Source organism: Giraffa tippelskirchi, chromosome 7 (assembly GCF_054371585.1).
Source record: "Giraffa tippelskirchi isolate mGirTip1 chromosome 7, T2T-mGirTip1v1.2.pri, whole genome shotgun sequence".
Lineage (NCBI taxonomy): Eukaryota > Metazoa > Chordata > Mammalia > Artiodactyla > Giraffidae > Giraffa > Giraffa tippelskirchi.
In genome coordinates this window covers 35,052,461-35,105,812 of record NC_137281.1, presented here as the reverse complement: position 1 = coordinate 35,105,812, position 53,352 = coordinate 35,052,461, and the positions used below count along the sequence as shown (strand labels likewise).

The window sequence follows — 53,352 nt, the reverse complement described above, 5'->3', positions numbered from 1 at the left end:
TGAGTAAACAGCTGTTATTATCATCATTTTAAGAATACTGTTGAAAAAGTAAACAGCGAATCAGCCTAAGTATTTATTTCAAGGCCAGCGATCTCGCTTTGGTCTGCGCTGGGCTGGCCCGAGCGCAGGGCTGGGCCTCCGGAAGCCCCGCCCCTCCACTACCTTGTCGGGTCGCCCTGGCAACACATTGCCTGGTCGCAGCCCGAGTGACGCGCGGTCGCTAGTCCCCGGCGCTCTTGGCCACACTCGGTATTGACCAGGGTAGCTTCGGCAGTAATGACGGACGACGACTCTGAGACTTCTGCCTCGGAGACACAGGCCCAGGACGAGAACGATCTGCCTGTTTTCCAGCTGTGTGGGCTGGTGGAAGAGCTCAGGTATCAGCCGGCCAGATTCTGAGGGTGGTCCCTACTCAGCGGATGGGCTCCGAGGCTGGCCCAGCACGGAGATACTCCAAGTCCACGCCGAACGCTGAGGAAACTGAGACCCGCCCCCCACCCCCCTAAAAAAAAGTGGGAAAGGCGCCTACCTTTGCTCTTTATTCCCGTGTCTCCACCTTCAGGGCACTAACAAGCCATTGATGGAGACAAAGATGCGAAGCCTTGAGGGTAATTGGTGAAGCTAGAGCTTCAGCCTGGTGTGTCTGTCTGGTGCCACGCTGTGTGCTTAGCCACTTCTTTATTGTGCGATGACAGCTTGGACCAGGTAACCTCTAAGTCCCTTTCCAATGCTAAGATTCTATAATAAAATTAAGGTAGAAGCAGATAGAAGGGAGGCTATTGAGATACTTTTAGTATGAAGCAATATACCTAAACCAGAGTATAAGCATAGAAGTGGACAGCAAAGAAGGACTAGCCCAGTTTTCTATGTTTGTAGCAGTCTGTTTTAATATCTACTATAGCAAGTAAATTGGATATCAAGATTCTATGATGTAATTGAGGTTGGTTGTACAACTTACTGGTTTCACATAGAACATCCTGGCCTGGCAGCTGAATAGCTGTTACTGCAAAATGTGTATAAATAGTTTAGGTCAGAATTGAAGTATTATTACTAAAATAGCTACAATCTTTTGAGTGCTTATTATGTGTCAAGTATTTTACACATATGACCTAATATAATGACAAAATAACCCTAGTAAGTTGGTGAGGAAACAGACACAGAAGTTAAGTCACTTTCTTACAGTCACACAGCTAGTCAGTGGTAGAGCTAAGATTAAGACTCAGATCACACTATTATATATAAACTACATAACTAATAAGACAGAGAAGGCAATGGCACCCCACTCCAATACTCTTGCCTGGAAAATCCCATGGACAGAGGAGCCTGGTAGGCTGCAGTCCATGGGGTCACGAAGAGTCGGACACGACTGAGCGACTTCACTTTCACTTTCCACTTTCATGCATTGGAGAAGGAAATGGCAACCCACTCCAGTGTTCTTGCCTGGAGAATCCCAGGGACGGAGGAGCCTGATGGGCTGCCATCTATGGGGTAGCACAGAGTCGGACACAACTGAAGCAACTTAGCAGCAGCAGCAGCAGCAGCAACTAATAAGAACCTACTGTATAGCACAGAGAAATCTATTCAATGCTCTGTAATGACCTATATGGGAATAGAATAAAAAGAATGGATATATGTATATGTATAACTGACTTTGCTCTAAGCAGAAACTAACATAACTTTGTAAATCAAATATATTCCAATAAAAAATTGATTTAAAAAAGACTCTGGTGCAACTCCACAGCCTACACTGGAACATGACATATGCTGAAAAAGAAAGATGCTTTGATGTATCAGGCTTTTCTGTTGAATCTTTCCCACTAATATTAAAATTCAGCCAAACAGGATTTTCAGCGCAGTAAACAGATGTTCTGCTCAATAACATGAAAATATCAAAGCTGTTCTCTCTCTTATATATACACTTACATACATATGTGTGTATTATATTGTTGCTGTTCAGTCTATAAGTTGTGTCCAACTTCTTTTGTGACCCCATGGACAGAAAGAGCCTGGCGGGCTGTATAGTCCATGAGTGCATACTAAGTCGCTTCAGTCGTGTCTGACTCTTCGCGACCCTACAGTCCATAGGGAATTTCCCAGGCAAGACTACTAGAGGGAGTTGCCATTTCCTTCCTCAGAGGATCTTCCCCACCCAGGAATTGAACTTGCATTTCCTGCACTGGCATTTGGGTTCTTTACCATTGATGTATTACGTGAAAGTGAAAGTTGCTAAGTCGTGTCTGACTCTTTGCGACCCCATGGACTATATAGTCCATGGGATTCTCCAGGCCAGAATACTGGACTGGGTAGCCTTTTCCTTCTCCAGGGGATCTTCCCAACCCAGGGATCAAACCCAGGTCTCCTACATTGAAGGCAAATTCTTTACCAGCTGAGCCACCAGGGAAGCCTTGTACACTCATATGTAACATATAGGTATGTTATATAAGTTGAAAGGGTCACAATCTTGGCATATACAGGATAAACTAGGTTTGTCATCTCCAATGTTAAAAACCATCTGTTCAAAGCTTTCCCACCTTTTATAATAGACTTCTAGTGAATACTTCACCCACTGGGTGGGTGGAAATAAAAGAACTGAGAAATACAAACCAAAGTAAACCTCTGAAGATTGTGGATGTGTGTAACTTCAAGAATACTGTAGTGGACTTATCTGGCAGTCCAGTGGTTAAGAATATGCCTGCCAATGCAGGGGACACAGTTTTGATCCCTGGTCAGGGAAGATTCTGGATGCCATGGAGCAATTAAGCCTATGCGCCACAACTACTGAGCCTGTGCTCAAGAGCCCGAAAGCCACAACTACTGAAGTCTGCACCTAGAGCCTGTGCTTTGCAACAGGGGAAGCCACCACAGTGAGAAGCCTATGCACCACTACTGGAGAGAAGCCCCTTGCTGCAACTAGAGAAAGCCTGTTTGCAGCAACAAAGACCCAGTGCGGCCAAAAATAAATAAAATTTAAAAATAAAAAATTCAGTATTAATTCAGAAGGAATTTCACAAATGGGTTAGAAAATATTTGAAGATGAAACTTGTACCAATTTTCAGTATATAGGCATATCTCATTTTATTGCATTTTGCTTTATTGTACCTTACAGACATTGTGTTTTTTACAAAATGAAGGTTTGTAGCAACTCTGCACTGAGCAAACATATTGATGCCATTTTTTTCCAACAGCATTTGCTCATTTTGTGTCTCTGTCACATTTCTGTGATTTTTGAAATATTTCAAGCTTTTTCTTTATATTATTATATTTGTTATGGTGATTTGTGGTCGCTGATTTTTGATGCTAGTATTGCAAAGATTATGACCTGCTGAAGGCTCAGATGATGGTTAGTGTTTTTTAGCAATAAAGCATTGTTAATTAAAGTATGTACTTTTTTAGGCATAATGGCATGCACACTTAGTAGAGTACAGTATAATGTAAACATAATTTTAATGCACCAAAAAACCAAAAAATTCATATGACTCACTTTATTGCACGATTTGCTTGATTGAAGTTGTTTGGAACTGAACCCATTATATCCCCAATGTATGCCTGTAATCCTAGTGCTCTGAACTTTATGGCTCATTAGATGTATATTAAAAAAAGAATACGTAAATAGCATTTACTGTGTGCCAGGCACTGTCCCAGAGTCTTTGCTTTCCTTAGCACAACCCTCAAAGATAGGTGCTATTATTATTCCCATTTTACAGATGAGGAAAGTGAGGGACCAAAAAGTTAAGTATCTTACAAGGTCATACAAAGCTGCTGCTGCTGCTGCTAAGTCGCTTCAGTCGTGTCCGACTCTGTGCGACCCCATAGACGGCAGCCCACCAGGCTCTGCCATCCCTGGGATTCTCCAGGCAAGAATACTGGAGTGGGTTGCCATTTCCTTCTCCAGTGCATGAAAGGGTAAAGTGAAAGTGAAGTCGCTCAGTCGTGTCCGACTCTTAGCGACCCCATGGACAGTAACCCACTAGGCTCCTCCATCCATGGGATTTTCCAGGCAAGAGGACTGGAGTGGGGTGCCATTGCCTTCTCCGCATACAAAGCTAGTAAGTGTTAAATACCAGGTACTTGGGATTTAAACTCCTGTTGGTGGAACTTTCTCAAGGGCACCCTCTGTTTTGCAGCTATGGAAACTCTGCTCTCAAAACTGAGACAGAGATGTTTGAAAAATATTACAATAAACTGGAGCCCAGGGACCAGCGACCTCCACGATTATCAGAAATCAAAATAACAGGAGCAGAAATTGCACAGGTATGCAAGGGAAATCTAAGAATTCTTTAAAGCTCTTTGCCACTTTAGATGCAAGTAACGTTTGTTATCTGCCTTTGCTGTGCCCTTCTTGGCCAAGTGTCATATGACTTTCTCCCTGTTCTAATTTTGGTTCTTCTTTTCCCTCCAAGGTTTCTCTTTAGATTAGGATTGGCATATATATACTACTATGTGTAAAATAGATTGCTAGCAGGAATCTGCTGTATAGCACAGGGAGCTCAGCTCAGTGCTCTGTGGTGAACTAGAGGGGTGGGGTGGAAAGGGTGAAAGGGAAGCCCAAGAGGAAGGGGATATATGTATACACATAGCTGATTCACTTCACTGTACAGCAGAAATTAACACAACATTATAAAGCAATTATACTCCATTTAAAAAAAAAAAGGAAGCTGACTCGAAAAAAAACAGTATGGGGAGGGGTCTATCTTTTGAGGATCAAACAATGCCATCTTCAGGTCCACACATTTCCTGGGTCACCTGCTTTTGACCTTAGGCTTCAATGCCCTGTTGTTGCTGTTCAGTCAATTAGTCGTGTTCTACTCTTTGCGACCCCATGGACTGCAGCACGCCAGGCCTCCCTGTCCTTCACTATCTCTCAGAGTTTGCTCAAACTCATGTCCATTGAGTTGATGATGCCATCCAACCATGTCAATGCCTAGGAAATCCAACACTTTTGTCTGTTTTTTGCTGAAAACCATGGCCCCCAGTGCATTTTCTCTTTTATATCCAGCTCAGGAAGCACTGAGCTCCAGGCTTTCCCTGACACTGATTTGATTGCTAGTCTATAGCAATTTACTATAGTTCAGGGTTTCCACACCCTCAAAACACTTCTCCTTAGTTATTTTCAGTTCATTGTCCAGCATAGACTTTTGAAGTGTTTGGCGCAGTGCCTTAGGTTGACTTGTGAAATGAACATCACTGCTGGCCCAATGTCCAGCATCATTTATCATGGAGTTGGTTCGCTCTGGCCATCATTCAGAGTGATTTCTAGCATGTTCGAGTGGTCATTTTAATACCCACATTGGGTTGCTTTCTTACCAGTTCCTACTTGACAATGGCTTTGTACTACTTGTGTTACAGTTACGAAGCAGGCGCAAATCCAAGTCCCGCATGGGCATGGAACGTGTGGTGGGCCTCAGTGTGGACCAAAAATTCGAACTTGTGCAAAAGGAGCTAGAAGACACAAAGGATGAGATCAGGCACATGAGAGCGAATGCTGAGCGCGACTTACAGCATCACGAGGTAGGCCTTCCAGTGGGCCGTCCTCCCTGGGCTCCCCGCTTCTGCCTCGGCAAGAAGTATCGTTAGTACGTTCATATGATTGTTGGTGCTTTGAGAGAAACACAACTCGGATAAAATAAACTGAGGACCTACCTTTAAGGAACTTACCACTTGCTTGAGGGGATATCAAATTTTAAACTTTTTGGTCTTCCCTGGTATTCCAGTGGTTAAGAATCTGCTTTCCAGTGCAGGGGACACAGGTTCGATCCCTAGTCTGGGAAGATTCCGTGGGCCACGGGGCAGCTAAGCCCCTGTGCCACAACTACTGAAGCCCTAGGGATCCAGACCCTGTGCTCCACAACAAGAGAAGCCAGAGAGAAGCCTCTGCTCGCTGCAACTAGGGAGAGCCCTCATGTAGCAACAAAGACCCAGCACAACTAAAAATAAATAAATAAATAAAATTAAAAAAAAATTTTAAACTCTTTAAATGAAAAATTTCAAAATACGCAAATGTAGAGAAGCTAGCACAGTGAACCCTTATGCATTCAACACCCACACATAGCAGTCATCAACACGTGGCTGCTCTTGTTCCCTCCATATCCCTACCAACTTCCCACTCGTAATTGGCCACTGGGCTATTATGAAGTGGATCTTACAGATACTGTTTATCTGTGAATATTTCAATATATGTCTCTAAGACATGGATTCTTTTAAAAAAATCCCATAGTCATAATAACCATCAGTTCATTTCAGTTCAGTTGCTTAGTCGTGTCCAACTCCGCGACCCCATGAACCCCAGCACGCCAGGCCTCCCTGTCCGTCACCAACTCCCGGAGTCCACCCAAACTCATGTCCATTGAGTTGGTGATGCCATCCAACGATAAATGCTCTTAAAAATTCAGAATAGTTCCTTAATTATATATGGGGCTTGAGGTTTAAGTCAGTGAGTTGGGTGGAAAATCCCTTGTCACCCTCCATGGGCTGCATCCATGACCATGGTTCACGTCATATGGGAAACCAAGGTGGTCAGTTTTCCAACAGGGAAGAAACATCAATGTTCATTTGGTTGCCAATAGGATGAAGTTGCTGGCTTACATTTGATAGCCATCTTGTATGAAAAAATAGATGTTTCTAAATTTATTTCTAAATTTTTTCCATTTCTAATGGAGGCATCATATTCATTTCCTTAAAAGAGACAGATAGTGAACTCATGTCTCCATTGATAGAGCCATCTCTATGGCATAGACCTCTCCTGCCCTTCCCCCCTCTCTCCTCCTTTCTCTTTCCCAACAGGCTGCATTGAATTCTAATATGTTAAAGGAGCTCAGGATGTGGTAGCATTGTCCTCACATGCTGGACTGTGTGATTAAACACGGTGATTCATCACGGTGTGGGATAGAGTGGTCAGAGAAGACATGTTGAGGAGGTAGGGCTGGACATAGGACTTGACATGTGAAGAATGACAGCATTTGTTTAAGGAACAGGAAAACAAGGGCACCCTAAGGAAGGTGAATGACATGAATAAGGAAGTGGAAGTGGGAGTGTTCACAGCAAGTTCATAACCCTGAGGAGGTTGGTGTGGTTAGAGAAGAAGGTGCTTTGGGGGCTGTATTAGGAAATCAGATTGAGTAGGCAGAGGGGTTTCTCTCTGACGTCTTAGAAAGCAGGACCCCAGTGAGGATAACTGAGCAGGAGAGTGATTATCAGTTCATTTCAGTTCTTTTCAGTTGCTCAGTCATGTCTGACTCTTTGTGACCCCATGGACTGCAGCACGCCAGGTTTCCCTGTCCATCACCAACTCCCAGAGCTTACTCAAACTCATGTCCATCGCGTCGCTGACGCCATCCAACCATCTCATCCTCTTTCGTCCCCTTCTCCTCCCACCTTCAATCTTTCCCAGCATCAGAGTCTTTTCCAATGAGTCAGTTCTTCTCATCAGGTGGCCAAAGTATTGGAGTTTCAGCTTTAGCATCAGTCCTTCCAATGAGTATTCAGGACTGATTTCCGTTAGGATGGACTGGTTTGATTTCCTTGCAGTCCAAGGAACTCTTAAGAGTCTTCTCCAACACCACAGTTCAAAAGCATCAATTCTTTGGCACTCAGCTTTCTTTACAGTCCAACTCTCACATCCATACGTGACTACTGGAAAAACCATAGCCTTGGCTAGACGGACCTTTGTTGGTAAAGTAATGTCTCTGCTTTTTATATGCTGTCAAGGTTGGTCATAACTTTCCTTCCAAAGAGTAAGCATCTTTTAATTTCATGGCTGTAATCACCATCTGCAGTGATTTTGGAGCCCTCAAAGATAAAGTCTCTCACTGTTTCCATTGTTTCCCCATCTGTTTGCCATGAAGTGATGAAACCGAATGCTATGATCTTAGTTTTCTGAATGTTGAGTTTTAAGCCAACTTTTTCACTCTCCTCTTTCACTTTCATCAAGAGGCTCTTTAGTTCTTCTTCACTTTCTGCCATAAGGGTGGTGTCATCTGCATATCTGAGGTTATTGATATTTCTCCTGGCAATCTTGATTCCAGCTTGTGCTTCATCCAGCCCAGTGTTTCTCATGATGTACTCTGCATAGAAGTTAAATAAGCAGGGTGACAATATAGAGCCTTGATGTACTCCTTTCCCAATTTGGAACCAGTTTGTTGTTTCATGTCCAGTTCTAACTGTTGCTTCCTGACCTGCATACAGATTTCTCAGGAGGCAGGTCAGGTGGTCTGGTATGCCCATCTCCTTTAGAATTTTTCACAGTTTATTGTGATCCACACAGTCAAAGGCTTTGGCATAGTCAATAAATCAGAAGTAGATGTTTGTCTGGAACTCTCTTGCTTTTTCAATGATCCAGCGGATGTTGGTGATTTAATCTCTGGTTGCTCTGCCTTTTCTAAATCCAGCTTGAACATCTGGAAGTTCATGGTTCATGTCCTGTTGAAGCCTGCCTTGGAGAATTTTGAGCATTACTTTGCTAGCGCGTGTTCAGTTCAGTTCAGTCACTCAGTCGTGTCCGACTCTTTGCGACCCCATGAATTGCAGCACGCCAGGCCTCCCTGTCCATCACCAACTCCCGGAATCCCCCCAAAACCATGTCCATCAAGTCAGTGATGCCATCCAACCATCTCATCCTCTGTCGTCCCCTTCTCCTCTTGCCCCCAATCCTTCCCAGCATCAGGGTCTTTTCCAATGAGTCAACTCTTCGCATGAGGTGGCCAAAGTATTGGAGTTTCAGCTTCAACATCAGATCTTCCAATGAACACCCAGGATTGATCTCTTTTAGGATAGATTGATTGGATCTCCTTGCAGTCCAAGGGACTCTCAAGAGTCTTCTCCAACACCACAGTTCAAAAGCATCAATTCTTCGGCGCTCAGCTTTCTTCACCGTCCATCTCTCACATCCATACATGACCAATGGAAAAACCATAGCCTTGACTAGACGGACTTTTGTTGGCAAAGTAATGTCTCTGCTTTTCAATATGCTATCTAGTTTGGCCATAACCTTCCTTCCAAGGAGTAAGCGTCTTTTAATTTCATGGCTGCAGTCACCATCAACAGTGATTCTGGAGCCCAAAAAAATGAAGTCTGACACTGTTTCCACTGTTTCTCCATCTATTTCCCATGAAGTGGTGGGACCAGATGCCATGATCTTAGTTTTCTGAACGTTGAGCTTTAAGCCAACTTTTTCACTCTCCTCCTTCACCTTCATCAAGAGGCTCTTTAGTTCTTCTTCACTCTCTGCCATAAGGGTGGTGTCATCCGCATATCTGAGGTTATTGATATTTCTCCCAGCAATCTTGATTCCAGCTTGTGTTTCTTCCAGCCCAGCGTTTCTCATGATGTACTCTGCATATGAGTTAAATAATCAGGGTGACAATATACAGCCTTGAAGTACTCCTTTTCCTATTTGGAATCAGTCTGTTGTTCCATGTCCAGTTCTAACTGTTGCTTCCTGACCTGCACACAGGTTTCTCAAGAGACAGGTTAGATGGTCTTGTATTCCCATCTCTTTCAGAATTTTCCACAGTTTATTGTAATCCACACAGTCAAAGGCTTTGGCATAGTCAATAAAGCAGAAATAGATGTTTTTCTGGAACTCTCTTGCTTTTTTGATGATCCAGAGGATATTGGCAATTTGATCTCTGGTTCCTCTGCCTTTTCTAAAACCAGCTTGAACATCTGGAAGTTCATGGTTCACGTATTGCTGAAGCCTGGCTTGGAGAATTTTGAGCATTACTTTACTAGCATGTGATATGAGTGCAATTGTGCAGTAGTTTGAGCATTCTTTGGCATTGCCTTTCTTTGGGATTGGAACGAAAACTGACCTTTTCCAGTCCTGTGGCCACTGCTGAGTTTTCCAAATTTGCTGGCATATCGAGTGCAGCACTTTCACAGCATCACCTTTGAGGGTTTGAAATAGCTCAACTGGAATTCCATCACCTCCACTAGCTTTGTTCGTAGTGATGCTTTCTAAGGCCCACTTGACTTCACATTCCAGGATGTCAAAAACGATAGAATGATCTCTGTTCATTTCCAAGGCTAGCGTGTGAGATGAGTGCAATTGTGCAGTAGTTTGAGCATTCTTTGGCATTGCCTTTCTTTGGGATTGGAATGAGAACTGACCTTTTCTGGTCTTGTGACCACTGCTGAGTTTTCCAAATTTACTGGCATATTGAGTGCTGCACTTTCACAACATCATCTTTTAGGATTTGAAATAGCTCAACTGGAATTCCGTCACCTCCACTAACTTTGTTCGTGGTAATGCTTCCCAAGGCCCACTTGACTTCTCATTCCAGAATGTCTGGCTCTAGGTGAGTGATCACACCATCGTGGTTATCTGGGTCATGAAGATCTTTTTTGTACAGTTCTTCTGTGTATTCAGTTGTGTCCAACTCTGTGCGACCCCATAGACAGCAGCCCACCAGGCTCCGCCGTCCCTGGGATTCTCCAGGCAAGAGTACTGGAGTGGGGTGCCATTGCCTTCTGTGTATTCTTGCCACCTCTTCTTAATATCTTCTGCTTCTGTTAGGTCCATACCATTTCTGTCCTTTATTGTGCCCATCTTTGCATGAAATATTCCCTTAGTATCTCTAATTCTTTTGAAGAGATCTCTAGTTTTTCCCATTCTATTGTTTTCCTCTATTTCTTTGCACTGATCACTGAGGAAGGCTTTCTTATCTCTCCTTGCTATTCTTGGGAACTCTGCATTCAAATGGGTGTATCTTTTCTTTTCTCCTTTGCCTTTTGCTTCTGTTCTTTTCTCAGCTATTTGTAAGGCCTCCTCAGACATCCATTTTGCCTTTTTGAATTTCTTTTTCCTGGGGATGGTCTTGATCCTACACAATGTCACAAACCCCATCCATAGTTCTTCAGGCACTCTGTCTATCAGATATAATCCCTTGAATCTAGTCACTTCTACTGTATAGTCGTAAGGGATTTGTTTTAGGTCATACCCGAATGGTTTAGTGGTTTTCCTTACTTGCTTCAGTTTCAGTCTGAATTTGGTAATAAGGAGTTCATGATCTGGGCCACAGTCAGCTCCTGGTCTTGTTTTTGCTGACTGTATAGAGCTTCTCCATCTTTGGCTGCAAAGAATATAATCAATCCGATTTCGGTAATGACCATCTGGTGTCGTCCATGTGTAGAGTCTTCTCTTGTGTTGTTGGAAGAGGATGTTTGCTATGACCAGTGCGTTCTCCTGGCAAAACTCTGTTAGCCTTTGCCCTGCTTCATTCTGTACTCCAAGGCCAAATTTGCCTGTTACTCTAGATATCTCTTGACTTCCTACTTTTGCATTCCAGTAATATATAGAAAGTAGCATTTAAGGTGGATGGATGTTCTGGCCTGTGAAGTTGATGGGGAGGGAGGAGGCTATGGCCAGATGCTGGCCAGAGAAGAAAGATGCTTTTGTTCCTTGGTGCCCAGTGAAAGAGCCTGAACAAAGATGATTTGCTCTGTGGCTATTGATTTTATTCTTTAAAATGATGTATGTGTGTTTGCATTTTTTAATTTAAAGATAATCTCTGTTGTAGCAAAATTTAAGCATGCAGGTAAACTAAAAGAGAAACATTTGAAAACATCCACCTAGAGGTAATTACTGTTGGTTCCTGTGTTTATCTCCTAGAGTTTAGATTTCCTATGTATATATGAATGTCTTTATAATAAAGGTATCATATTATTTTGTGAACGGTATTATTTGTGAACTGTTTCGTGAACTATTTCACTTAATAGTGTCCTTCTGTATCAATACATAGATTCGTTATAACATTTTTTTTTTCAGATTACAAAAGTATATAGTAAGAGTACTTCTCTGCCTCTCTCCTAGTCCATCTTTCCAGATACGGCTGTGGTTATTGTTTTGGCATATAACCTTCCAGATATTATATATATGTATATATATGATATGGTACATATATGATAATTTACATATATATGATATATACATACATATATGATATGGTGATATATGATAGATACTAGTGTTATAATTTTAATGATAAATAACATTTCAGATGTGGAAATACATATTTCTGGAGATATACTCGAGTCCCTTTTTTGTTTGTTCTTTCCCTTTATGTATATAGATACTATAACTTTTTTGAGGCATGCTTTTTAATAACAACGTTCATAGGGTCCCATTTGTATCTTCAGGATATCTTTCTAAGACTAAGAAGAAACGTTAGGCATTGGGACCCAAATAGGCCTGAGACCTTAGGTTTTCTTAGGTGGATATCTCCTTGAGAAGTTTTGGAAACTATCCTCTCTTTGCACTGACTCCCCCCAGGCTATCATTGAGGAAGCTGAAATTCGATGGACCGAAGTCCAGAAAGAAGTGCATGAGTTTGAAAAAGATATTCTAAAGACCATATCCAAGAAGAAAGGGAGTATTTTGGCCACTCAGAAAGTGATGAAGTACATTGAGGACATGAATCGCCGAAGGGTGAGTTGGCAGGTGGTTAGAGCTTAGAGAGGGGAATACTTTCATAGCAAGATGACATAGAAGTGGTCCACATGAGGCTGCCCCACTCCATTTGATCCACAATAACTGTTGCCCACATATGCATTTTTTGTGTGTGTCCTTCAAAGCATGTGTGTCTTAAAATGCAAGTTTATCAAAGCCAAAATCAAACAGGCAGAATGGATATTCATAGTTATCTCAGATCAGCTTCTTCCTTTTAACGTTCTTGTTTGTTTCAAGATCTGCTGTCTTCTTGAGAAAAGTGGGAGCCTATTTAGTCAGGTGACTACGTAGTGTAGGACAAGTAAACCTTAATTTCTTCGAGTTCCATTAGTGTAAGAATGAGACAAAATGTTCTCTTACTTCCAAAGATTTTGTAGCGTATCAAGCTTTAGATTCTGCAGATAGGTAGTGGTATTAACCCTAACATGTTATATGTAATAAAAAATTATGTAAATTACCAAGAGGATAATAGATCAAGGAATCATAAGATCATTTTGTCAGGAAAGGCCCCTATATCCAACAATATACTCAAGTTATCTTGAATTTAAAAGTAACAGAAAATTTATATAGAGCAGACCCAGTTTCCTCTGCTTTGCTCATAAGCAAGGATACCAGCTTGAATAGACATCAAAGAGTTAAAAATAAGTGACTGATTGTTAGGGCTCAAAGTTTAGTTTTGCAGTCACAGAAGTGCTGATAGGGAAGAAGAAGGACAATGGATTAAAATTTGCTTTTGTTTTTTAGGATAATATGAAGGATAAATTACGTTTGAAAAATGTTTCGCTCAAGGTCCAGAGGAAAAAGTTGCTTTTACAATTGAGGCAGGTATGTGGATTTGTCTTTCTTTCTGTTTTGTTTTTTTTTAAGGTTACTGTAGTGGGTAGAACAACATCCTCCCAAAGATGTCCATGTCCTAATTCATGGAGTCTGTGACTATGTTACTTTACGTGGCATAAAGATTATGCATGTGTGATAAAATCAAGGATGTTGAGGTGGGGAGATTATCTTGGAGTATCTGAGTGGGTCCAGTGTAATCAGAAGAGTCCTTAGGAGAGGGAGGCAGGAGAGTGAGAGACAGAGAAGATGTGGGAATAGAAGCAGAGATCAGAGCGAAGGAAGGGATCAAGAATGAAAGATGCAGACTGCCTGTAGAAGCTGCTAATGGCAAGGAAACAGATTCACCTCTAGAGCCTCCAGAAGGAATGCCACCCTGCCAACTCCTTGGTTTTGATCCAAAGAACTGTTTTGGACTTGTGACCTCATGAGCTGTAAGAGAATATACATACTTCTGTTGTTTCAAACTCCTGCATTTGTGGTCATTTGTTACAGTAGCAATAGGAAACTAATACAGTTTCTATGTTATAAATATGTAATGGAGCTGGCTTGAATTTAAAAGACCTTCATGGGGCTTCCCTGGTGGCTCAGTGGTAAAGAATCCACCTGCCAATGCAAGAGACACAGGTTTGATCCCCGGTCCCGTAACTAAGATTCCATATGCCGCAGAACAACTAACTCACAACTACTGAGCCTGTGCTCTAAAGCCCGGGAACCACAACTGCCGAGCCCAGGTGCCACAACTACTGAAGCCCGTGTGCAAGCCCATGCTCCACAATAAGAGAAGCTACTGCAATCAGAAGCCCGCAAACTGCAACTAGAGAGTAGCCTCTGCTCGCCTCAACTAGAGAAAAACCCACACAACAACAAAGACCCAGCACAGCCAAAAATAAAGAAAGAAAATTATATGTACAAAAAACCCCTCATGACATACTTGTTGACCCTATTGGGGAGTGTGGCCTGGGTGGCACAGTTCGGAGTGTGCTTTGCTGAGTCTTTGAACAGCTGACCCAAAAGGCTCCTGATTAAAGGCAGACATGGCACAGGGCTTGTCGAATGTGGTTACATGATTCCCTCCTCTCTGAGCTGAGTATTTCTGTCATTAACCCAAATGCAGGCACTGATGGCGTGTGCATCAGAGGTGGCCGCTGACAGTGACACAGAATCAGGGAGGAGAATTAATGTCTGGGGCCTGTGGGTTGATTGACTTGGGATCCCAAAAGTCTCAGTGGGTTGGGAGGTAACTAAGGACAAACGTGAGATCCTTCACTTTGATTCCCCCCAAATACCTGCACAGGTCCTGGGTGGCTTAGTCATGGAGCAGCTGATACAGTCAGTTCAGTTGGGGGCCATGCTGTGGCCTAGGCTGCACTCCACAATGCCCTCCGACAAAGGGGTGGTCTCTCTGCCCTCTGTTCTGATGTTCTGAGTAACCCCACCTGGAGCACCGTGTCTCACGGAGCGCTCCATGCTTGAAGGAATCTGCAAACTAGAGCCCGCATAAGAGAGGGAACCGAGAACACATCAGGGGACCTGGGACTCATGGGGCCAAGGAGCAGGGGCCCACGAGGGCTGTAGCTGCTGCCTCCAAGTGCTCTGGCTGCTGTGGAAAGGAACACACCGCTTGGGAGGGTCCCCAGGGTGGAGCCAGGGTAGAGATGTCAGCGAAGGAGAGTTGAGTTCAGTGGAAGAAAGAACATGGCCCCAGCACGTTTTCAAGAACGTGACTCCTGATACCGAGTTCCTGGTTCTCTGGGCTTCCTGCAAGCTCAGGCATCCAGAAACATGAGAGGGGAAGCAGATGGCTGACCTTGAGCCTAAAAGCCATTGCTACCCAGAGAGGACACTGACGGGGTCCTGTCCTCATAGGCTCACAGGGAGAGGTGATGGTGAGAAAAGGCGTAGATGCATAACTGCTAGACGGAGACCACAGAAGCCACGACTAGGAGCCACAGAATCCAGAGACTGAGTGGAGGGAGCGGTTGCCTTCTGGTGTGGAAGATGGGAACAGTTTGAGCTGGAGGATGAGTCAAGTTAGGGCTTAAGGAAATTGTGTTATTCAGGGGGAAGGGGAGAAGATGTCTTTTAGGAGGTATACAGCTTGAATAGCAAGTGGGTGTGGGGAGCAGTCCCGAGTTTGGCTTTTGTGACCACAGACGTGAGATGCGGTAGAGCTGGTGGGACAGGTAAGTGGGGTGAGGGCTAGGGAGGCAACCCAATGCACTGATACACCCCGAGTGCAGAAACGTCATGTGATCAAAGGAAAGGCATTTATGAGCTGCTTATTCTGAGTTTTCCAGGTTAGAAACAACTTTTAATGGCCTCTTCCTTCACAGCCCTGTTTAGGCACCACCTCCTCGGGGAAGCCTCCCCTGATCCCGCCTTCCATTCTTTCCCAGCCTGACTGAGGGGCTTCTGTTTGCGTGCTGCCCCTGTGTGTCCCACGACTCCACGCTGTGACCTGCCCATGAACTGTCATTGAGTGTGGGAGTATTGTATTTACTCAGATCTCTATCCCTAGGGCCTAACACCATGCCTGACACCGACCAGATCCCCAATCCAAGTTTGTAGAATGACTGAATGATGACTGACTTCCAAAAGCTCACCTGAAATTGAATGTATGGCTATACAGAAGCCACAACCTCACATCATTTCTTTTTCTTTTTTGGCCATGTTCTATTCTTTATTATTATTATTTTTTACTGGTGTATAGTTGCTTTACAAGGTTGTGTTAGTTTCTGCTGTACAATGAAGTGAATCAGCTATACGTATACACATATCCCTCCGGCCCCCCTCACCCCATCCCACCCCTCTGGGTCATCACGGAGCACCGAGCTGAGCTCCCGGTGCTGTGCTGCAGTTTCCCACTAGCTGTCTGTCTGACACATGGTAGCGTATGTATGTCGCTCCCAGTCTCCCAGTTCATCCCACCTATCCCTTCCCCCACTGTGTCCACAAGTCCATTCTCTACATCTGCATCTCTATTCCTGCGCTGCAGAAAAGTTCCTCTGTATCATTTTCTTAGGTTTCACACTTACACATTAATATGTATTTGTTTTTGCCTTTCTGACTTGTATCACTCTTCTTTCTGAGCTGTAGAAGGAAGAGGTAGGCGAGGCCCTCCACGACGTTGACTTCCAGCAGCTGAAGATCGAGAATGCTCAGTTTTTAGAGACGATTGAAGCAAGGAATCAAGAGCTGATCCAGATGAAGGTGGCATCTGGAAACACCCTGCAGATCCTTAACGCGTACAAAGTAAGGTCCCAGCTCATGCCCCGGTGCCTGGGGTTTCCCGTACCACAGCGAGGTGCTGGGACATCACTGTGGCTTCACTGAGAGCCTAGGCATCCTACACTCCCCCGTTGCTCTCTGATTTCTCCCGACAAAGCCATATCTCCTAAAATCCCCCAAATGTCTCTATAACCCTGACTGTGTGTTAAAACCAGCTGAGGAGCCTTTTTTTTTTTTTTGAAAGATAGACACTCTAGTTCGACCCTGACCAATTGAATTAGGAGGTGAGAGCCACACATTTTTTTAACTCCCCAGATGATTTTTATGCACTGTGAGTTTTAAGAACCAGCCACGATTAGGGCTCTATTTAATTTAGTCTGTAATAAGCACTTCCCTGGGGCTTCCTTGGTGGCCCAGTGGTAAAGAACCTGCCTGCCAATGCAGAAGACTTGGGCTCGATCCCTGTCTTAACAGGGAAGATACCCTGGAGAAGGAAATGGCAAACCACTCCAGTATTCTTGCCTGGGAAATCCCATGGACAGAGGAGCCTGGTGGGCTACCATCCATGGGATCGTAAGAGAGTCAGACACAACTGAGCAACTAAACAACAATAAGCACTTCCCTGCTTAAAACTCTGCAAAGGAAATCATCTTAATTCCTTATCTACACAGAATTGTTTTTGGTGAGAAAGAGGCAATATTGATAATTAAACAGGGACTATGGGCAGAGCATGGCCTGTTCCTGGCAGACCAGGCGGTCTGGCCACTCTGCTGGCAACTGTCTGATGCAGTGGTCAGCTCACTGTGGGCCCATCTATCCTGCCCACTGGCCTAGGAGACAAGGGTGGTTTTTACAGAAGAACATTTGCAACTGATTTTGATAGAGAACACCCACTTTGACACCCAGTTAAATAAAATTGATTTCTCCCCTAGAAATTTCATTCTTCTCATTTGTAGGCCGGTATTCCAAAATATTATATTTAATTATTTCATTTTATCAATAAAATAATTGTAGCAGTTTGTTTTTTTCTCTTGTTAATATAGTTATACAGTATCCTCAATTTTGCCTCCTGGCCTGCAAAGCCTGAAATATTTCCCATCTAATCTTTTACAGAACAGGGTTGCTGACCCTTGGCCTAGTGCCTCGGTGGCAACAGCAGCTATGGACTTAGGTAGCTCACAAGTAAACTTCATTTGGCCCACATGGTGTCATTTAAAAATGTGAATTCGAATGTGTGTATATTAGGCATATGTTTGTTCAACGTTTTCCTTTTACAAATGAAAAATCTGAGGCTGAAAGAGGGAGAGTAATTGCTGGATTCAAGCCACATGCTGTGACGGAGCTGGGGCTCCTAGTCCAGTGTGAGTCCCACCTTACCCACTGCCTTCCCCCGGCAAAATGTGTGTAGACAAGGTCGTGCTCACATTCTGAAATTCTTGTGTCCAGCTGGAGAGCTGCGAGGTATGTGGTTACATCACACTGGACCTTGATCTGATCCTAAGGAATCAACTAAATGGCCCAGGGCCAGTCTGGTCTTGTGGGGAAAAGCCAGGGCTTTGGAGTGGAGCTACTGGCTATAAAATATTAATATGACAGCCAGGCCCAGGTCTCGAGCTCCAGAACATGCAGTGCAGATTGATGGTGATACCCAAGCAGCTGGAAGACAGGCCGTGGTGGGCAGGATGGGAGCCATTCTGGTCAGAATCCCAGGAGCTAGGGTGCCTGTCAGCCTGTTGAGAATAACAGCAAGCAGATGGTGAAGCTGGGAGCAGACGCCTGTAGGAGACCTAAGGTGACATAGCGAGGAGCTGAGAGAGAAGCAGGTTCACTTTTCTGTATCTCAGTTCTCAGGTCTCCTGCGGAAAGCAGGGCCCAGCCCTGGGGAGTTGTAGAGTGAGGCCTCACCTGGGTTTGAATGGGGACTCCACTGGGAATCATGGGCCAATGCTTCCCCTCTCAGAAGCAGGTTTTTGTGACTACCCACCAGGACAGAGCTTGACTGGTCAGTGATGTGTTCCTAGCACTGAGGACAGTGCCAAAGCAGGTGCTCAGTCAGAATTGTCAAAAAACTGCTAAAAATTCAGGTGTATGTTTATGGATGGATGGGCAGCAGGTTGGATCATTTTCATTTTAATGTCAAACACCCAAGTGTGAGATGTCATTAAATATATGTAGAATGGGACTTCCCTGGAGGTCTAGTAGCTAAGACTCCTTGCTCCCAATGCAGGGACCTGGGATTGATCCCTGGTCAGAGAACTAGATCCCACATGTCGCTGCAGCTAAAGATGAAAGATCCTGCATGCCACATCTAAGACTTAGCACAACCAAATAAATACATATTTTTAAAATCATAAAAAAATATGTCAAATAATTTGCCTCTATTACCAAATATATGAGAACCTATGGCACACGAGGCACAGGGCTAAGTGCTGAGGGTTTAGCCATGATGGAGACAGACAGTGTCTTCTCTTCTGTTAGTTTTATGAGTAAGTTTCAGTCAAGGGAGCCCCTTAGGGCATACCTGGTGGCTCCATGGTAGAGAGTCTGCCTGCCGTTGCAGGAGACGTGGGCTCGATCCCTGGTCTGGGAAGATCTCACCTGTGAGATCTCACGTGCTCACAGTAGCATCCACCTCTTTGTCCAAGTGATGGTGGTCATATGCCAAGTGATGGTGGTGATATGCCAAGTGATGGTGGTCATATGCCATGTGCTCTCCGTGCGTCAGGCGCTGTGCTCAACACTTTACCAGGATTTGTCTGTTAAGCTTTCCTGGTGGCTCAGACAGTAAAGGATCCACCTGCAATGCAGTAGACCCAGGTTTGATCCCTGGGTTGAGAAGATCCCCTAGAGAAGGAAATGGAAACCCACTCCAGTATTCTTGCCTGGAGAATTCCATGGACAGAGGAGCCTGGAGGGCTACAGTCCATGGGATCGTAAAGAGTCGGATACAACTGAGTGACTAAGCACCACAACCCTACAAAGCAGTCAGCCCAAGTCTAGAGAGGTTCTCTTTGTAAGCGGTGTGGGGGGGGGGAGATTTGGGTCCAGGTGTGCCTGGGCACTTTGCAGGTGAGAAGCCTCCCGAGGTCCTCTCCTCCCCTGCCTCTTAGGCACCAGGATTCTGAAAATCTGGAGTCATAAGAAGGACAGACCCAAGTTCCTGGATGGTCCTGCTATTCTTCTGAATAAAGAGTTATCTGTCTCTTTTTCCTATAGTGATTATCTTTGCTCAAGATTTCCTGTGTTGTTATATTGCAGAGCAAGCTACACCACGCCATGGAAATGTCCCTCAATCTGACGAAGGAGTTCTTACTGAGAAAAGAGTTACTTGAAAAAATTGAAAAAGAAACCCTACAAGCAGAGGAGGTAGGTGAGGGTAAAACATGCTCTTTCTGGTGTTTTTCTCCTTCTGTCAACAAGGACTCTGAGTCAGCCACCTTGGTTTTTGTCTAGAAAAGCCTAGATCAGAAAAATCAAAATAGTTCTGGGCCATCAGAGGAGAAGGCTCCCAGTCCATGGTGTTGGCGTTTTAGTTACCGCTGGGTTAGAATCAAGAGTCAGAAATCATCTCATCTAGAAGCCAGAGTCCAAATCACCCTTGAGAATTCCTTAAGTGACTCATAAGGTACCAAATTCAAAGTATAGTGTATTCAACCTGGCAAAAAAATGTACGATGCATGTAATAATGTAACCAATATGAGAAAAAGAACACACAGCAAATTATAACTTTCTATGCAAAGGAGAGAAAGCTTTTTAAACATGGAGCTCTCACTTGGTGTGATGGCTGCTCGGATAGTAGACATGTGACCTCTGTCCTGGTGCACTCCAGGGCCTGTGGTCACCATGCGAACATCTGAGCTCCCTCTGTCTGCATGGGTTGTGTGCTCTCAGTATTTTGCTGAGCACATAGAGCTGAATTCCCGCAAGCTAAATGCACCTGAGATCTTCAAAAGGGACTTTGTGGGGAAGATGGGGGACAATGAACCCTGGACTTGTTTTCAGAAGGCCTGGCATCAGGTTTGGTATTGCCAGTCTTTAGCCTCGAATAAGCCTTTGAAGTACACAGAACTCAGTTTCCGCATCCATGCAAAAGACGTCACAGCCTTTGTTGCGGTGATCAGACAGGGAGCTTTGTCAACCTCTTAAAACCATTAGTCAGTTCAGTTATTACTGTCATTGTCTCAAATGAGTCTGAAGTGTCCCCAACACTGCCAACAACAGTCCCAAAGCCACAGGATTACTACATCTGACTCAGTTTTGCCATGGCGTCCACATTGTATTCTTGGTGGAGAGCCCGAATCCTTTGCAAATAAAAAAAGCCAGTCTCAGTGCAGCATGGCCTGTAACAAAGTCAAAGCAAAGATCTGTGTGTTCTCTCTATGGAGAATTCCTGTGGTCCTTCTTTGTTTGGGTTGATACTTGTTAGATGACAAGTAAAATGTGAGATTATTCTTTAAAAGCCTGGCGTTAACTAGTTAGTATATTTTCATTTTCTTAACTTTAAAAAAAACAGGTCATTTGGGATATAATTCATGTATCAAATAATGTATCAATTTAAAGTGTAGATTTGAGTGGCTTATACTATATTCCCAGAGTTGCATAACCATCACCTTGAGTATTTTAGAACATTTTCATCGCCTCAGAAAGAAACCCCAGACCCACTAGAAGTCCTCCATTTTACCTCACCTCATTCCCACCCGCCAACCACTCACTCACTCACTTTAGTTGCTCAGTCGTGTCTAACTCTTTGTGACTCCATAGACTACAGCACGCCCTGCCTCCCTGTCCATCACCAACTCCCAGACTCCACCCAAACTCATGTCCATCAAGTCAGCGATGGCATCCAACCATCTCATCCTCTGTTGTCCCCTTCTCCGCCTGCCTTCAATCTTTCCCAGCATCAGGGTCTTTTTAACTGAGTCAGCTCTTCGCATCAGGTGGCCAAAGTATTGGAGTTTCAGCTTCAACATCAGTCCTTCCAATGAACACCCAGGACTGATTTCCTTTAAGATGGACTGGTTGGATCTCCTTGCAGTCCAAGGGACTCTCAAGAGTCTTCTCCAACACTACAGTTCAAAAGCATCAATTCTTTGGCGCTCAGCTTTGTTTACAGTCCAACTCTCACATCCATACATGACCAATGGAAAAACCATAGCCTTGACTAGACGGACCTTTGTTGGCAAAGTAATGTCTCTGCTTTTTAATATGCTGTCTAGATTGGTCATAACTTTCCTTCCAAGGAGTAAGCGTCTTTTAATTTCATGGCTGCAATCACCATCTGCAGTGATTTTGGAGCCCCCCAAAAATAAAGTCAGCCACTGTTTCCATTGTTTCCCCATCTATTTGCCGTGAAGTGATGGGACCAGATGCCATGATCTTAGTTTCCTGAATGTTGAGCTTTAAACCAACTTTTTCACTCTCTTCTTTCACTTTCATCAAGAGGCTCTTTAGTTCTTCTTCACTTTCTGCCATAAGGGTGGTGTCATCTGCATATCTGAGGTTATTGATATTTCTCCTGGCAATCTTGATTCCAGCTTGTGCTTCATCCAGCCCAGCGTTTCTCATGATGTACTCTGCATAGAAGTTAAATAAGCAGGGTGACAATATACAGCCTTGATGTACTCCTTTACTGATTTGGAACCAGTCTGTTGTTTCATGTCCAGTTCTAACTGTTGCTTTCTGACCTGCATATAGTTTTCTCAAGAGGCAGGTCAGGTGGTCTGGTGGTACCATCTCCTTTAGAATCTTCCACAGTTTATTGTGATCCACACAGTCAAAGGCTTTGGCATAGTCAATAAAGCAGAAATAGATGTTTTTCTGGAACTCTCTTGCTTTTTCAATGATCCAGCAGGTGTTGGCAATTTGATCTCTGGTTCCTCTGCCTTTTAAAACCAGCTTGAACATCTGGAAGTTCACAGTTCACATATTGCTGAAGCCTGGCTTGGAGAATTTTGTGCATTACTTTGCTAGTGTGTGAGATGAGTGCAATTGTGCGGTAGTTTGAGCATTCTCTGGCGTTGCTTTTCTTAGGGATTGGAATGAAAACTGACCTTTTCCGGTCTTGTGACCACTGCTGAGTTTTTCAAATTTGCTGGCATATTGAGTGCAGCACTTTCACAGCATCATCTTTTAGGATTTGAAATAGCTCAACTGGAATTCCACGTCACCTCTACTAGCTTTGTTTGTAGTGATGCTTCCTAAGACCCACTTGACTTCACATTCCAGGATGTCTGGCTCTAGGTGAGTGATCACACCATCGTGATTATCTGGATCATGAAGATCTTTTTGTACAGTTCTTCTGTGTATTCTTGCCACCTCTTCTTAATATCTTCTGCTTCAGTTAGGCAACCACAGGTGACTGCTAATCAGCTTCGTGTCTCTGTCAATTGGCCTTTTCTCATAGGGTCTTCCCAGGTGGCTCTAGTGGTAAAGAACCTGCCTGCCAATGCAGGACATGTAAGAGACGTGGGTTCGGTCCTTGGGTTGGGAAGATCCCCTGGTGGAGGGCATGGCAACCCACTCCAGTATTCTTGCCTGGAAAATCCCTTGGACAGAGGAGCCTGGTGAGCTACAGTCCATTGGGTCGCAAAGAGTCGGACACAATTGGAGAGACTTAGCATGCACGCGTGCTGCATTGCAGACATACTCTTTACCACTGAGCCACCAGGAAAGCCCTATATATATGGTACCTCTATGTTTAACATTTATAGAAACTGCCAAGCTGTTTTGCAAACCGGCTGTACCATTTTACATTCCCATCAAAAATGTATGTGTGAGGGTTCCAATTTCTGTACATCTTCACCAGCACTTGTTATTTTCAGGTGCTTTTTCAATGCTTTGCAATAGGTGGGAAGTGGTATTGATTTGAATTTCTTTATGACTAATGACATTGAGCATCTTTTCATATGCTTTTTGGCTACATGTCTGTCTTTTTTGGAAAACTGTCTATTCAAGGCCTTTGCCCAGTTTTTTTTTTTTTTTTTTTTAATTTATTTTTGGCTGCACTGGCTCTTTGTTGTTGCATGGGCTTTCTCTGGTTGTGGCGAGTGTGGGTTACTCTTCATGGATTTCTAATTGCAATGGCTTCTCTTGTTACAGAGCATAGGCTCTAGGTGCACGGGCTTCAGTAGCTTCCACATGTGGGCTCAGTAGTTGCTGCTTATGGACTCTAGAGCACAGGCTCAGTAGTTGTGGTGCATGAGCTTAGTTTCCCCTTAGCATATGGAATCTTCCCAAACCAGGGATCAACCCCCTGTCCCCTGCATTGGCAGGCGGATTCTTATCCACTGTACCACCAGGGAAGTCCCCTCCTTGAGTTTCTTTATCATCTTCATGATAGCTGCTTTGAAGACTTTGCCAAGCCCTTCTTCTAGATTCTCTGAAAAGCAGTTTATGTTGCCTGTTTTTATCCCTGTGTGGATCACACTTCCTTATTTCTTTCCCATCTCTTAATTTTTCATGCAAACTGGACATTTTAGATAATATATTTTAGCAACACTGATCTTGGTTGTTATTGTTTTTGCTTGTTGTTTAGTGATTTGGCTGCACTATTCGGTAAAGTCTTTCTCTCCTGCTGTTAGTAGCCTCTGATGTGGCTCCTCAGAGAGTACAGCCTTACTCATGGATTCTATCTCCCTGACAACCAGGGTGATTTCAGCTGAGTTCTCTTTGACTCCTCCATCTTCCAGCTAAACCTCTCGCTGTTCTGCCTCTATTGGTACCACACCTAGCTGTTAGCCTCCATTCATTACTAGCTGATGGCTCTACTGCCTTAACACCCTGAGACATTAATTGTTCCACGTTCTTGATCTAATTAAAATCAGGCCCGATTACCGGGGCAAAGCATTGCCAGTCATTGAGGCTTGCTCTAACCCCATATTTGTTGTTTCGACTCTTTGCGACCCCATGGGCTGCAGAACGCCAAGCTTCCCTGTCCTTTACTATCTCCTGGAATTTGCTCAAACTCATGTCGGTTGAGTCAGTGATGCTATCCAACCGTCTCATCCTCTGTCGCCCCCTTCTCCTCCTGCTCTCAATCTTTCCCAGCATCAGGGTCTTTTCCAATGAGTCAGCTCTTCGTATCAGGTGGCCAAATTATTGGAGCTTCAGCATCAGTCCTTCCAATGAATATTCAGGGTTGATTCCTCTTGGAATGACAGACTTGATCTCCTTGAGTCCAAGGGACTCTCAGGAAGGCTCTTCTTAATTGTCTCTTTCTCTGGTTAAGTTAAAGATCTAACTGATTTACTTTTTGCTTGTTGCTACTACTATGGAACTATCAGATTGATCTTAACCGCTCACCCCAAAGATCTCCACTGTTTCCCACAAAGTCCTTAGGCATGATATCCCCACCACTCTTCCAAGTAAAGTTCATTTCTTAGGCCGCATTCCGGAGCTCTTTGTTTTACAGCCTCTCCTCTGCACCACTGCACTGGAGCTGCACATGGAAACAGTAGCCTGCCTTTCCTGTAGTTTCACCCTGCTCTTCAAGTGGGGTGCTGGGAGATTGCAGTCCCTGCACTTCTGAACATATCCCTCATAGCTAGTACCTAATGCTTTAGTTCTTACTTCATTATATTTCATCTCAGGTATTCTCTAATCATCATTCGCACACGAGTGTCCACTGATGGTTCTGAAAATATTTTTAGGTCTCCCCACAGCTGTGTGTCATGCTAGACAGATAGTAGGTATGCACTGAACACTTCCTGACAAATTTTTACTGTATTCTGAAAACAAGTTAATAAAAAATTAATTTTATTAGGTTGCCTTAAACTTAGTTAAAATAGCACTTCTCAAACCAGAAGGAGACAATCTATAACTGGGGATCTTGTTACAAGCAGATTCTGATTAGATAGGTGGCCTGAGACTCTGCATTTTCACCCAGTTCCCAGGTGATGCCAGTGTCAAAAGATAGTGATTCTTTTGTGAAGCAAGGAATCAAAATCACATACTAGGTTAGCAAGAGTCAACATCATAAGAATGTTAGTTCTATTTAAGTTGATCTGTGAAATAACAGTATTCCAATTAAAATAACAAAAGTTTTTGAAAGGCTTAAATAAACTGACTCAAAAATTCTTTTGGAAAAATAAGAAAATTAAAATTCTTAATAAGGAGGGGACTAGCCCTCCTAGATACTGAAACATGTCATGAGGTTACAGTATTTAAAACAGGACCATGAAAAAAAAAGAAAAAGACCATGAATAGACTAGAAGATCAAAGAAAAAATATAAGCCAATTGATATAAGTATCCATTAATATCGATACATTTAGTTTATGATAAAAGTGGCATTGTAATAAAAGACAACAGATTATTCAGTTAGTAACAATTAACTTGGAACTTATATGTAATGGTGAAATTAATCCAGTCATATCATAAATTTAAATGCAAATAATAAAGCCATTAGAGTCCTAAATTTATATAGTGGGAACATTTTTATTATGATCTTGGAATGGGGAAGACATTTAAAATGTAAAGCCCATAAACCATGAAATCAGTAAAGTCAACTATATAAAAATAAAAATTTTTCCGCATGACAGAAACCATCGTAAGTAAGGCCAAAAGATAAGTAACTGGGAAAATGTTGTATCTAACATCACAAGGAGCTAATTTTCTTAAAACATAAATGCATTTTAGAAATTAATAGGAAAAATCTAACAAAAAGTAGGAAAAATAGGCCAAAGACTTAAACAGTTTACAAAAAAGCTAAAAAATCTCAAACATATGAAAAATGTTCCACTTTACCCATAAGGGTCAGAAAAAGTAAAGCTATAATGAGGTGGCATTTTTCCTCCAATAAACTAACAAAGATGAAATAATAGTAAGATTGTGTTGAGAGAACAGGGAAAACAGGCAATCTCAAACATTGCTGCAGAAGTGTGTTGGCTTGAGCATTATAATAGAAGGCAAGTTAACACCATAAATTGTGTACACTCACATGCTTAGGGCAGAGTTTCTCAGCCTAGACACTACCAACATTTTGGGTCAGATAATTCTTTGTTGTGGGGTCTGTCCTGTGCATGGTAGGGTGTTCAGTAGCATCCCTGACCTCAGCCTACTAGATGCCAGTAGCACTCCCCTAACTGTGACAAACAAAAATGTCTCCAGGCATTACCAAATGTCTCCTGCGGGCAAATAGCTTCTGGTTGAGAACCACTGCCGTAGAATAAGCAATTTCACTTTCAGTAGCTTATCCTACTGATATATTTGCATTTTTATAAAATGATGTATACCCAGTAGATTTGTAATCACAGAACTGTTTGTTGTAACGAGAGATGGAGAAGCTAAGTGACTGTGGGTGGGGACTTGTTAAATTATGGTACATCCATACAATGGAAAATTATGCAGCTGTTTAAAAAGAGTAAATTCTTTATGTGCTGATACCGAAGATTTTTCAAGATTTATTGAGGGGGAGAAAAAAGTTGGATAAATAAAAGTGAATAGAGATCCCCATAAAGCAGCCTATCGGGAGCGGTGCACTCTGGAGTGGGTGCTCCTAGATCTCACTTGTTTAATCAAAGAAGAAAACCTTCCTTTGCTTTCGAAGTGAATGTGTTCTCCTTCTATTGGCTCCAACAACCCCAGGCAGGAGGACCTCTGTTGGGGCCCCATTCAAAAAGCTCAGCAAAGGTGCCTAGGATAAGGAGCTCTCAGAACTGGAAGATCCAGTCCTCTTTCTTCCTGTCCTACAAAACCACCACAAAGGTTTGGGATTTTGGAATGGGTGATGGTGACTTCATGGCTTCTTCCGCTTCTCAAGTGTGATGATCCCAGAGATTATCTTGTACAGAGATTGCACCTACCAGCTTCCCTACTTGGAGAGAAACCAGTGTGGAAATGGAGCAGCAGAAGTGCCTCTTCTAGGATCTAGAAGAGATCTAAGCTGATGCTTCTGGAGAAATCTCTTAGAGATAGAAGCCGGCAGAGTTGAGACTGTATACCCAGATGGAGACCAGCTTCATGACAGATGAACTTCTTCACTGCAGAATGTCTCCCCTGGAATGTTGCTGTTCATAGGGAGCAGACTTGGATCTATTTACCAATTACCTGGAGATTTGCTTGAGAAGCTTCTGAGTCTCCGTTTTAAGATGGAGGAGAACAGAAAAGGAGTAATCTTTAAGGAAGACTGATCAACAAGCACTAGTATATTATTGCTGTGCTGTGCTTAGTCGCTCAGTTGTGTCTGACTCTTTGCAACACCATGGACTATAGCCCGCCAGGCAAGAATACTGGAGTGGGTTGCCATGCCCTCCTCCAGGAGATTTTTCCATCCCAGGGGTCGAACCCAGGTCTCCCTCATTGCAGGCAGATTCTTAACCGTCTAGCCATCAGGGAAGCCCAAGGATACTGGAGTGGATAGCCTATCCCTTCTTCGGGAGAACTTCCCGACACAGGAATCGGGCCAGGATCTCCTGCATTGCAGGTGGATTCTTTTACCAGCTGGGCCCCTGGGGAAGCCCAGTATATTATTGAGGCCAATAAATGCCTCCTTGGTCCCTAGGGCAGGTGAAACAGCGCCATCCACTGGCCGATTCCCCACACCACAAGATATCTTCAGGGGGCACATTTGCTGAGTTTATTATTTCAAAGTATCCCAGAGGCAGTGATCCCAGATTTAATATGAGGCTCCCCCAGAGAGGCCAGTTCCTTTCAGGAGAATTTTGTATATTCTAATTTTGTTTTCCCCTAGATTTATACTTATTGTACTAAAGCCAAGTTAATTCCAAAAAGGGAAGGGGTTCTTTGGCTATTGCCTTACTCATGCAGCATACATTTTCATTGTTCCTTCCTCTTTCTGGTCCTCATCGGCTTGCAGACATGTTTATATTGCTTTGTATGATCATTATTCTTAAAATTTACTGAGTGCTACTGTGTACCATACCCTGTGCTAAGAGCTAACAGCCACTTAAGGGTTTCATTGGATTCTCATAACTGCTATGTAGGTTATCTGATTAGTCTTGTTTTCTAGATGAGGAAACTGAGGCTCAAAGCAGATATTCATAACCACCTACTTTAACATTGAGAAAGTCTGGAATTTGTAGCAGGTGTTTGAGAGTGACAAAATTTGTGAGATTTCTGTGCAAATCACTTAATATTTCTGAGTCTCGGATCGTGATTCCTTCCTACCTCCTGGGATCATTGAGAACTGAAAGGAGTTGTGTATGTGAAGGTGCTTGATAAACTGTAGGCTTTATTATGGTTCTAAACAATGATTTATATCTCTTCATTAATAATCTTCCTGTTGTATTAAAAAAAAAGTGAATAGAATTGGCTACTCTTTGGTCAAAAAAGGTAAATATAGAGATTTCTATCCATGCAAACATATCAAGATTGCCAGGAGAAATATCAGTAACCTCAGATATGCAGATGACACCACCCTTATGGCAGAAAGTGAAGAAGAGCTAAAGAGCCTCTTGATGAAAGTGAAAGAGGAGAGTGAAAAAGTTGGCTTAAAACTCAACATTCAGAAAACTAAGATCATGGCATCTGGTCCCATCACTTCATGGCAAATAGATGGGGAAACAATGGAAACAGTGACAGACTCTTTTTGGGGGGGGGGCTCCAAAATCACTGCAGATGGTGACTGCAGCCCTGAAATTAAAAGACGCTTACTCTTTGGAAGAAAAGCTATGATCAACCTCGACAGCATATTAAAAAGCAGAGACATTACTTTGCCGATAAAGGTCCGTCTAGTCAAGTCTATGGTTTTTCCAGTAGTCATATATGAATGTGAGAGTTGGACTGTAAAGAAAGCTGAGCGCCAAAGAATTGATGTTTTTGAACTGTGGTGTTGGAGAAGACTCTTGAGAGTTCCTTGGACTGCAAGGAGATCCAACCAGTCCATCCTAAAGGAAATCAGTTCTAAATATTCACTGGATGCTGAAGCTGAATCTCCAATACTTTGGCTACCTGATGCGAAGAACTGACTCATTGGAAAAGACCCTGATGCTGGGAAAGATTGAAGGTGGGAGGAGAAGGTAATGACAGAGGATGAGATCGTTGGATGGCATCACCGACTCAATGGACATGAGTTTGAGCAAACTCTGGGAGTTGGTGACGGACAGGGAAGCCTGGAGTGCTGCAGTCCATGGGGTCGCAAAGATTCGTACATGACTAAGCGACAGAACTGAACCGAGAGATTTCTAGAAGGATGCTGCTGCTGCTGCTGCTAAGTCGCTTCAGTCGTGTCCGACTCTGTGTGACCCCATAGACGGCAGCCCACCAGGCTTCCCCGTCCCTGGGATTCTCCAGGCAAGGACACTGGAGTGGGTTGCCATTTCCTTCTCCTCTAGAAGGATGAAGGAAACCTAAAAGCAGTAATACTTCTTAGAAGGGGATCTGTGTGGCTGGGGACAGGGGTAGGATGGGAGCTTGTCACTGTGTACTTTTATACCATTTGGATTGAATGTATTGCCTATTCAAAACAATTGTTAAAAGGACAATGCTAACTCAAAATCCACTCAAGAAAAGGACTAGCTAATTTTACTGTATAATAATTAAAAAAAATAAAATTTAAAAAGACAGATTCCTTAAAAAAACTGAATAACCATATGATCCAGCAAGTTGTCTTCCAGGTATATACCCCAAATAATTTGGAAGCAGGAACTTGAACAACAGGTATTTGTACACCCAGGTTTGTAGTAGCATTATTTACAATAGCCAAAATGTAGAAGCAGTTCAAGTGTCCATTGACAGATGGATGAATAACCAAAATGAGCTGTACATACATGTAACAGAATTTTATTCATCCTTAGAAAGGAAAAAAAATTTGACATGCTACAAAATGGATGAACTCTGAAGACATTCATGCTAAGTGAAATTAGACAGTCATGCAAGAGCAACTATTCTATGATTCCACTTACATCTATAGTAGTCAGATTCATAGAGATGGGGGGGGAAGGAGTCCCCTAGCAGTCCAGGGAACTAAGCTCACTTAAGCCACACAGTGAGACCAAAAAAAATTTTTTTTAATTCATAGACACATAAAATAGAATGGTAGTTGTCAGGGCCTGTTGGGGAAGCGTATGGGAAGTTAGTGTTTAATAGATACCGAGGTTCAGTTGGGGAAATGAAAAACTTCTGCAGACAGATGGTGATGAAGACTGCAAAACAATTCGAGTATACTGAATGCCACAGAGCTGTGCATTTGAAAATGATTAAAACGGGAAATTTTATGTTATGTATATTTTGCAAAAAAAAAAGCCCCTAAGGAATCAAAAGTAAAGCACATTCCTTAATAAAGGAAGGAAAGGAAGGGAGGAAGAAAGACTGTGTAGACGGCACTTAGTGTTTCTAACCTGGACAAACATGTCAGAATCTGTAAAGAGTCAAAATCTTGTGATTTCACCCACTCCTTTGAAAATGTAAACGTTATTTTCAGAACTACACTGAAAGTAGGGGGAGTTGCCAGGGCCAGTAAGTCCCAGGAGGCTGGAACTGCCAAGGGAGCCCCACGGTCTAATTTACCCCTTCCGCCACCCAGGACCGGGCCAAAGCCCTGGCTCTGAACAAGCAGCTCCGGAAGCAGCTGTCTGAGTTCCGGGCTCCACAGGTGATGATGTACGTCCGGGAGAAGATCCGCAGCGCGGACCTGGAGAAGACCCTCAGGATGTGGGAGAGGAAAGTGGAGATCGCAGAGGTGAGTCCCAAGACCCCCCAGTGTCTTATGCACTGCGCCCCCCAATCTTTTGTTTAGGCTTTTGTTTTCTGAGCTAAGAATGCAGGCATTTGGATGTGTAATGTCTGTGAGAAATCTCAGCCATTGCTTCAACACTTATACCAAAATAAAAGATGGCTTTTAAAAAATTTCTTTCCTTGAAGCTCCTTTTTCTTGTTAGAGACAGGGCCTTTTCAGGTTATCAGGAAGACACTCTGTAGCAATAGTGTGCTTTTAGTTGCTTATTTTCTTATTGAATTCTGGAAGCTTCTGAGTCCCTCTCCCCACTGTGGATAATTGATTGCTATTTAATACATGGATAAGCCAGGTTTTTAAAAAATGAGATAATAATGGATTTTAATATCACTCAGAACCTGATTCCATGCATTTACACAGTTGACATGGGTCTTTTCGTTGTCTAAGTCCACAGCCTTTTCATACGGTACAGTGTGCCCGGAAGCCCCCTTGCCCATTGTGAGCTGTGGAGAAGAAAAAGGAAAAGTGCAAATGAAACGCTGCCGTCTAAAAAAAGATAAAAGGGAAGCACTGGGACTGCCGCAGGCCAGGTTGCACACACAGGACACTAGAGACATCCTTAGAACTGCGCAAAAACCCAGTCAGGTCACTTGGGAAGCTTAGCGTTCTGGCCTGTAAACCCCAGGTCCACTTTCCACGGTGCTTCTTTCTGCCTTTTCCGTGGTCACTTGGCAGCAGGATAATAAACTAGGGTCCAAACACGGGCCCATCATATCTGGGGCCAAGAAGTAGCAGAGAATCACATCAGGAGCCTGCAACTTCTCACTTCACTGAACACAAACAAGCTCTTTAGAAGAATGCCCCACGGTGGCGGGTGGCCGCCGCCTGCACTCAGACACTGCGCCCAACACAAGGTCATCCGCGCCATCACAGGGCTGGATGCGGGTACGATTGGCACAATCCATTTGGCTCAAATGACCTTCTCCCCCCTCTCCCTTTCTCCTTTTGCAGATGTCCTTGAAAGGCTACCGCAAAGCTTGGAATAAGATGAAAACCACCAATGAGCAGTTGCAGGCAATTTCTGGCCCTGGGAAATAGCCAGAAGGAAGTTACGGCTGCCGACCAAAAAGTGATCCATTAAAGGCATCAGCTCCTGTCTAAATCATGGGGTCCGCTCACTGTTCCCTATGCTGGCTGGGGTCCCCAACTCTCCAGCCATGCTGCCGGCCACCTCCCAGGCTACCTCAGCCCCCTGGGGAATTGTTTTCACAGCCTGGCCCCCGGGAACCCATGAACACTGAAAGAACCACAGGGCACTCTAATGGTTTGACACTTGTTAGCCCACGTTTAGTTCACAAGCACACATGAAAGCGACCTTCCCGCTCGCGGGAGTGGGGCTAGAGGAGAGGAAGCCGGCCCAAGTCTGAGCCGAGGGCCTGTCTGCGGCAGCCGAGCTGCGCGACTCTCCAAAAGAGACACCAAAACAGCATGGGGAATGCCTGGCACTCAGCGTTCTGAGCTTCCTCTTCAGTTTGGATGGCTAGCTCCTAGACGAAGATCCCATTACCAAAGAAAACAAGCACAAAGAAAAAATAAGGTAATTTCTTGGGGCTGATGTAACCTGTTCTGGCCTGAAGCGGACGCAGGCGCCATGAACTCCCCACCGTAGTAGTCATAGTACATGGGCTGGATGGCCATCTCAGACCTGCCTGGCTCCCTCCGCCCCTTTTCCCGGAAGTCTAGACTCATTCGAGTGCCATTGTCTGGCAGTGAATGCGTGGAATGCACGGTGGACCTTTTTTGTCCTTGGAAGGCTAGTCGGGGCCACGCGAGCCGGCTCAGCCCAGCCTGTTCTCTCTGAGTCACGAGATCACGTGATGAGTAGCTGGGTAAAGGACTGGGGTTCTCCCAGTGATGGAAGGAAGACAGGGGAGAGCTGGTCTTCCTGGTTTTGGCCGTGATCCAGTTGCTGTAGTCTTCCACCCTGAGGTACAGGAACAGGCCCGGGCATTTCTCCCCTCCTTGGGACAGGATTCCTCTCAGCACCCACAGACGCATTTCCTTCAGCTGGCACATCATTGGGTTTCCCGGGTCCCCCTGTGATAAAGGACAGAAGGCTTCAGATCTTAGGGAAAAAACTCGTTCTCTCGCTCTCTTTTTTAAAAAAATGTGTCCTAGTGCTATTTACTCTCTGTTCTAGAAAAGTTTTACACTGTTCTGGCCTGTTCTCGCTGGTTCTCACTAGAAATGAGGTGAATTATAAGATGCTGTTTCTAATCTAGGCCACTGTCTACACAAATTCCAACAAGATGACTTTTCCTTTTATCATACAAATTATTTGAAGGCTCCTGCAGTTTGCCTGTGGCTTCCTGGTTCCCACTTCATTTTCTTGCGCCTTTCCAGGACTTGGAATAAACCCTCCCTCTCTTCCGGTTTCTCACTCCTCAAATGTTATTTTGTTCCTTTCTGGCCTGGAATGGGCCTCTTTTCCCTTCTCTTCTCTGTTTTGTTTCCATTTAAGCTGCTCACACCCATCCACAGTCCTGCTGGGGTCAGAGTCAGACTTCCAGGGGAGCATATGCCACCAGGCAGGACTACAAGTTGATCAGCCTGGCAGCTGTCAGCCAGGCACGCTGCGCCTGCCATCCCCATCCACGCCTCTAGAGAGCTGTCCTCCGGGCCTCAGGAGCTCTGCCGTACAGACCTGATCTCCTTTCAGGTGAGTGGGCAGGAGCCTGACACACCTGGCTGGACATGTAACCCTGGCAGGTTACCTAATTCTCTGAGCTAAACTGGGGACTCAATTCACCTCTGTAACACCGGCAGAGGTCCTAGCACAGTGCCTGACCTAGAGGATGCACTCAGTAAACAATTAGCTGCTATTACCCTGGTGTTGAGAAAAGGCCATCGTTTTTACATGAAAAACTGAGAAATGTGGAAAAAGAAACAAGGCAGCAACTAGGAATAATTTATCTTAACTGTCCTCTCCTGCCCGCATCCCCCAGGCCTACTCTTAAAGGAATACCTGCTCCCCAGCCCCGGCCCGTGGGCCATCTTGGTCCAGGCGGTGGGGGTGGGGGGGTTACCATCGAAGGCTGAGAGATTACACTTCACTCTCACTGTTTGGACTGAGGCATGGGGGAGGGGGCTTACAGTTGACAATGGCAAACAGTCTGAACAGATTCAGCCATGAGACTCAGAGAGGCACAAAAGTGGTCGCCTCAGTCCCTGCCGGTCCCCAGGCCTCGGTGCCCGAGCCTTCTTGGGTGTCTACACACTTGCAGCCTCCTTCACTGAACCCTCCTTTTTCTGAGGAAGCCATGCCAGAACAGAAATGAACAGGAGAAGACAAGAGCCACTCCGTAAGCAGGGCCAGGGGAGGCGCGCTCGGCAAGGCTGCCATAATTCCCTGGTTGTCTCACAGCCACAGACACGTGAGGATAACATTCTGGATTTCGCTCTGTGCCTCTCATCAGATGGAAGGGGGTGCTTGAGTGTGGAACTCTTTAATTTTTCAGCTTTTCACATTCTACTGTTTTCATCCCTTGCTGCCAAACAGCAGAAGGTAGAAACTTCATCCCAGAGCTCTGGCCGGTCCTCCTGGGAATGGTGAACAGGCTCTTTCATCTACACCCTGTTGTGTCTGCCTGGGGCACAGAGGGTTTCTGGCCAAGCATGGAGTAATCTCCACTGTGTTCACCAGACCCACTCCCAGTTTGTTTTAACTGTGCTTTTACAGCTTGAGGAAGAAAAAGGAATGCAATTCAGGACAAATAGTTGAATAAACGATTATGTGGTCGCCATCCCTGGCTATTGGGTGGTTTTGCAAGCTGCTGTTCCACTCAGGTGTAGAGTACACTGCTTTTTCTCTTCTCCATAACCTGTAAGGCTGAGACCTTTGCAGCTCAAGCAATGGAGACAAAAAGTACCAGCTGCTCCTCTGGAGCAGTCTCACCTCATCTCCCAAGGGAGCAACCCCAGCATGGGGAGACTCTTTCATTGGGCGATCCTCAACCTCAACATTCAGCAAAAGCCCAGTTTGGGAAGAAGGAGGGGTGAATTCAGAGTGATTCCGCTTTTGTTGGGTCTCTGGGGACTCATTAGAGCAGACACTGAAAAGTGAAAGTGAAAGTCGCTCAGTCGTGTCTGACTCTTTGAGACCCCATGGACTATACAGTCCATGGAGTTCTCCAGGCAAGAATACTGGAGTGGGTTGCCATGTCCTCCTCTAGGGGATCTTCTCGACCCAGGGATCAAACTGGAGTCTCCTGCATTACAGTGGATTCTTTACCACTGAACCACTGGGGAAGCCTGTAAGGAGTTTACCATATTCCTATGCATCTAAGATTCTCTTAAAACTTTCTATCTTTGAAATGGAATGTGTCTTTTAATCAGTTGATTCCAGAATTTCTGTGCACTTTTTTTCCGGCATTTTTTCCTTCTCAATGTTACATAAAATAATGATGTGCTCTACAGCTGATAGCATCTGGATCTGATGAAGTGTGGCTCTAGATTGACAGAGTGGCTGATGGCAGGATTTTGTTAAGTAGCTACATCTTCTTCTGTATTTTAACACATTCTCTAAGAAGTTGCTACAATCCCGTATCTGACAGAGCTCAGTACAATGTCGATTCAGTTGCTCAGTCGTGTCCGACTCTTTGCAACCCCATGGACTACATTGCAATACAATGCAGAACACTCGATAAATGTTAAACCAGCTTTGGAAGGGCAAACTTATTGTCTGATGAAAGGCAGTCCTTCATGCTTTGCAATGAAATGACTTTGAGAAAGAATTGTCCACATATATGTATTTTTTCCCTTTCTCTTAAAAAAACTTTCCCTTAGCCCTCTGAAAAAATTTTCCCACTGGAGAATCCTGAAGACTATTTTGAGAAAAGTGGTTGATAGAGGAGGGAAACTTTGTCTGGAAGTCTGGCAGACCTGGATTCTCGTCTTTAATGTTTATTAGCTGTTTGGCCCTGGTAAGCCACGCTTTTTCAAGGTACAGACACGAGGGCCTTGGACAGGTGTTTGTGAATTTTGTGCATTTTCATGAGGCAGTAGGACAGCCCACATCCAGGTAGAGGGCAGGGCTTCTTATCGGAAAAAAGAAACCCATTAACTGATGAGCAATAGCGTCAGTCTAGGTTTCAAAGAAGCCAAGTATAGTGAGCCTGCCTGTACGCACATTCAGCATGTATTCCCATGTGTGGTTTGGACTCACTCTTTCAAACTTTTAGCTCATGAAAAAACATGTTACTTAGCCATGCTTAGTTATGTCACACTGACAACGGTGACTGGTTAGTCCATTCAGCAGATGGTTATTGAGCTTTTTATTATTATTATGTTATTTTTTATTATGTATTTACTATTATTATTATTATTGATTTTTTGAGCTTATTTGCCAAGTGCAGCTTATCCTGGAGATATCTGTGAATCCCAAGTGACAGTCCCTGACCACACGCAGCTCCCCATCCAGCCAAAGGGAGTCTCCAAGCCCCCTGTGAAGTGACCTCAGCTTACTCTCAGCTTCTATTCCACCATGTTCTTACCAAGCAGACGGCATCGGTCTCCACCTCTAGGTGGTTGCCACATCCTGTTTTCTGCACTCTGTTTAAGGGACACGAGTCAATGTCTTCCACGGAGATTTTCCTCAGGATACTCATCGTCATATGATTTCCTGTCTGGACCATGCAACAGAGAGCCCAAGAATTATTAACAGGAAGACATCCTCCAAGTCAACTCAACTACAACTCACATATCCAGATGGGAGTCAGTAAGAAATGTTCTAATAAACACCCCTTCCTCATAGAAATCACAACCTGTGTCTGGCTTTTTACTGAAGACTACCTTTGCTTTGAACCTGAATGTGAAAGCAGGCAGAGAACGTTCACCCTTTCTTCACATCTACAGAGAATGAATGCTTTTCCTTGTTTGCTTCCCAAGAATCAGAGAAAACAAGGGCGGCTCAGAGAAGAGGACTGAAAGCTCTGGTTCAGGGAATGATGTCCCCTGGCCCCTCGGTAACCTTGCAGTCATTTCAGGCCTTTGCTGCCCATGTACGTCCAATTTTGGTGTAAGGATAACAGAAAAAGGACCAAATGTAAAAGTGACCTCAAAGAGGGCAAGCACTGGGAATCCTGACCAGTTCAGTGGGGGTTCCAGCCCAACTCCAGAACCTCAGGCCACCTGAATTATTGAGCTAAGCCCTGGGATGGTTCATCCCGGTCACCCCCACCGCTGGCACACACAGCCTCCTTTAGGAAAAGGAAGCCATTAACTGCAGATGTGGGGTTCCATCCTGCCACCCAGCAGTTCTGCAGGACTGGCGGCATGTGCAGCTTTCTGCTGAGGAAGCAGATGGGCCGGACCAGGCTGTTGAACTGCATCGCCGTGTCTGTCTTCAGGAGGGCTATGTTATTTCTCATTGTCTTATTGTTGAAGTCCTCATGGATGATGATGGTGTTGATGGGATACTCTTCATGAGCAATCAGTCTTGCATCCATCTTAGCTATACCAGTTATAGCCACGGCGTCCTTCCTGGAGAGAGAGAGCAAGGAGGTCTTGAGAAGCCGAGGCACCAAGGAAGCTTCACACTTCCCTGTTTTCGTGTTTATTGATTTTTCAGCTCCATCCAACTTATCTTCTGGGGCTACTTTTTACTCACCTTTTTGAACCCTGTCCCCAGGATTTTTTTTTTTTCATTTTATTAAAGTGTAGTTGATTTATAATGTTGTATTAGTTTCTGGTATACAGAAAAGTCATTCAGTTTATATATATATAGTATATAATATTTTATATATTATATACATGAAATATATTTCATATATATGAAATATATGAAACATTCATATATATGAAATATATTTGATACATATAAAATGTATTCCATATATTATATACATTACAATAATATATTTTTATTTTTCATATTCATTTCCATTATGACTTATCACAAGATATTGAATATAGTTCCCTATGCTATACAGTAAGACCTTGTTGTTTATCAGTTTTATAGTAGTTTGTCAGGAAATCTTTTCTGAACCACTACACTTGTGCCATCACCCTTTGAAGATTCTTCTATTTATAAGCATATAGGCTACCACCTAAAGATAATCTGGTATGTTATGGCTGATTATCTTTCTTCTATGCTTATTTATTTATGGGTCTAAAATTAAAATGAAAGAAAAACTTTTAAAGCCATAGATTGGAGTAATAATGTAAACCCTGGCAATAATCAAATGGTGTAACAAAAACTGAAAAGAAAGCAGAGGTAGGTTGATACACCAATTTTCTCATCTTTCATGGGAGTCTAAACTGTTATTTATTGACAGCTAATATATGAAATAACAAGGGTGTGCAGACATTAAATTACATAAATAACCTATTAACATTAAGTGGTCATGAGGAGGGAAGGAAAGAGTGAAAAGATTGGAGTTCTGGCATCAGCCATGGGAGAGTCTTGAGAGGATGATCCAGAGAGAAACAGAAGACTTGGGTATTTTCCATGAAATTATAACTCTAAGATAAACACATTTGTAAGAATACAAATTCAAGCTTTCCAAATCTGTTAGAAGAGACCTATGAAACAAAGCCATATAATGAAAACAGGAAGCAAGAAAAACAGAAGACATACTCTAAAAACAAAAAGCAGGAGTTTCATTCTGAATATCAGAGCAGAAGAGCATGCAACAAGACAAAGAAAGGCTTCTCGTGGTGATAAGGAATTCAATCTACAATGAAGAATTCATTGCAACAAGTGACACAATGTTCATGAATTAAATTCCAGGAAATAGAAGGAGAAAAAGCCAGGAGTTTGTAATTTGCCTTGGTCAGCCCAGGAAAGATCAAGTAGACTCCATGCTCCAATTTTATATATTAAATTATATTCCAAGGACAAAGGTGAACTTTGTAATTTACCTATGCAAAATAGTCACATGGACCACGTAGCGGACGACAAAGACAACATGAACGAATTCCTTAATAGATCACCTTGCCATCTAACTCAAAATTAAATCATGTTAGAAAACAAAGCAAAGCATCCTATCACCTGGATATTTTTAAATGATCTTTAATAAAACCCAGAGTCAAGAAGGAAATCAACCGAACCAGCAGATCAGATAGAAAATAGCAGTAATGAAAACACTGCGTAGAAAACAACCTTTCTGGAGGGCTGGTTGGCAACATGTACAGCACATATAGAGTGGTTTTTTTTTAGTCTGGTTTAAAAGAATGCCCGTTTATTGTAACCATTTGGAGAATACAGAGAAGTTCAAAGAAGAAAACAGGAATCATGGGTGTTCTGAGCATCCAGAGATGGGCACTCTTCAAGTGTTGCGTATTTCCTTCAAGCCTTTTCCCTATGTGCGTATATTTGTGGCAATCTCATGGTTAAGGTCTGAGGTTTAAGTGTTTTAAACTTAGCCTATCAATTCCCTTAACAAGTCTCCTTGTTAGTACTCTGATCAGTTCCCTTAACAAGATAAGCAGTAAGAACTTCTAGTGTCACAAGTCAGTGCCTTTGTGATTGTAGTACATAAAACGGGAGCCAATATCCTTCCTACAGAGGATGGCGAGCCCATCCTTTCACTCCGCAGTGGTACAGCTGTTAGTCCTTACTGCAGAGAAGACACAGACTGTGCCGACCTTGGCAGCTGGTGATTTTAGGACCCCCCAAGCTCACGGCAAGCCCCGAGATGGTAAAAAGCCGTGTTGCCCTGACACCGGGAATCCAGCTTCCAGGCTTCCCCAAGCTGAGCAGGAAGCAGAGTCCCCCAGAGCCCACCCCGCCTCGGTGGGCTGTGTCGGCTCCAAAGCTGGGGTACTGGCCTGTTCTGAAAGGTGGACGCGATGCTGAGGATCCAGAACTCACTGATGATGCTGCCAAAAGTCAGGTGGGTGTACTGGGAATCCTGCAGCGACACCACCCACGGGAACTCCTGCTCTTCGACCAAACCCTCCTCGGAAGTGACCACAATGTTGCTTTTCTGGACGCCGCAACCTGCAGGGGGTGTGCAGGGGCCTGACTGCCGGGCAAGCAGCTGGAGGCCTGTGGCTGCCGCCACCATCAATGCATCAGACCTCAGGACCCGCTTGCTCTCCTGCCGTTTCCCCCACTTTTTCTGGCTCGCCATAACCCTTCCACCCTTGTTTATTTTCCTAGGAGGTCTTCTTCCCTATCAAAGACCCTTGGTGATATCTTTGAACCTAAAAATGTTAGGCTAGCGATGATCACTCTCATCTATTGCATGCTTTGCACTTAGCAGATTTGTTGTTGTTTGTTTAGTCTCTAAGTCAGGTCCAACTCTTTGTGACCCCATGCCCTGTAGCCCACCAGGCTCCTCTATCCATGGGATTTTTCGAGGCAAGAATACTAGAGTGGGTTGCCATTTCCTTCTCCAAGGGATCTTCCTGACCCACGGATCAAACCCACATCTCCTGCGTTAGCAGGCGGATTCTTTACCGCTGGGGGCTTCCAGGTGGCTCAGTGAAAAAGAATTCCCTGCCAATGAAGGAGACCAGGGAAGTCCCACTTAGTGTATACTAAGCTGTTTATCTGAAATCTTTCATATATATCAGCAGTTCTTAAAGTGTAGTCTGGGACCTTTGGGAGTCCTCAAGACCCTTTCTGGGGTCTGCCAAGTTAAAGCTGTTATCATAACCACACTAAGTATGTGCTTTTTTTCACTCTCTTTCTCTCGCTGAAGTCCAGTGGAATTTTCAGAGGGCTTCATGATAATCACTACTCTCCTGGTTAATAGCATGTGTGACCTGGGTATTATGTTTTAAATTTTCCCCAGTTTTAATTTCTAATGTGCTAAGTATATATTTGGGATTGAGGACCACCACTGTTTCAGGAAGGCCCTGGACACCGTGTCCCAAGTCCAGTTGGCCCCTATGCGTTGGGACTTGGGGAGATCCACTCACCTCCCTGGGCTTCAGTTTCCTTTTATGAGAGGTGGGGTAACACACGCCTGTCACAAGAGGAGAGGTGTGTCCCCATGACTGATGATGCTAAGCTCAATGGATGGTGGCCTTACCCACCCCCACTGCTCTGGTAGGCACTACGTGAGCACCCAGCATGTGTTTCTAAGTTGGTGGCCCTGGGCCCTGTGTGTCACGTGGTGGGTAGCCCCAGCTGACAAGGTCAGGTCATTGGTGGCTTCTTTTTTCATCCATTCATCTAACTACACACACAGCCCTGCTGAGTTAGGGGCTGGGCTAACGGGACAGATTTCAGGGTCCTGTCCCCACCCCAGAGGAGGTCGCAATGCATGGGGGAGACAGACCCACTGAAGAGTGACAGTGTACAGAGAGACCTGTGACACAAGGGACTGTCCCCGGAGTACACAGAAGAGGGGACATGGATTTTGCCCAGAACATGAAGTCTGGGAGGGCTTCCCCCAGGAGGTGACCTTTGAGGTGAGCACCAATGGCAGAGCGTTTCCAAACCATGATGCTGGAGTTGACTGAATATTCAGTGCAGTCATCAAAGGACCACTCCGTGCCAGGGCACCATGTGATCAGATTCACATCCCTGTGAATTGACACTTGGAGACTTTACTGGAACAGTGACGAAGCTGGTTGTTAGCAGGATAATGGCTGCAAGGCCATCAAGTGCTTCAGGGTCACCAGAGATAGGAATTCTGGTTTGTTTTTTCTACCACAGGATATCGGCCATCTGTGGTGAACAAGGCACTAACCAACCCTTCCTCATGCAGCAAGAATCTGTAAGTGTGTGATGACTTTTACCTTTTCAAAGTTCTAGTTGGATGACTCATTCATTCATGACCTTATAAAATCCTTGAAAGGCCAGGATATAATGAGGAAATCTGCCCCAGAGATGAAATGTTGGCCCCAGGTCACTTGCCTGAGGCTTTTTAAGAGGGGAGGAGAGGCCCTTTCTGTGTTTTGTCTCCTTGGCCTGCAAGGAGGTGGAGGAGGCCAGGAAGGCAGGTTGGTCTGCTTGGTATGTGTGTCCTTATGTGTGGGGAGCTCCCTCATTCTCCTATTTAACTCCAAGACAACAGGAGAGAGCCAGCTGGGGTGGCAGGAGCTGGCACAGAGACTGCTTTTGTCAGGTACCCCACCATCTGCCCTGTTCCAGGCTGGAATCTATAACCTGGGGATCGGGGGGGGGGGTGACTGCAGCTGCCACTTCTGCTGACTGAGGCCAGGCAGCCTCTAAGGCACCTCCCTGCCCCAGGGCCCAGCCCTGCAGTTGGGGATCAGTTTGGAGGTAACGATAAAAGCTAAAGGATAAAGGCCTTCACCAGTACAACGAAGCTGAAATAGAAACACTGGGAAGGCCTGATTCCCAAGTGCGTAAGACACATCTTGCCCTCCCCCTACTAGCCCCCCGACTCCGGCTCAGGAAGATGGAGCCTGGAGGATATGTCCTGGGAGAGCAGAGGCAGGGGCTGTGAGTGGGGAGTCAGGAGCTCATGCCAACCCCCTCTGCACGCCGCCCCCCCTACCCGAGAGAGCCCTCTCTGTAGCCTAAGCTTTATTTTCCTAACCAGACTCTCACCGAGGACTAGTCCTGACACCAGGCTGCTCAAGCCCAGTGTCCTACATCCACCTGCCACCTTCCACTTCTTCACCTGGTTCCCTCCACCAACGCATGCTGCCCGGAGCAAGGCGTCGTGAGTCACCCGCCCCCGAGTCCCTCTCTGGACATTAAAAGGACAGTTTCCTTTTCTGGGATGATTCCCCCTGCCACGTCACACGGTCAGCTGAAGTCGTGACGGAAGAGAGAAGAGAGAAGCACACTCACTGGCAGCCGCGTGGGAGACGCAGAGCAGCACCAGGAACGCCCCTCTCATCGCTGCCATCCCCAGAGACAGCCGCAGCAGACACCATGGGCAGCTGTGAACACAGAAGTGCCAAGCGCCTGGCCTTTTCCTCTCCTCCCCAAGGTGGTGACATCCCCCACCCCCACCCCCCGTATCGGAGTCCCTGTCCCTTGCCTTTCCACCCACAAACCTTCCGAGACACGGGAATCAGACCTGTCAGGTCCCTGTTCTTTGGTTCCAAGCAGTAAAGAGGCCGGGACTAGCTGCCCAGCCTCAGTGTTCAGCCAGTGACTCGGGAGATGGCACAAGGAGAGAAGGTGGCCACGCTGGTCAGTTTTCTGCACAACCCAGCCAGGGTCCCCAGGTTTCTCCACAGCGTCAGTTCTCAGAAAAAGGTTATTTTTTGACTCGTGGAATTCAACCCTTGCCTTAACTCTGTAGCCATAGGATGCTGCTGAAAAGCAAAAAGTGGGGGTTCTGTAAAAGCTCACCCTGGTTTTGCCCCTCCTGTGGACTTCCCTGATGGCTCAGATGGTAAAGAATCCGCCTGCAATGTGGGAGATCTGAGTTCAATCCCTGGGTTGGGAAGATCCCCTGAAGAAGGGAAAAGCTACCCACTATACTATTCCTGCCTGGAGAATTCTATGGACAGAGGAGCCTGGTGGGCTACAGACCATGGGGTCTCAAAGAGTCGGACACAACTGAGCAACTGAACACATTAAACTCTGCTGGCTTAAGTAATGCTAGGTTTCTTTTCACTGATGACAGCTCAGACTTTTACATAGTAACCGCCCCAGCATTTCGCTCAGTTCATTCACACAGTAACCCTGTGAAGTGGACACTGTCATTATCCCCATGTGTGTTTATGTGTGTGTGTAAAGTCGCTGAGTCATGTCTGACTCTTTGCAATCCCATGGACTGTGGCCCACCAGGTTCCTCTGTCTGTGGGATTTTTCCAGGCAAGAATACTTCAGCGGGTTGTCTTTTCCTTCTCCAGGGTGATCTTCCCGACCCAGGGATCGAAGCCCTCATCCCCATTTTACAGATTCAGAAGCTGATACTCAGAGACCATAAGAATCCCACCCAAGATCACCCAGGGCTGCCCGGTGGTGAAGCTGGAGTTCAAAGCCCACGTGTGCTCCTCCATCCACTCTGTCTCCTCACCAGAGGGAGCTAGCATAACCCACAATAAGAAAGACCTAGAAACCTACACGGGTCCAGCAGACCTTATAGACATGTGTACATGCATGCTCAGTCCCTGAGTCACATCCTACTCTTTTGCAACCCCCCACGGACTGTAGCCCGCCAGGCTCCTCTGTCCATGGGAATTCTCAGGCAAGAATACTGGAGCAGGTTGCCATTTCCTTCTCCAGGGGATCTTCCTGACTCAGGGATCAAACCCACTCGTGCTGTTCTCAGTCACCATGTTCTGCTCATGATGCCAGGTGTTTCTTGCCGTCAGGGTGGTTCTCAGAGTTCTTCCTTGAACTGCTCCTGCAAAAGGAGAAGTGAACTCACTCTGACCTTATACCGCAGAGCTCAACCGAGGGATTCCTTCTAGCACCTTAGGAAGAATATTCCATTGTGGCATCACTGTTACCATGGAGCCACCAAGCAAACGTCTGGACATGGGGACACGGGAGGAGCGGGGATGAAAAGCCGGCCTGTTTCCTAAACTTGGCAGGGCTATTCTGGAAGCCTGCCTCTCCCCAAGTCTGGCTGAGACAAATTCCCTTTTGCCAGGTCATAGAACCCTGTCCAGTCGCGGCCGTGGTCTGTCTGCCTCCTCGGCACCCATCCTGTGTCTACATGAGTCTGTCCGACTGGAGGGAGGAAGCCCACGACTTGGGAGGGTTTGGTTTTTCCAACACTGACAGCATTCTTACACTCCCAGTGTGGTTTCCTGGAGGCTCAGCCCAGTTTTCTTTAGCCCCCTAGCTTGTGGGTCCACATGGAGCTACCAGAAGTGCCTTGCCAGACCACAATTGCCAGATGGATCTGCACTGCAGCAGCTACAAACAGCCCAGGCTTTAGCACAAGGGCCAGGACTTCAGAAAAGTGTTGACAACGTTGTGGTCGGATGTAATTCCACAGACCCAGAGGGCTGCTGGCATTGACTGGACAGATGAATGACTGATAGGTAAAGGATGGCTGGATAGAAAGCAAAGCCTGGCGAGAGAAACCACTGCCTCCTTCCCTTCTTGGCTTCCCTAACATCCATCCTGTGTGTCTCGCCAGCCTGTATCACCTCCAACCCCAAGGAGGGAGAATGGAATGGGAAAGATTTTTGGCAGTGGGAGAAACCAGAGTTGCTGAACCTTCAATATGCTCCGCATATTGCAGGTCTCAAAGAGCTTTCACAATTTCTCATTCAGGACTCACAATCACCCTTGCCAGGATGAGAGAATTACCCAAGCTTTCCAGATGGAAACACCATGCCTCAAGGTGGGAAAGTCACTTCCCTAGAGCCGAACACCTGGGAAATATGGGCAGGATTCCAACCGGATCCTTCCAACTCCAGGGTGGTCAACCAGCTCCAAGTCGGCATTTCTCAGCCTGGACCACATGCTTGATAGGGGATGGAAGTAGAAACAGTGATCGGGGCAAAGTCGGGGGCTGCTCTTGAAGAATGGGGATGCTGACGTTAGTACCCAAGATGTTGACTCTCTCCAGATTCCTTCTTAAATTTCTGTGTGAAAAGAAGCCATGTGCAAGCTGCCAGAAACACTTTGTCTCCTCACAGGAGGGAGCTATCATAACCCACAATAAGAAAGACTTAGAAACCTACACGGGTCCAGCAGACCTTATAGACATGTGTACATGCATGCTCAGTCCCTAAGTCATGTCCTACTCTTTTGCAACCTCCCACGGACTGTAGCCCGCCAGGCTCCTCTGTCCATGGGATTTCTCAGGCAAGAACACTGGAGCAGGTTGCCATTTCCTTCTCCAGGGGATCTTCCTGACTCAAGGATCAAACCCACGTCTTCTGCATAGGCAGGTGGATTCTTTACCACTGAGCCACCAGGGAAGCCCAGCCTTATAGACAGTGGGCCTCAAATTTTCATCCTCTCTGGGCCACTTAATACAGACTGTCAACTTTAGGTAAAATTTTCAAAAATTTATCACAACATTTAAAATAACTATTTGATTCTTTAAGGTTAATAATAATAACATTTTTATTTTATATCTTTGAGAGGAAATTCATTTGCAGTCTTACACCAAGGGCTTCATGTTCAGGACAGTGACAGAATGAAACATTCAATTTTTCAACCTGTCATTTTTCACTTGTTTTCTTTATTTTCATTAAGTTAGAAATCTTAACTGTCAACTAAAGGACATCTGAAATCGCAGTATGTTCTGGAATTTCTAGCAGATATTCAGTTCGGTGTATTCAGATTAAGCATGGACTCCAAAATTACAGAGAGAGTTTTTTCATTGATGGCTGTTCTCACATACTTAGGGGCCAGCCCATCAAGCTCAAAACCTGGGCTGAAATTTTCTTCTGGGAAACTGAAAGTTTCATCCTGGGAGATAGCGATGGTTGGATTGCTAGTCCACTTAGTTGCTTTCCCCTCTGGAAAATATGTCTTCATGTCCCATTGCTGCTTTGTTAAAAATGTTTTTTAAACATGCCAATAAGAGCTTTACTATACTTCAAAAATCTCTTGTGGAATTAACAGAATTAAAAAATCAAGCACTTCTTCATTTTGTTGTTGTTCAGTCGCTGAATTGTGTCCAACTCTTTGTGACCCCATCGACTGCAGCAAGCCAGGCTCCTCTGTCCTCCACCATTTCCAGGAGTTTGCTCAATTTCCTGTCCATTGAGTTGATAATGCTATCTAACCATCTCATACTGTGTTGTCCCCTTCTCCTTTTGCCCTCATTCTTTCCCAGGATAAGGGTCTTCCCCAATGAGTCAGTCAACTCTTCCCATCTGATGGCCAAAGCATTGGTGCTTCAGCATCAGTCCTTCTACTGAATATTCATTGTTGGTTTCCTTTAGGATTGACTGCTTTGATCTCCTTGCAGTCTAAGGGACTCTCAAGAGTCTTCTCCAGCACCACAATTCAAAAGCATCAATTCTTCAGTGTTCAGCCTTCTTTATGGTCCAGCTCCCACATCCGTACATGACTACTTGTTCATGTACCACCTATTTGCTTCCTACTCATCCCTGGTTTGTTAAACTGTTAAAGCAAAATATCTACTCGCCCAAATATGTCATAGTCATTGCTCACTTCCATGGGGAGACTTTTCTACTGTCCTACAACGTCTCTTGGACAGGAATTTTGTTGATAGTTCACGCTGACTTTGAGTTATTTTTCATTAATGTTCATGTTCACTGAAGGCTTCCCAGTCATGGTATGATGTCTGCTATGAAGAGCAAAACTTTGAATCAGACTTTTGCCATTTAGATGTCTTTTCTGCTTAGGAAAAAGAAAGCATGAGTTTTAAATTCAAGAAGGCATTATAATGCCCACATTCTGGAAAAACCCTATAACTTATGTATCAAAGAGATCATTCTACTTGTTTGAAAATGGCAAAGATGTTTTAATGATGTCATGCCATGATTTGGAAATTTTATTTTCAGATATCTATGTTGGATTTGCAGGTTTTTCATGAAAGAGATTATCCATAGAATGTTTTAAACCTTCCTAGAAGGGTTTAACATAGAATATCAGGTTCATAACATAGAATATTCCCATGTTCTTAACCCTTAAAGAAGGAACTTGTATGCAAGAGTTTTTCAATTTTTTTAGAAATAAAGTGGATTTTATTAACCACTGGCCAGCTTCCTAGCAGGCTTAGTGGTAAAGAATCCACCTGCCAATGCAGGAGACGAGGGTTCAATCCTTGGGTCAAGAAGATCCCCTGGAGAAGGAAATGGCAGCCCACTCCAGTATTCTTGCTAGGAAAATCCCATGGACAGAGGAGCCTGGGGGGCTACAGTTCATGGGGTCACCAAGAATCAGACACGACTGAGTGACTGAGAGCACACACACACACAAAACTGAAAGTCAAATTACCCAATCAATCTTTGATACTGGCTGATACTGAATATTTCTACCACATGTAACTGTGTCAATGTAAATTTACCTAATGAAAACTTTTGATTTTAAGTTAATTTAAAAGGAACATTTCACAGATATATTTATTTAAGTCAAACCTACCATACAAGAGCTGGGACATTACCATTATCTTGAATCTGTCTATGTATTCCACCCTCTATCTTTTCTCTGAACTGTTTGTTTAATAATAATCAGTTCATCCATGTTATGAATGCTCAGACTACATATTGAGTACATGGGCAAGAGTTTCTCTAGGGTGCATATACTAGAAGTAGGGTTCCTAGGTCAGAGGATCTGTCCAGTTCAGTTCAGTTCAGTCGCGTCCAACTCTTTGCGACCCTATGGACTGCAGCACGCCAGGCTTCCCTGTCCATTACCAACTCCTGGAGCTTGCGCAAACTCGTGTCCATCAAGTTGGTGATGCCATCCAACTATCTCATTCTCTGTCGTCCCCTTCTCCTGCCTTCAATCTTTCCCAGCATCAGAGTCTTTTCCAATGAGTCAGTTCTTTGGATCAGTCCTTCCAATGAATATTCAGGCCTGATTTCCTTTAGGATTGACTGATTTGATCTCCTTGCAGTCCAAGGGACTCTCAAGAGTCTTCTCCAACACCACAGTTCAAAAGATCAGTTCTTTGGCTCTCAGCTTTCTTTATGATCCAACTCTCACATCCATACGTGACTACTGGAAAAACCATCAGTTCAGTTCAATTGCTCACTTGTGTCCAACTCTTTGCCACCCCATAGACTGCAGCATGCCAGGCTTCCCTGTCTGTCACCAACTCTGTGGAAAACCATAACTTTGACTAGATGGGCCTTTGTCGGCAAAGTAATGTCTCTGCTTTTTAATATGCTGTCTAGGTTGGTCATAGCTTTTCTTCTACGGAGCAAGCATCTTTTAATTTCATGGCTGCAGTCACCATCTGCAGTGATTTTGGAGCCCTCCCCCCTAAAAAAAATCTCTCACTATTTCCACTGTTTCCAAACCATCTATTTGCCATCAATTGATGGGACCAGATGCCATGATCTTAGTTTTTTGAATGTTGAATTTTAAGCCAGCTTTTTCAGTCTCCTCTTCCACTTTCATTAAGAGGCTTTTAGTTCCTCTTCGATTTCTGCCATAAGAGTGGTGTCATCTGCATATCTGAGGTTATTGATATTTCTCCCAGGAATCTTGATTCCAGCTTGTTCTTCATCCAGCTCGGCATTTCTCATGATGTACTCTGCATATAAGTTAAATAAGCAGAGTGACAATATACAGCCTTGACGTACTCCTTTCCCAATCTGTTAGGATATATCTGTCTTTAGAAGATAAGGCTAAATTGTTTTCCAAGGAGGTTGTAACAATTTGTACTCCTACCAGCAGCATATATGGGTCCTGCTGATCCATGTCCTTTCTAACCCTTGCTACTGTCAGCCTTAATTTTTTGCCAATCCAACAGTTATAAATGATATCTCTTTGCTAATTTTCATTTCTCTAATTATTAATAATGTCAAGGATATTTCCCCACGTTTATTCCCTCCCGAGTTAATGCTTGTGTCTTTTGCCCTTTTTTTTTCTGTTGAGTTCTTATTGCTATGTGAGCATTCTTGATACATTCTGAATATTGTTCAATGTACATATTGTGAATATCTTCAACCAGTTGTGTCCTATGTTTTCACTTTCGATTTCTTTATGGTGTTTTGATTAAACAGAGGATTGAATTTTGTCAAATAATTTTTTGGTATCAATTAAGATAATCATTGGAAGAGGAAATGACAACCTACTCCAGTATTCTTGTCTGGGAAATCCCATGGACAGAGGAGCCTGGCAGGGTACAGTCCATAGGGTCGCAAAAGTGTCAGACATGACTGAACAACTACATAAGACAGTCATATGGTTATTCTTGAAATTGTTAGTGTGATTAATAAAATGTATAGATTTTCTCAAGCCAGTTGAATTTCAGGGATTAATATTTTATCTTTTTATACAGTACTATCTGCCGATGTTTTATATAGCATTTTTGGCATCTGTGTTTGTGAGTTAGATTGGCTTGTAATTTTCCTCTCTCGTTTTATCAGTTTTAAGATCCTGTGGAATTAGTTGGGAGATGGAAGTGATACGTTCTCTGAAATTTTACAGAATTTAATTGAAAATTATCTAGGTCTGCTGTTTGTGGGTAAATTTCTAAAGGCTGTTTAATTTTTTTAGTACCTCTAGGACCGTGCTGACTATTCATTTTGAGGCACTTCGGTTAGTTATGTTTTTCTAGGAACTTTTCCATTTTGTTTGCTTTTAAATTAAAGGTGTTAAGGACTATCATTCATTATTGTTTAAAGTTTGTATTATGAAAGTTAACATCCTTTTTTCATCCCTAGTATTGTTTATTCATGCCTCTGTCTACTCTTGATCACTTTCTCCAGAGTTCCAGTTTACCTGTGCTTTCAGAATAAATTTTTGTCTTTGTTGATCTTTATGTTTTTGGTTTTGGGTTGGTTTTTTTTTTAAGGACTTTTTTTGGTATCTTTGTACATTTGTTATCTATCTTATTACTAGTATCTGTTTTTAAAAAGTACTAGTACTGGCTTATTACTCTGTATGTTGGTTTTCTGATTTATATTCTCTGCATTTAGATGTATTATCTGTTTTCTTCTACCTTCATTGGGTTTATTTCGTGTTCTTTTTCTAAAATTTTAGGTTGGACATTCAGCTCATGGATTTTCTTGCCCTCTTTTCTAAAATAAGACTTTGTATTTCCCTTTAAGTTCTACTTTCCTGGCATCTTTTAAGTTTGATACATTGTGCTTTCCTTATCATTCATTTCTAATATTTTAGTGCTTTCATTATGATTATTTTTGACTCTTGAACTACTTAGAAGTGTGTTTTTGAATTTCCAACTGTATGACTAGTTTTATTTAACTTTTTCTTCTATTTCTAACACAACTGGGTTGAAGAATATCTGTGTAATACTGATTCTTCAAAATCTCTGAGGCTTGCTCTTGGCTTAATATGTAGTAAGAAACTTTTCAACTATTCCATGTTTGCTTGAGGAAAATGCAAACTGTCTCTACCCATCAGTTCACCTTCAGTTTGTTGACTGTTCTCTTCAAATCTCCTGTATCTCTGATTTTCTGTTTGGCCTATCAATAATTAAGAAAGGTGCTTCCTATTATGGTGACTTTATCAATTTCTTCCTACTGTCATAGCCAGTTTTGCTTTGTGTTTTGAAGCTGTTTTATTAGTTACACAAATTTTAAATTGTCATATTTTCCTGATGAATTGAACTACAGTTCTCTGTCATTATTCTCTGCAGCTGTATTCTATGAAGTTGTGATAAACACTGAATTGATGAATACTGAACTATTGCTCCTTGGGTAAATATTAGGCTAGGTTCTCACAAGCCTCTCATTATAAACTTTTCATCAACTAATCAATACGTAATCTTGTTTTATGTGTGTTTCTCTCTCAAGACACCTTATTTAGTGCATATTGTTTACTTGTTAACATTGAACATGTGGCAAACAGCACGGTAACTTATGCCTCAAGCTTCTCTAATCCATGCATTTTCTCAATAAGCCTTCTTGTGCATAGGGACGCTGGACACCAGCACCATGCTTGGGGGCCATTTTAAACGGCAAAATCACCAACAAAAAGCACAGAAATACAAAAACTATAGCACTAAATAGACATCCCAAAGGATGGTTGTTTCTAGTATGAGCTGAAACAGGAAGCTGCTCAACCTCAGCTAGGAACAAGCTTGTTGAGTGACTCAAACTTTCATCACTCTGTGTCTGCTTGAGAATGACTGCAAAGCACTGCAAGTGTTTATTTTAGAATTAAAATAAAGTTCAATGAGTAGGCAAATTTGCAAATACAGCATTCATGAATAATGTGTGTTGACTATATTTGATTATATATGATTTCTATCCTTAATAATATTATTAATCTTAAAAGCTGACTTTGTCTGACATGAATATAACTATGCCTGCTTTATATCTGTTGATGTTTCTTTTTCCTGCTTTTACTTTTTTTTTTTTAGCTCAGGCAGATGCTGCCTCTTTTTTTTTTTTCTGGCTGCACTGGATCTTTGTTGCTGCACACAGGCTTTCTCTAGTTGTGGGAACAGGGGCTGCTATCTGATTGCAGCGCGTGGGCTTCTTGCGGTGGCTTCTCTTGTTGCGGAGCACTGGCTGTAGGACGCACAGGCTTCAGTAGTTGCAGCACTCAGGCTCCATAGTTGCAGCTCATGGGCTTTAGAGTGGGGCTCAGTATTTGTGGCACACGGACTTTGTTGCCTTGCAGCGTGTGGGACCTTCCTGGACCAGGGATCGAACCTGAGTTCCCTACATTGGCAGGTGAATCTTTTAACCACTGGACCACCAGGGAAGTCCATCCATGCTTTTACTTTTTCACTTTCAACTTTTCTGTAATTTTATGCTTCAGATGCATCCCTTATGAATAGTACGTTGTTGGATTTTTTTAAATAAAAAGCTCCAGTCTGGCAATCTCTGTCTTTTTAACTGGCATGTATACTCTTTTTATATTGATTGGGATTACTGGTATATTTGGAATTGTTTTACTATCTTCCTTTTCAAAAAAATGTGTCTGTTCTGCTTTTTTTGAGCTTTCTCTCCTCTCTTGCCATTTTGGCTTATGTTTTGTTTTGCCTAGTCCACATTTTCTTGCTACTGGTTTAAAATTTTTACAGTCTATTCTATTCTTGTAGAGGGTACCACTCAGTTATCTCCCCATGCACATTTAACTTCATCACCTCTAATATTAATTTTTATATTAACTCCGCCATGATAATACTGCCACCTTAGAAAGCTTCCATTTTAATCTCCCCTCATGATTTATACACTATTCTCATCCTATATTTTAGCTCTTTCTTTAACTCCATACATTATAGTTTTTAAATTACTATGATTACAATTGTGATTTTATTCAGTGATTGTCTGCATTTAAACAATATTCACTGTTTTTATGCTCACTGTATTTTGTATCTTAGACTTTATATCTACATCTATATCTCTTCCCCAATGAACCTCTTTTAGAAGTTTCCTTAGTACAGGTTTCTTTTATTTTTGTTTTTTTAGTACAGATTTCTTAACAATAAAAACGTCTCAGAATTTGCTAGTCTTTAAATTTCTCTTTGTGCACTCCTTTTCTTGAGAACCTGTTTTGCTGGTACACAATTCTAGGTTAAGAAATATTTCATTCAATCCTCAGAAGGTGTTTTTCCCCTTGTTTTCTGGATTCCACTGCTTTGAGAAGGATCCTGTCAACCTAACTGTTGTTTCTTTATAAATTGTCAGTCTTTTCTGTCTGGCTCTTTTTAAGATCTTCTTATTTGGGGTGTACTATGCTTTCATTAA

General features: G+C 43.8%; 2 protein-coding genes and 1 long non-coding RNA gene across 41 annotated transcripts; 2 read left to right on the top strand and 1 right to left on the bottom strand.

Annotated features, from left to right (window-relative positions):
• Positions 1 to 238: 238 nt before the first annotated feature.
• On the top strand, positions 239 to 32,299 carry CFAP263 (cilia and flagella associated protein 263). Of its 3 annotated transcripts, XM_081511743.1 has the most exons (10): positions 239 to 377; positions 563 to 705; positions 4,125 to 4,251; positions 5,347 to 5,508; positions 12,266 to 12,421; positions 13,187 to 13,267; positions 16,376 to 16,531; positions 19,766 to 19,873; positions 30,988 to 31,143; positions 32,149 to 32,299. In XM_081511743.1, the coding sequence occupies exons 2-10, from the start codon at positions 689 to 691 to the stop codon at positions 32,233 to 32,235; spliced, it is 1,050 nt and encodes a 349-aa protein (XP_081367869.1). In that variant the 5' UTR covers positions 239 to 377; positions 563 to 688; the 3' UTR covers positions 32,236 to 32,299. The 3 variants fall into 3 exon arrangements, with proteins under 3 accessions (XP_081367869.1, XP_081367868.1, XP_081367870.1); XM_081511742.1 differs by lacking the exon at positions 563 to 705; XM_081511744.1 differs by lacking the exons at positions 563 to 705; positions 5,347 to 5,508.
• PRSS54 (serine protease 54) lies at positions 31,491 to 44,491 on the bottom strand. 37 transcript variants are annotated; one of them, XM_081511707.1, is made up of 8 exons: positions 44,337 to 44,466; positions 43,146 to 43,386; positions 42,914 to 43,005; positions 39,963 to 40,138; positions 37,419 to 37,673; positions 36,690 to 36,821; positions 32,933 to 33,234; positions 31,491 to 31,640 (listed from the first exon to the last, which is right to left on the bottom strand). In XM_081511707.1, exons 1-8 carry the CDS (start codon positions 44,356 to 44,358, stop codon positions 31,580 to 31,582), a joined length of 1,281 nt encoding a protein of 426 aa, XP_081367833.1. In that variant the 5' UTR covers positions 44,359 to 44,466; the 3' UTR covers positions 31,491 to 31,579. The 37 variants fall into 37 exon arrangements, with proteins under 37 accessions (XP_081367833.1, XP_081367831.1, XP_081367834.1 ...); XM_081511705.1 differs by having other exon boundaries at positions 37,419 to 37,677; positions 39,967 to 40,138; XM_081511708.1 differs by having other exon boundaries at positions 37,419 to 37,677; positions 39,967 to 40,138; positions 43,146 to 43,383.
• On the top strand, positions 41,186 to 44,140 carry LOC145514278 (uncharacterized). Its single transcript, XR_014060013.1, has 4 exons — positions 41,186 to 41,559; positions 41,807 to 41,867; positions 42,660 to 43,055; positions 43,930 to 44,140. It is a non-coding gene; the product is annotated as an uncharacterized LOC145514278 (long non-coding RNA).
• Positions 44,492 to 53,352: the final 8,861 nt, after the last annotated feature.

What these genes read in the sequence shown, in the direction of transcription:
- CFAP263 (XM_081511742.1), top strand. Translation starts at nt 277, where the DNA reads ATGACGGACGACGACTCTGAGACTTCTGCCTCGGAGACACAGGCCCAG. An exon ending in GGGCTGGTGGAAGAGCTCAG is followed by an intron (nt 378 to 4,124) that starts GTATCAGCCGGC and finishes TCTGTTTTGCAG; the next exon opens with CTATGGAAACTCTGCTCTCA. An exon ending in CAGGAGCAGAAATTGCACAG is followed by an intron (nt 4,252 to 5,346) that starts GTATGCAAGGGA and finishes CTTGTGTTACAG; the next exon opens with TTACGAAGCAGGCGCAAATC.
- PRSS54 (XM_081511702.1), bottom strand. Translation starts at nt 44,358, where the DNA reads ATGGTGACTGAGAACAGCACGA. An exon ending in CCACCTTTCAGAACAGGCCA is followed by an intron (nt 37,674 to 39,962) that starts GTACCCCAGCTT and finishes CTCTCCAGGAAG; the next exon opens with GACGCCGTGGCTATAACTGG. An exon ending in GATGGAACCCCACATCTGCA is followed by an intron (nt 36,822 to 37,418) that starts GTTAATGGCTTC and finishes TGCATGGTCCAG; the next exon opens with ACAGGAAATCATATGACGAT.